Below are 72,089 nucleotides of genomic sequence, written 5' to 3'. Positions count from 1 at the left end.
TTCACCTTCCAACAAGACAATGACCCTAAGCACACAGCTAAAATAACAAAGGAGTGGCTTCAGAACAACTATGTGACCATTCTTGACTGGCCCAGCCAGAGCCCTGACCTAAACCCAATTGAGCATCTTTGGAGAGACCTGAAAATGGCTGTCCACCAACGTTTACCATTCATCCTGACGGAACTGGAGAGGATCTGCAAGGAAGAATGGCAGAGGATCCCAAAATGCAGGTGTGAAAAACTTGTTGCATCATTTCCAAGAAGACTCATGGCTGTACTAGCCCAAAAGGGTGCTTCTACTCAATACTGAGCAAAGGGTCTGAATACTTATGCCCGTGTGATATTTCAGTTTTTCTTTTTTATTAAATTTGCAAAAATGTCTACATTTCTGTTTTTTTTTCAGTCAAGATGGGGCGCAGAGTGTACTTTAATGAGAAAAAAATTAACTTTTTAGAATTTACCAAATGGCTGCAATGAAATAAAGAGTGAAAAATTTAAAGGGGTCTGAATACTTTCCGCACCCACTGTACATGCATGGAAATAAATGCAGAATTATATTTCTTAATACTGCAGTATCAGATCCTGTCTTGAATTTAACCCCTGTGGTATCCAATGTGAAAATCCACCGGGACTCCCGGTTCAGAAGTTTGCACTTATGATTCCCCCCTCGTGTGGATCTATATACCTTCTCTATCTCCATATATTTAAAGAATGAGGTGTCACCTTTATGAACTCTCGCAAAATGCCTCGATACTGCTGATGTATTTATGGCTTCCAAATGAATCGCATCAGAAAGATGTCTTCTGATACGGACTTTCAGCGCACCTGTGGTACAACCCACATAGTGGACCTTACACAAGGTGCATTCTATAAGGTATATAACCCCTGATGAATTACAATTGAGGAAATCATGAATTTTATATTCTCTATCATTACTTAAGGACATAAAACGATCTGTTTTAACCGCATGTAGACACGCTTTGCACCGATTGGCTCCACATCTGAAGAAACCTTTTGTGCTGAGCCAATTTGGTTGTACAGTATTAGTCTCACTGGTGTATAAGCTAGGAGAAAGGATGGTTCCCAGAGCGGGCGCTTTCCTGGCTACAAAGCCGATGTCATTAGAAAGTAGGTTTTTTAGCTTCTTGTTCTGATATATAATAGGGTTATACTTTTTAATTCTAGATGTAATTTTATTATACTGAGGACTATAGGTGGTAGAAAACGTTACCCTAGTATCCAATGTGTTAATGTTATTTTTCTGTTTATTTCGGAGTATATCTTTCCGATTTATATTGGAGACAATTCTACTCGCTTTTCTTAAAGACCACTCGGGATAGCACCTATTGGATAGTCTGTTACAAATTTTTTCTGATTCCTTCTGAAAAGTGATGTTATCTGAACAATTTCGTATTGTTCGTATTAGCTCACCGTAAGGGATATTTCTCTTAATATGTGGCGGATGACAACATTTAGCTGATAGAATAGAATTTGAGGCTGTAGATTTTCTGTGGGGATTCATTTTGACCAATTCTTTCTCCTTGGTAGCCTCAAGTTCGAGATCCAAAAAAGTAATTTTGGATGAATGGTAGAACTAAGTGAATTTAAGATTAAAATGATTGCAGTTGATGTACTGTACAAATTGTACCACCTCCTCCTGTGTGCCCCCCACACCAGGAGGTGGTCATCAATAAATCTACCGTACCACACAATGTGTCCACTATATGTGTTATCATTATGGTAAATGAAAAGCTCCTCCACCTACACATCACTATGTTCACTAGCGAAGGAGAAAATTTACTGCCCATGCTGACTCCTCTTTTCTGTAAAAAAAAAACTTTTATCAAAGCTAAAATAATTACGCTCTAAGAGGAACTGTACCAGCTCTACCCTCACCTACTGTATCCTCACCCATCCCTCGTGGATTGTGAGCCCTCGCGGGCAGGGTCCTCGCTCCTCCTGTACCAGTCACTGTCACATTGTGTTCAAGATTATTGTAATTGTTCTTGTATTATACCCCTTTTTCACATGTAAAGCGCCATGGAATAAATGGCGCTATAATAATAAATAATAATATTAATAATAATAATAATGACCAGAAATTCTTTTATTTCTATAGTGTACGAACTGTATGTGTCAAGGTAGTAGGCTAAACATGCTAAAGCAATATGGTGTGGAATTGAGGGGGTATAATGCCACCACATCACAGGACAATCATCCAAAGTTTTTTTGCCATTCAAATTTATCAAAAATGGTCACTATGAATTTTGAATCCCTAATGTAACTCGGAGTTTCCTGAACCAGAGGCTGTAGGTAAAAATCCATCCAGGCACTTAATTTTTCACCATGGGAACCAATCCCCACCACTATGGGTCTTAACCCCTTTACAGGCCAGGGCGTACTAATACGTACAGTACAGACCAAAAGTTTGGAAACACCTTCTCATTTAAAGATTTTTCTGTATTTTCATGACTATGAAAATTGTACATTCACACTGAAGGCATCAAAACTATGAATTAACACATGTGGAATTATATAGTTAACAAAAAAATGTGAAACAACTGAAAATATGTCTTATAATCTAGGTTCTTCAAAGTAGCCACCTTTTGCTTTGATGACTTCTTTGCACACTCTTGGCATTCTCTTGATGAGCTTCAAGAGGTAGTCACCGGAAATGGTCTTCCAACAATCTTGAAGGAGTTCCCAGAGATGCTTAGCACTTGTTGGCCCTTTTGCCTTCACTCTGAGGTCCAGCTCACCTCAAACCATCTCAATTGGGTTCAGGTCTGGTGACTGTGGAGGCCAGGTAATTTGGCGTAGCACCCCATCACTCTCCTTCTTGGTCAAATAGCCCTTACACAGCCTGGAGGTGTGTTTGGGGTCATTGTCCTGTTGAAAAATAAATGATGGTCCAACTAAATGCAAACCGGATGGAATAGCATGCCGCTGCAAGATGCTGTGGTAGCCATGCTGGTTCAGTATGCCTTCAATTTTGAATAAATCCCCAACAGTATCACCAGCAAAGCACCCCCACACCATCACACCTGCTCCTCCATGCTTCACGGTGGAAACCAGGCATGTAGAGTCCATCCGTTCACCTTTTCTGCGTCGCACAAAGACACGGTGGTTGAAACCAAAGATCTCAAATTTGGACTCATCAGATCAAAGCACAGATTTCCACTGGTCTAATGTCCATTCCTTGTGTTCTTTAGCCCAAACAAGTCTCTTCTGCTTGTTGCCTGTACTTAGCAGTGGTTTCCTAGCTGCTATTTTACCATGAAGGCCTGCTGCACAAAGTCTCCTCTTAACAGTTGTTGAAGAGATGTGTCTGCTGCTAGAACTCTGTGTGACATTGACCTGGTCTCTAATCTGAGCTGCTGTTAACATGCGATTTCTGAGGCTGGTGACATGGATAAACTTATCCTCAGAAGCAGAGGTGACTCTTGGTCTTCCTTTCCTGGGGCGGTCCTCATGTGAGCCAGTTTCTTGAAGTGCTTGATGGTTTTTGCAACTGCACTTGGGGACACTTTCAAAGTTTGCCCAATTTTTCGGACTGACTGACCTTCATTTCTTAAAGTAATGATGGCCACTCGTTTTTCTTTACTTAGCTGCTTTTTTCTTGCCATAATACAAATTCTAACAGTCTATTCAGTAGGACTATCAGCTGTGTATCCACCAGACTTCTGCACAACACAACTGATGGTCCCAACCCCATTTATAAGGCAAGAAATCCCACTTATTAAACCTGACAGGGCACACCTGTGAAGTGAAAACCATTTCCGGTGACTACCTCTTGAAGCTCATCAAGAGAATGCCAAGAGTGTGCAAAGAAGTCATCAAAGCAAAGGTGGCTACTTTGAAGAACCAAGAATATAAGACATATTTTCAGTTGTTTCACACTTTTTTGTTAAGTATATAATTCCACATGCGTTAATTGATAGTTTTGATGCCTTCAGTGTGAATGTACAATTTTCAAAGTCATGAAAATACAGAAAAATCTTTAAATGAGAAGGTGTGTCCAAACTTTTGGTCTGTACTGTATAATGCAAAATCAGATAAGAGTCAACGAAAATGAATTCTTGCAGCAGACTATAGATTATATTCTAAGCATCCTGTTTTTCCAAAGAAATGATTAGTGTCTCTACACATCTCAGAGTCAGTTGTTTCTGACCGCAAAGATAACATCTGTCTACTTTCCACTCATTCTACCACCTTTCAGTAAAACTATTGACTCGCCCCCTGGGCCGTGGGGCACTCGGATCCGGGCAATAGGGGAACGATGGGGGTAGTAGTGGCAACCCGGTTCCGTGGCTCAGGGTGGTCAAGCCAGTGGTAGTCCCTTTATAAGTTTTAAGTGATGTCCGACTACGCCACCCGTGGATTGCGGTTATTAGGAACCGCCGCTGCAAGGCAGACCACTGGGGCTGATGATGTATGCAGCTGGGATAGTGTGACTCCCCACGTGAAGAGTGCGGCCCCAGGGCAGTATAATGGAAGATGGGGGTGATGGTGTAGGGCGTCCCAGTACCGTTAGTGCTGGAGGAGCAAGGAGCACACAGACAACAGGTTGCAGTCCAGGGTCTTTACTAAAACAGATAAACTGACCCACAAACAGTCCCGGCTAGGAGGGGACCTGGATGTCTGAGAGCAATTGGGAAATTGGCCCTAGTCAGGGTGAGGGTGTAGGCCTACCGTGCTTTCTGTGCTCCTTCTGGCTATCTCCTCCTTATAGGGTAACAGCCCACGTTTCCGAGCTTTCCGTGTACTCTCGCCTGTATGGCCTGCGACGTGGGTTCCTTTCTGCTCCCAGCCTGGTACGGCTTTACTGGTCCCTTCTGTTGTGGCAGAGCCCCCAGGTTTCTTAGGCCAAGGAACATACAGTCCCCTGCGGACTGGTTATCTGCTGTGGGATGTGGAATCCTCCCAGCCTCAGACACCAAAGTCTGGTAAATTGTGTTCTTTGTCTGCCAAGACAGGCTCACTTTGCCTCTTGTCTCTGGCTTGTGGCTCTCTTTCTGCCACACTTCCTCTTAGGTGCAATACAACTTTCTGTCCCTGCTCTGCTCTGGGACAAGTCTCAGTCCTGAGACAGGTCGTCCAGTTCTCTCTAACCCTGCCCCCAGCACCAGCTTTTATAGGGGCAGCCTGCTCCCCCTACTGGCCTGAGACAGGAGGTACTGCATGCTAATGTTCCCCTGACTAGAGAACCTCCCCCTTGCTCTCAGACACAGCTTTATTACACTTGTGGCATCCAGGCCAGGGTGACACACTATATATACTGTATGTATGTATGTACAGTATATATATATATATATATATATATATATATATACACACACATATATATACACACATTATATAGTTATTGCAAAAATTATTATAACATTCCCCCCTTTTGTAAATTTTAATATCACATCTCTGTACACATCAGGGCTTTTGTTTTCTTATTACGGTTTTCACAGGACCCATCGGATTTCAGAGTCTTGGTTATTTTCGGGGAAGGTATAATGTTCAGAATCATTATCATCAGGTTCCATAGTCTCCATTCCTCGATACATAGTCTTTGTTATGGCAGAGTCAATAAGTCTTTGTGCGAGTCCTCTAATGCACAGTATAGCACAACAGCCACAAACAGGGAGTACACTGGCCACAATGGCCAGAGATATCAGCGCGGAAGTGACCTGGCCAGACCATTTCCCAAACCATCCTTCAATCCAGGAAGAAAAATTGTCAACATATCCAGAGTTCTCAGCCAGTTTATTAGATAGGGCAGTCAGTCCATCAAGGGCATTGGTGATGCTACCATCAGGAGCTGTAGGATTATTAGGGATGAAATTGCAACAAAATCCTCCAACATACTACATACATCTTCTCTTTCTGCTAAGAGGATGCCTAATGCCATTCTGTTCTGCCAAGCCATGAGGGAAGTTGGTCCTAGCTGCTCAGCTATCCCTTTAGCTGCATCTCGAGTGTAATTAACAAATCTCTGTTGGTTGTAGTATATGTAGTTTATCCAGTCTACATTTTTATTTATTGTCACCCACCATATGATGGACTCCCACCCAGCTGCTACCTGGTTCTTAGCCTTGTATTCGTTGGGCACTCCTCTGGGAACTCCAATGTCATCTATGTATACACTAAAATCTAAGGATTCTCGGGGGGTGTCACGCTTCTGTCTACTCCCACCACATACCTTTGACCATGTTCCTGTTGACAATAGGTGGAAGGGCATGACTAGCTGGATAACCGCACAATCCCTTTTAGAACCATACGGCAATCTGGCTGGTATTCTTTTGTCACCACATGACCACCATATGTCTTCTCTCAGGGTGGTCCGTTTTGACCATATGACTGAGTAGTTGGTGTTGTGGGAAACATTGATTAGTTCTCTACAAAAGTCGTCCTGGAGTTCGCCATGTCCGTTCCCAGGAAGACTGAAACAAGTATAGTTACCAGGATAAGCAATCACCTGTTGTTGGATATCTGTTTTTTTTAAGTGGGGGAAATAAAAGTGATAATGTTTTGCATTTTCTTTCCTTATCTGAGGGGACAGGAAGTTTTCCATATAGTTTAATTATGTACTGTAACCCTTCTGGGTCCTCCTGATCATGTAGGGGAAAAGGGACAGTACCTAGCTGTGGTCTGGCTGTTGCTCAAGCTACACAGTTTAGTTTGTTAAGGCTTTTTGCAGTATATCTAAGCAATTCTAACCATTCATTTTTCTCCTCATAGATTGTCTCTAGAGCTAGTTTATCTTCATAGATTAAGTTAGTGAACCCAACTGTGGGATCCATGGTCTCCATTATGCTTCTTTCTGACATACTTTCCTTGGGGTGTGTTTTGGTATTATTCTGAACTTCTTTGTAGAAATGTCCTATTGGGTCTGCTCCTGATGCATCAGATCCAATACCATATAACCTTTGGTCTCTCATCTTAGGTTTTTTTTAAGATTAATACTAATTTTGCTACAATCATCCTTTTTTGTGCAACGGGAAGTTTATTTTTTCCTAATGAGGAACCTGGATTTCAAATCTGTGTGGCCATAAATTTTATACACATAGTCTTGGTTGTCCATCCAGCAAGGGACCAACTAGTAAACATTCGGACTCCCCTGTTATTTTGGTTTATAACACAAACATATTTTTCTGACCCAGTTAGTTTGGCAGCTTGTTCTCCATCTTCACGTCCTTTATATAACAGGCAGAAGTCCATCAAAAAGGTGACCGTCTGCCCTACTTCAAAAGTGAGATTGAAATTATTAAATCCAAAGCCTCTCCAACCCTCTGGACTTTCCCACCCTGCTGGATCTATTACCTTCCAATTTCCCATAACCATGTGTAGGATTCCCAAAATAACTGTCCCTAGTACATCTTTTTTTTCTTCTACTGCCTACCCTGTCTCCGTCCACCGGGAAAAGGGAAGTGGGTGTCTTCACCGGTTTGAGATGAATTCTCCCTTTTGGAGAACCCCCCTTTGTAGCCGGGTTTATGCTTCAGGAGACTGGGTTTGTTCCCTGCCTAACTTTCCCTAGACTTCCATCAACCCTTTTAATAGTGGGACAGATGTATCCGTGATGTACGTTCAGCAATTTTGATAGCAGTGGGAGTGGTCAATAGGACTTGGTAAGGACCTTCCCACTTAGGCTGGTGCCAGTGTTTCTTCTTTATCACCTTCACAAGGACCCAGTCAGCACGTTTCACAACCTCAGGTTTCGGTAGCAGTTCTCCTGAGAAAAAATTAGGGGTAGAGACTTATTTGAGTGTTGTTATCTTAGCCAATTATTCTGCTAATGTACAGTCTGATTCCACATCTATTCTCTTGAAGGGTTTTCGCTGAGGTAACAGAAAGTAAGGTAACCAAATGTGTTGGAATAGGTGTAGGATCGGAGCAAAACCTTCAGTACAGTCAACATTGTCCCACCTGAGTGTATCATGACATGGGGTCTATTTATCCGGAAACAGAGAGACAACTTAACCCAGAGTTAGGTGATTTGGGTTCTAGTATCATCTCTATGCTGACGACACCCAATTATACACTTCTTCCCCTGACATCACCCCTACCCTAATACAAAATACCAAGGATTGTTTGTCTGCTGTGTCTAACATAATGTCCTCCCTCTATCTTAAACTGAATCTCTCCAAAACTGAACTTCTGGTGTTTTCCCCCTCTACTAACCTAACTCTACCTAACATCGAAATTACCTTGGAGGGTTCAACCATAACTCTCAAGCAGCACGCCCACAGCCTTGGGGTCATATTCGACACTAACCTCTCCTTTACTCCCTATATCCGATCACTCACTCGCTCTTGTCACCTGCATCTTAAAAACATCTCCAGAATCTGATCTTTTCTCACTTTTGAAACTGTTAAAACTCTTACTGTCGCTCTTATTCACTCTCGTCTGGACTACTGCAACTCTCTTCTGATCGGTCTCCCTCTTACCAAAATTTCCCCTCTCCAATCTGTCCTGAATGCGGCAGCCAGGGTCGTATTTCTGTCCAGCCGCTTCACTGATGCCTCCACCTTGTGCCAGTCATTACACTGGTTACCCATTCGCTACAGGGTCCACTATAAACTCATTGCTCTCACCCACAAAGCTCTCCACAGTTCTGCACCACCTTATATCAACTCTCTCATCTCAGTCTATCGTCCTACACGTGCTCTCCATTCCACAAATGACCTAAGACTAACATCCCCCATAATCCGAAACTCGCACCTTCGTCTCCAAGACTTCTCTCGTGCTGCGCCAGTTCTCTGGAATGCTCTACCCCAGACGATCCGATTGATGCCTAGCCCTGATGTCTTCAAGCGCGCCTTAAAATGTGACTCCGCAGCTCCAGGCGTCGGGCACAGCCATCACCGTCCTTGCGACCAGGGGACCGCAGAGAGTATCCGACCCATGCCCGGCATACTGGAGGGTCTAGGCCCTGCGCTCCGGTGCCTATCACACATATAGCCAACAACTATAAAAATCAATATCTATCATGAACACTGACATACAGACACTTAGCCAATATTATATAATAACTTGTGAAATGAGTCAATCAGGCATCTTAAGAGGTTTGGTATAAGATATAACATGCCAGGTGACAATAACACTCAGGTGTATTCTACTTCAACACTTACGACAGACAATGTTTTCAATAATGGACAAGAAAGCAGGTGAGACAAAACTTTGAGTAGTTAGTAAAGTCGCATGCTGTAAATACTTTATGATCTTTACCATCTCTCCTGTGCTATGGCTCAATACTGCAGCATATCTAAAGAGGTTACTGGGCAATATATATATGTTTTCTGCAGATACATATATGCCATCTTTGAAGATAGCACCTTTTATTACCCATGTAGTTTGTTCAGATTTTGGGGATGCTTGTTGCATCTCTTTGAGGATTTGTAGGTCAATAAGACTGGTCTCATGTAATGTCAGTATGTTGCGGTGGCTGCTTGTGCTGATAGGTGTTTCGGAGTGCTTTGGACATCAGGACTTTATCCTGAGTTACTACTGCATATTCTGTGGCATTTGTGCCATCTGGGTTATTTTTTGTCTGTCAGGGCATTCTCGAAGAAAATGCCCAATCTTCCTGCAATGCCAACAAGATGTTTTGTGGCCCACTCCCCTACCTCTTCCTCTACCTCTCCCCTACCTCTGTAACCCTGTTCTTCATTCAAGTCTTTCTGTGTGAGGACAATATCACACCCATCCTGTATTACTAACACCAGTCCCTTTTTATCCTTCTTTTTGTCTTTATAATATTTTTCTGCATGTCGGCCATTTTCTCTCTTTCAGGCTTCACACAACCATATATTTGCACTTGTAAGTCCAGACTTTTTTAATTTCTCACTGCACTTTCCTATTTCTTCCACCAAATTTTCACATTTCATCAAACTAAGTTTATCATCAAATCCAAACCTTTTCTACCATCTGTCACCATACTTTGCACATTCTGGGTGTATTTTATGGATATACTTCACATCGCCTTCCAGTGCTCCATTCTTTTGATAACACCATAAACATTCACATTCATGACCCTTACCTGAGACATCTCCCATGTTTAGAGTAAAACCCTTTGTAAGGATGTCTAATTTGACTATGGCCGTACATTGTTCAGGCTGATCTATATTAAGAGGACTATTATCTTTTGGATAATATAATTTTCCTTCTTCGATTTCACATATTTTCAGTTTCACACTTTTTTGTTAACTATATAATTCCACATGTGTTAATTCATAGTTTTGATGCTTTCAGTGTGAATGTACAATTTTCATAGTCATGAAAATACAGAAAAATCTTTAAATGAGAAGGTGTGTCCAAACTTTTGGTCTGTACTGTACGTATTAGTACGCCCTGGGCTGTAAAGGGGTTAAGACCCATAGTGGTGGGGATTGGTTCCCATGGTGAAAAATTAAGTGCCTGGATGGATTTTTACCTACAGCCTCTGGTTCAGGAAACTCCGAGTTACATTAGGGATTCAAAATTCATAGTGACCATTTTTGATAAATTTGAATGGCTAAAAAACTTTGGATGATTGTCCTGTGAAGTGGTGGCATTATACCCCCTCAATTCCACACCATATTGCTTTAGCATGTTTAACCTACCACCTTGACACATACAGTTCGTACACTATAGAAATAAAAGAATTTCTGGTCATAGCAGTACAGTTCCTCTTGGAGCGTAATTATTTTAGCTTTGATAAAAGTTTTTTTTTTACAGAAAAGAGGAGTCAGCATGGGCAGTAAATTTTCTCCTTCGCTAGCGAACATAGTGATGTGTAGGTGGAGGAGCTTTTCATTTACCATAATGATAACACATATAGTGGACACATTGTGTGGTACGGTAGATTTATTGATGACCTCCTCCTGGTATGGGGGGGCACACAGGAGGAGGTGGTACAATTTGTACAGTACATCAACTGCAATCATTTTAATCTTAAATTCACTTAGTTCTACCATTCATCCAAAATTACTTTTTTGGATCTCGAACTTGAGGCTACCAAGGAGAAAGAATTGGTCAAAATCAATCCCCACAGAAAATCTACAGCCTCAAATTCTATTCTATCAGCTAAATGTTGTCATCCGCCACATATTAAGAGAAATATCCCTTACGGTGAGCTAATACGAACAATACGAAATTATTCAGATAACATCACTTTTCAGAAGGAATCAGAAAAAATGTGTAACAGACTATCCAATAGGTGCTATCCCGAGTGGTCTTTAAGAAAAGCGAGTAGAATTGTCTCCAATATAAATTGGAAAGATATACTCCGAAATAAACAGAAAAATAACATTAACACATTGGATACTAGGATAACGTTTTCTACCACCTATAGTCCTCAGTATAATAAAATTACATCTAGAATTAAAAAGTATAACCCTATTATATATCAGAGCAAGAAACTAAAAATCCTACTTTCTAATGCCATCCGCTTTGTAGCCAGGAAAGCGCCCGCTCTGGGAACCATCCTTTCTCCTAGCTTATACACCAGTGAGACTAATACTGTACAACCAAATTGGCTCAGCACAAAAGGTTTCTTCAGATGTGGAGCCAATCGGTGCAAAGGGTGTCTACAGGGGTTAAAACAGATAGTTTTATGTCCTTAAGTAATGATAGAGAATATAAAATTCATGATTTCCTCAATTGTAATTCATCAGGGGTTATATACCTTATAGAATGCACCTTGTGTAAGGTCCACTATGTGGGTTGTACCACAGGTGCGCTGAAAGTCCGTATCAGAAGACATCTTTCTGATGCGATTCATTTGGAGCCATAAATACATCAGCAGTATCAAGGCATTTTGCGAGAGTTCATAAAGGTGACACCTCATTCTTTAAATATATGGAGATAGAGAAGGTATATAGATCCACACGAGGGGGGGATCATAAGTGCAAACTTCTGAACCGGGAGTCCCTGTGGATTTTCACATTGGATACCACAGGGGTTAAATTCAAGACAGGATCTGATACTGCAGTATTAAGAAATATAATTCTGCATTTATTTCCATGCATGTACACTGGGTACGGAAAGTATTCAGACCCCTTTACATTTTTCACTCTTTGTTTCATTGCAGCCATTTGGTAAATTCTAAAAAGTTAATTTTTTTCTCATTAAAGTCCACTCTGCACCCCATCTTGTCTGAAAGAAAACAGAAATGTAGAAATTTTTGCAAATTTAATAAAAAAGAAAAACTGAAATATCACACGGGCATAAGTATTCAGACCCTTTGCTCAGTATTGAGTAGAAGCACCCTTTTGGGCTAGTACAGCCATGAGTCTTCTTGGAAATGATGCAACAAGTTTTTCACACCTGCATTTTGGGATCCTCTGCCATTCTTCCTTGCAGATCCTCTCCAGTTCCGTCAGGATGAATGGTAAACGTTGGTGGACAGCCATTTTCAGGTCTCTCCAAAGATGCTCAATTGGGTTTAGGTCAGGGCTCTGGCTGGGCCAGTCAAGAATGGTCACATAGTTGTTCTGAAGCCACTCCTTTGTTATTTTAGCTGTGTGCTTAGGGTCATTGTCTTGTTGGAAGGTGAACCTTTGGCCAAGTCTGAGGTGCAGAGCACTCTGGAAGAGGTTTTCATCCAGGATATCTCTGTACTTGGCCGCATTCATGTTTCCTTCAATTGCAACCAGTCGTCCTGTCCCTGCAGCTGAAAAACACACCCATAGCATGATAATGCTGTTATGATCTGCTACAAGAACTAAGGAAAGAGAGGAAATCTGTCCATACAATAGGACTAAGCTGATTCCCTACGATGCAGCGGGCAACCTGTTCCTTGTGGACAGACCCGCCTTCGTCCACGGCTAGTCTGAACGCAGACCTGTAGATTAAAGGGAGGGGTCCCTAAAAGAACTAAGGACTGGGACAAAATTGGACACCTCCTGGCAGAAGTAGTAGCAGAAGAAGACAAACAGACAAAAGTACTTAGTGGTCCAAGGACCAAACAAACTAGAGAGATACAGTAGGTACAAAGCACCTGGCTAGATTAAGAGTCAAAGTAACACTGAAGTCCAGCAAAGCCTGAAGGGCGGAGCTGGAATAAATAGGCAGAAGGTCACGTGACCACAAAATAGAAAAAACTAACAGGAGGGTTCTAACAACTGCCACCACCATGTTTCACTGTTGGGATTGTATTAGGCAGGTAATGAGCAGTGCCTGGTTTTCTCCACACATACCACTTAGAATTATCACCAAAAAGTTCTGTCTTCGTCTCATCAGACCAGAGAATCTTATTTCTCATAGTCTGGGAGTCCTTCATGTGTTTTTGAGCAAACTCTATGCGGGCTTTCATATGAGGAGAGGCTTCCGTCTGGCCACTCTGCCATAGAGGCCCAACTGGGGGAGGGCTGCAGTGATAGTTGACTTTGTGGAACTTTCTACCATCTCCCTACTGCATCTCTGGAGCTCAGCCACAGTGATCTTGGGGTTCTTCTTTACCTCTCTCACCAAGGCTCTTCTCCCACGATTGCTCAGTTTGGCTGGATGGCCAGGTCTAGGAAGACTTCTGGTGGTCCCAAACTTCTTCCATTTAAGGATTATGGAGGCCACTGTGCTCTTATGAACCTTGAGTAATGCAGAAATTCTTTTATAACCTTGGCTAGATCTGTGCCTTGCCACAATTTGGTCTCTGAGCTCCTTGGGCAGTTCCTTTGAGCTCATGATTCTCATTTGGTCTGACATGCACTGTGAGCTGTGGGGTCTTATATAGACAGGTGTGTGCCTTTCCAAATCAAGTCCTATCAGTTTAATTAAACACATTTGGACTCAATGGAAGGAGTAGAACCATCTCAAGGAGGATCACAAGGAAATGGACAGCATGTGACTTAAATATGAGTGTTTGAGCAAAGGATCTGAATACTTATGACCATGTGATATTTCAGTTTTTCTTTTTTAATAAATTTGCAAAAAAATTCTACATTGCTGTTTTTTTCAGTCAAGATGGGGTGCAGAGTGTACTTTAATGAGAAAAAAAATGAACTTTTTAGAATTTATCAAATGGCTGCAATGAAACAAAGAGTGAAAAATTTAAAGGAGTCTGAATACTTTCCGTACTCACTGTATGTATCTATATACACTGCTCCAAAAATAAAGGGAACACTTAACCACTTCACACCAGAGCCTGTTTTTGCCTTCGTGACCGGGCCAATTTTTTCAATTCTGACCACTGTCACTTTATGAAGCAATTACTCTGGAACGCTTCAACGGATTCCCATGATTCTGAGATTGTTTTTTCGTGACATATTGTACTTCATGATAGTGGTAAAATTTCTTTGATATCACATGCGTTTATTTCTGAAAAAAATGGAAATTTGGCGAAAATTTTGAAAATTTTGCAATTTTCAAACTTTCAATTTTCATGCCCTTAAATCAGAGAGATATGTCACACAAAATAGTTAATAAATAACATTTCCCACATGTCTACTTTACATCAGCACAATTTTAGAACCAAATTTTTTTTTTGTTAGGGAGCTATAAGGGTTAAAAGTTGACCAGCGATTTCTCATTTTTCCAACAAAATTTCCAAAAACATTTTTTTAGGGACCACATCATATTTGAAGCCACTTTGAGGGGTCTTTATGACAGAAAATACCCAAAAGTGACACCGTTCTAAAAACTGCACCCCTCAAGGTGCTCAAAACCACATTCAAGAACTTTATTAACCCTTCAGTTGCTTCACAGGAATTTTTGGAATGTGGAAGAAAAAAATTAACATTTAACTTTTTTCACAAAAATGTTACTTTAGACCAAATTTTTTTTATTTTCACAGGGGTAACAGGAAAAAATGGACTCCAAAATTTTTTGTGCAATTTCTCTTGAGCACGCTGATACCCCATATGTGAGGGAAAACCACTGTTTGGGCGCACTGCAGGGTTCGGAAGGGAAGGAGCGCCATTAGACTTTTTGAATGTAAAATTTTTCTGAATAATTAGCAGACGCCATGTTGCGTTTGGAGAGCCCCTGATGTTCCTAAACAGTGGAAACCCCCCACAAGTGACACCATTTTGGAAACTAGACCCCTTAGGGAACATATCTAGATGTGTGGTGAGCACCTTGAACCCCAAGGTGCTTCACAGAAGTTTATAATATTGAGCTGTAAAAATAAAATTTTCACATTTTTCCCACAAAAACGTTTTTCATCCCTTAATTTTCCATTATCATAATGGTAATAGGATAAATTGCACCATGAAATTTGTTGTGCAATTTCTCCTGAACACGCCGATACCCCATATGTGGGGGAAAACCACTGTTTGGGCGCACGGCAGGGTTTGGAAGGGAAGGAGCGCCATTTGACTTTTTGAATGTAAAATTTGTCTGAATAATTAGCAGACGCCATGTTGCGTTTGGAGAGCCCCTGATGTTCCTAAACATTGGAAACCCCCCACAAGTGACACCATTTTGGAAACTAGACCCCTTAGGGAACTTATCTAGATGTGTGGTGAGCACCTTGAACCCCAACGTGCTTCACAGAAGTTTATAATAATCAGCTGTAAAAATAACATTTTCACATTTTTCCCGCAAAAACGTTTTTCATCCCTTAATTTTGCATTATCATAAGGGTAATAGGATAAATTGCACCATGAAATTTGTTGTGCAATTTCTCCTGAACACGCCGATACCCCATATGTGGAGGCAAACCACTGTTTGGGTGCACGGCAGGGCTCGGAAGGGAAGGAGCGCCATTTGACTTTTTGAATGTAAAATTTGTTTGAATACTTAGCGGACGCCATGTTGCATTTGGGGAGCCCCTGATGTGCCTAAACAGTGGAAACCCCCCACAAGTGACACCATTTTGGAAACTAGACACCTTAGGGAACTTATCTAGATATGTGGTGAGCACCTTGCACCCCCAGCTGCTTCACAGAAGTTTATAATATTGAGCCATAAAAATAAAATTTTCACATTTTTCCCACAAAAAATGTTCTCCTTTCCCTAATTGTGTACTATCATAAGGGTAACAGGATAAATTGCACCATGAAATTTGTTGTTCAATTTCTCCTGAACACGCCGATACCCCATATGTGGGGGAAAACCACTGCTTTGGTGTACGGCAGGGTTCGGAAGAGAAAGGAGCGCTATGTTGGCTGGGATAGGCAGCAGACACCGTGTCACATTTGAAGAGTCGCTGACATGCAGAAACAGCAGAAACCCCCACAAGTGACCCCATTTTGTAAACTACACCTCTCAAGGAATTCATCTAGGGAAGTAGTGAGTATTTTTAAATTTTTAAATTTATACCATTGGGCAGTGAAAAAAGCATAATTATATTTTTACCACAAAAAAATATTTTACCCTCAGATTTTACATTTTCACACAGGGCAATGGGTAAAAATGGTGCCGAAATGTGTCACACAATTTCTTCTAAAAGTGTCAATACCCCATATGTGGCTGTATCGTACCGCTCAGCCATATGGCGAGATCTGGGGGGGACGGAGTGCTATTTGACAATTGGAGAACAAATTATTGTAGAATAGGCATTTGGATTTGGGAGCATAAAATTTTTTGAATTTCTTTTGGGGGGCAAGGGCCATTTCGCTTTTCCAGAGCCTTTCTGCTACCAGTAACTTCGAAGTCCCTTATATTTTTAACAGATGACAGACCTGAGTGGGGACTAGCTTTTTTTGAGGACTGAGTTGAAGCTTTTATTGGGAACATTTTACGTAACATTTATCCGGCGCTCTAGGCTGAGCACTTACATCGGGGTTTCCATCTAAATTTCCAAGTGATGTAATTCAGATGAAACCCCTGCGGGATCCATTCACTGTAATGAGGCAGCAGAGTTACTCTGGACTCCGTCTGGCCTCTGTTTAGCGGTGTCCTTTTTTTCAGAAGTGCACAAAACTGTGGCCAACCGCACTTTTATGCACGCCTAAAACACATGACACCGTGGGATCACAGGCCAGACGGCATCCACAGTGGCCTATATCTGCCTCATTACAGGGAATCTTCCGTCATGGGTTCCGGCTGAATCACATATTTCAGAGATTTACATGGAAACTCTGGCGTAAGTGCTCAGCGCAGAGCGCAGGATAAATGTGTGCCGAGCCATACTGCGATCTTTGGGAGACATAATAAACAAATCAGTAGCAGGTGAAGAATTGGTTTTATTTATTTTTTTACGCCGTTCCTAGTGTGATATAACTGATTAGATTACTTTATTCTTCGGGTCGGTGCGATTACAGAGATACCAGATTTATATCGGGTTTTTATGACTGACAGCTGTCACACACTAAGAGACGCTTTTTTTTTGCAAAATCAAATTTTTGCATCGCCATATTTTGAGAGCTATAATTTTTCCATATTTCGGCCGACAGAGTCATGTGATGGCTTGTTTTTTGCGGGACGAGATGACATTTTTATTGGTACCATTTGTGGGTACGTGACATTTTTTGATCGCTTTCTATTCCGTTTTTTTGGGAGGTAAAATTAACAAAAACCAACAATTCAGGAATTGTTTTTTGAGTTTTTTTTTTATGCCGTTCTGCGTGTGGTAAAAGTGATCAGGCAGCGTTATTCTTCGGGTCAGTACGTTTACAGCGATACTACACTTACTGTATATTTTTTTATGTTTTGGCGCTTTTACACAATAAAACAATTTTATAGAAAAAATATTTTTTTTGCATTGCTTTATTCTGAGAGGTATAACTTTTTTATTTTTTGGCTGATGGAGCTGTATAGCGGCTTGATTTTTGCGGAACAAGATGACGTTTTCAGCGGTACCATTTCTATTTCCATTTTGCTTTTTAATCGCATTTTTTTCCACTTTTTGTTTGGCGATATGAGGAAAAAGCATAGTTTTTTGCTCCGTTTTTTATTTATTTTTATTACGGTGTACACATAAGGAGTTAATTAGTGTGACAGTTTTATAGCTCGGGTTGTTTCGGACGCGGCAATACCAAATATGTGTACTTTTTTTATTTTTGCATAACTATATGGATTTATCGGTTTAATATTTTATTTATTTATTTTTATTTATTTTGTATTTTTTTTTAACAGTTTCAAAACATTTTTTTTTACTTTTTTTTACATTTTTACTTAGTCCCTGTATGGGACATTAATTTTTATTTTTCTGATCCCTGATCTCATGTAATATAATAGACATATATTACATTATATGAGATCTTCACTGACTGTTTCACAGTCTCCTGTCTGGCATCAGCTACAGGCTGAAGCCAGACAGAAAGGACACCATATATGGCAGAGCTGGAGGCGGTCATGTGACCTCCAGCTGCCATAGCAACGCCAGGTCCTGAAAGCAATCAAGGGGTCGTCGGAGAGGTAAGTGGACGACCCTCTTTCCTCCTGCTGTCTCCTATATGCCGCAATCACTATAGATCGCAGCATATAGAAGACAGCAAAGGGTTAACATCACTGGGACCTGATCTAATCAGGGGGTCCTGAGCACTGCGAGACCACTCACCGTTTTTAAACGTCTGCGCTGCACAGAGCCCAGGCAGCGCGGACGTTTATCTACAGTGGGCGGTCGGGAAGCGGTTAAAGAGTTGCTTATGGTGTTCTCTGTGAGCTTCTCAGTGCTGTTTAGCCAGCCAGGTATCCGGCCTGCAGTAGATGGAATGTGGCAATGGAACGCTGCGCGTGTCACAATAGGCTCTGAGCCTTTATATACCTGCGCACGGCAGCAGCCACCTTCAGTCTGCTGCTGGACAGCCAGCAGCAGCAGGAGAGGTAAGTAATCAGCAACACTCCTGCTAAGTGTAGACAGCTGCTCGCCCCCCCCCCTTAATTGGTTCTCCTCCCTACCACCGGTGTTGAGGCGGGTGGGAACAGCAGAGGGTGAAGGTGCTGTGCTAAAATAGGTGGAGTTATGCAGATCTAAAACGTGTGGATTGCGGCAGCAGCAAGCCGAAAAGTGCAGGCATGTAAGGGATCTAGAGGTTGACAACATGTCTTCTTAACGGGAGTCCAGGAGCTCATCTCCACAAATGGACTTTTCAGGATCCTTGGGTGGCTCCGTAGTTTGAAACCAATTCTGGTTATCGCTTCTCGGCCTTTTGGCTAAGATCAAGTGTCTTGCCTGAGAGGATCCTTGTGTGTCTCCCTCTTAGCCTAGCAGCTTATGCTGCTTGCTGCTTTTGGGAGGGAGGTGAGAGGAAACGAGCTGCGATCATGGCGGTTATTCGCTTCGCGGAGCCCGGAGAAGCCCGGGTAAAATATGGAATCCGGATCGATTTTGATGCCGTGGATGAAGATAAATTCACACTGAGACATGTGGTTAATGATGTCCTTTTTGGAATACTGGAGGTGAAGAAAGAAGAAATCCTCTGCCTGCAGCAGTCAAGATGCAAATTCACCCTGGTTTTTTCTACAATGTTTTCCTGTAACAACTTCTATGCCTGTCTGAAGATGAATAAGCAGAGGGAGGAGCTGTCTGGACTCACTTTCACTATCCTATACTCTGCTGGTGAGTTGCCTCTTACTCTGTTTATGTATAATCCCCATGTGCCCCTGGAGCTGATTTACATATTCTTGAGGAAGCACTGTACAGTTATCAAACCTGCTGTGAAAGTACTGAATGAAGCAGGGCTCTGGTCAGGCAAATATAAGTTTGTGGTGAAGTTTCATGAGAGCCTGGATGAGCCTGGAGGAATTCATTACCCTCCATCAAATTTCTCCATAGGCAGGGAGAGAGGCTACCTCTTTTTTCCCAATGCACCCAGATTCTGCAGACATTGCTGGAGATACGGACATACTCAAACAGACTGTACCTCTATTGCAGAGCATGTGTGCAGGAAATGTAACCAAGTCGGCCACTCTAGCAACCAGTGCACAAATGTGATAGTCTGCAATCTCTGTGGAGAGAAAGGTCACGCTTTCAAAGACTGTAATTTGAGACCTAAAACTTATGCGGGTGTTGCACAGAGAAATGTGGATCTTCCCCAGCCGGAGTTTATACAGGATGAGCTGGATGAGATGACCAGTGAGGAGGTGGAGGAGAGGAGGAGACTTGCAGAAGATGATAAATGCAGACAGCGTGCAGAGGTTATAGCAGAGACAACTAGGTTGAGAGTCACACAAAACACTCAAGGAAGCAGCAGAGTTCATGCAGTAAATAAACATCAGACTGAAGTAACTGACTGTATGGAAGTGAGCTCCGTGCAGGAGGCAGAGGCTGATGTGCCAAATATGGCAGTTACTATGGGAGGTGAAGAAGATGTGGAATCCAGCTTATCCAAAACACCAATTATAAAGTGGGATGAGAGTCCATCAGACCCAGAGAGTGAATGTGGTCAGGGGGACCATACATCCAGAAGACAGGCGGACTCAGAAGAGGAAGAGTTATCCACGCCAAAAAAACAAAGGAGGAATCCTTCCCCTTTAAGTGTAGGAAGCATTAGCCCCATGAGAGTGTACCCTACAGCCCTTGATCCCCAAAATGAACCTTTTTTAGGGGAAGGAGCGGGCTACACCGTCTGCATATCCGGCGTACCCCCTCCAGAAGGACTAGGATGAAGAACAAATGGGCATGCTGTCGTGACCTGCCTCACCAAATTGAGAGATGGGTTCCCAAGCTGCTCAAGTGGCAATCCTGTCACTAAATGTTAGACAAATTAAATCAGTACCAAGAAGAACTATGATTTTAGATTTTCTAAAAAATTTACATGCAGATATTTATTGCTTACAGGAATGTGGGATTTCTGAATCTCTGGACGACAACGTGTGGCCGCAAGGCCAATGTGTCTGGTCGGGGTCTGTTGAAAATAAAAACAGTGGGGTTGGGATTTTATTGGGGAATAGGGGGTTGGAAATAGAATCTTACACAGTTGTGGAGGCTGGGAGGTGTTTGGTATGTGAAATAAACTGTAGAGGGTGGAGATTTAAAATACTTAATATGTATGCCCCAGTAGGAAAAGAAGAAAGGCTGGAGCTTTTTGAAAAGATGTGTTTTTTTCTTTCTGGGAAAATACCTATTGTTTGTGTTGGGGATTTTAATTGTGTGACGGAAGGAGAAAAGGTGGATGTCACTGGGAAAAAGTTAAAAAATCTAATAGAGGATTTCTCTTTTGTTGATGCTGCTGAGATAATGTTGGGAAAACCTCCTCCTGCCACATATAAAGCAGATAGGGGGGGCATTGAATCGAGGATTGATCGTATTCTTTTCTCTAATCATATTGTTTGTAAAAAGTTCCAGCAGGATGACGTTATTTTTTCGGATCATGTGTGTATGAGAGCACTTTTGGAAGATACAGTTTCCTTTGCATATGGAAGAGGTGTGTGGAAACTAAATGTGCGGTTGTTAGAGGATCACAGGATTATGAAAGATTTCAGAAGGATGTATGTGAAGTGGAAGGATCGGAAGAGGGATTTTGTGAATGTGCTGGAATGGTGGGACTGGATGAAGAAGGAAATAAGTTTTTTCTTCAAGAAATGGGGAAAGAGGAAAGGAGCCAATAACAGGAAGAAATTTAATGAGTTAAGTATGAAGTTAGAGTGGCTGAGGAAACTAAGAATGATTGGAATTGAAGTGGATGATTTGATGTGTCAGGTGAGAAATGATATTAAAAACTTTATTAATGAGAAGGGCAAAGAAATCATTTACAGGTCCAAAATTGAGCATTTGGAAAAAAATGAAAAATGTACTAGGTTCTTTTTCAAAAAAGTGTTTGGGAAGAAAGTGGATATGGATGAGGTGAAGAATGTGAATGGTGTGTATGTCAAGGGGAAGGAGGTGATGAAAGAGGTTGAATTGTTTTACAAGGAGTTGTATGGGTCAAAATGGATTGATGAGGGGATGATGAATGATGTGTTGGGAAAATTGGAAGGACATTTGAGTGAGGATGAGGGTGAGCTGCTGGATGATGAGATTGTACTAGATGAAGTGAAGATGGTGGTGATGTCTGCAAGTAAAAATAAGACTCCTGGAAAAGATGGTTTGCCTGTAGAGTTGTATATGAAAGAATGGGATACTTTGGGTAAAGACTTACTTGAGGTATGTCGGTATATTTTTCAGAATAATGTTTTGAGTGAATCTATGAGAGAAGGGGTAGTTGTTCTGATTCACAAGAAGGGTGATCGAAAGGATTTGGGAAATTGGAGGCCTATTACCCTTTTGAATGTGGATTATAAAGTTTTCAGCAAATTACTCGCAAATAGGATGCGTAATGTAATTGATCGTGTGATCGGAGAGGATCAAGTGTGTTCAATACCTGGTAGGAGTATGAATGACAACTTGATTTTGTTGAGGGATGTGATTGGTGATTGTTTGAGTCGCAAACAGAAATGTATGTTGTTTTCAGTAGATTTTGAGAAGGCTTTTGACAGAGTGTCGCATTTTTTCATGTTTAATGTTTTGGCGAGGATGGGGTTTTCTAGAAATTTTGTGAGTTGTGTGAGAAGTCTGTACTGTAATGTGTCAAGTGAGTTTCTGGTGAACGGGTGGTTGAGTGATAAGGTTTGGGTTAAGTCTGGAGTGCGGCAGGGGTGTCCCATGTCCCCTATTCTGTTTATAAGTGTGATTGAGGTTTTTTTGTGTATGGTAAGGAAAGATAAGGTCATGAGAGGTGTGCTGATTCCTGGGAGTGGAGGAAAAGATGTGAGAATTTTGGGATATATGGATGATGTGGTGATAGTGAATGAAAACATGGCTGCAATGAATAGGGCCAGATTAATGTTAAGCATGTTTTGTAGTGCCTCAGCGTTTAGAGTAAATTGGGGAAAATGCTCCTTTAAATGCTTTGGAGATAACAACATCAAGATGGATGAGGTAACGTGTGAGGAAGGGGCAATTAAGGTATTAGGGATTAAATTTAATGAAAATCTAAAGGGAAATGAAAGCTGGGATGATTGTGGGAAGAGAATGGAGCAGAAGTTGAACTTTTGGAGGATGAGGGAACTAACTTTGACAGGTAAGGTGTTAATCATCAAAGCAGTAGTATTGCCGATCCTGTTGTTTGTGGCAAATGTGTACCCCGCTGCATCTAGGAAGATCAGAAAAACAGAGAAAATAATCTTTAACTTCCTTTGGGGAAGTCGTATGGAGAAGTTGAAGAGAGAGCATGTTTATAAGATATGTGTGAATGGTGGCCTAGATTTTCCAAATGTTGAGTTCTTTTTAGGTGTGAGTTACGTGAAAATGATTGTGGTATGTTTGGGGAAGGATAATAAATGTGCTTGCATGATGAAGTATTCTGCTGGTTGGATGTTTTATGGTTTGAATTGGTTTCAGAGAGATGCCACAGTGCCGGTTGCTTTTAATTGTCCTGTATGGTATGAAATTGTAGAGAAATTCATCAGAAAGTTTGATTTGCTGTCTGTAGGTATGAATGAGTTTAGGAATAAGAAAAAAGTGATCACGAAGGTGCGAGATAGAGAGATTGTTTGTAACATTGTGGGGTTGAGAGGTGAGGATGTATCTGATATGTGGAAGAAATTAGGAACACAAGGTATGTCAAATAGACAGAAAGACATTGCATGGATGATGTTGCATGACATTTTGCCTGTGAGGGAGGTACAAAAGAGGCGTGATTTGATCAGGACAGAAGTATGTCCGAGAGATGGATGTGGTGCAAAAGAGTATATTAGACACTTGGTATGGGATTGTGATTTTGCATATGATGTGTGGAAAGGTATGGGAAGTCTATGTAATGAACTGGCAGGAGTGACGTATGTAAATTGGAAGGTTGCAATGTTCGGTATGGGTGCTTGTAGTAGGTTCAAAGACAGAGTTCTGTGGCTTTTGACAGTGTGTGTGATAGAAAGTTTATGGGATGCAAGAAACTTGTTAGTGTTTAAAAGGAAAACAATGTCGGTAAATGAGTGTTTAAAGTTGATTCTGTCAAGGATGTATGTGATCTATCTATGGGATAAAAAGTGTGGAAATATTATTGATGCAGAAGGAATATGGAAGTTCAAGAAATGGAGATTTCTTGTAAAGTACAAATAGAATAAGTAATTTTGTTGTAGTTCCTTTTTGGTTCAATTCAAAATCCTTTAAAAAATTTTATAAAAAAAAATAAAAATAAAAAATCCATGATATGATGAGAGGTTGCCTATCATACAAGCTTGCATGAGCCAATTTGATAAAGCACAGCCAATCTGACATGGGAAAAAAAAAAAAAAAAAAAAAAAAAATCTGTTCTTATCAGTTTAATATCTGATACGTCCCCTATCTGGGGACCATATATTAAATGGATTTTTACAACAGGGAGATGTAAAAAGAGCTTGCTCTGTCCACTCCACGCATTGACCTGGTATTGCAGCATTTCCAGGACCGGTGCACTCATTCTTTAATGCAGTTTCTAAAATCAGAAAGAATTGAATTCAATGCTTTTTGTTGCTTTTGCTTGTTTGTCGGATTTTTGGATGGACTTTTTGGCTTTGCTTTTCTTCTCCTCATTGGATTTTTCATGTTAAAAGTTGCAGAAGCCAGATGACAAACTCATTTTGGCTCAACTTCAGCAACTCTGCATTGCATTGCCATGTACTGTACTGCAATGCTATCTATCTAGCTCTCCCCCTTTATTTCCTTTTGGATAAACAGCCATATTAGTCAAGCATTTTGGAGCTTTCCCCTACCTAACTAACTAACTAACTAACTAACTAACTACAGGTGGTGAGATAAGCTGCACAATATAATTGTCTTTTCAGTATATTGTTGCACACACACCATCTATTTAGCAAATGCCCTTGTTATCAACTGCAGCCTTTTAAACTCACCTGAGCTAACAGGTATGTGCGCTGGTTACTCTGCTGCACTTAAAATTTATTTTTTGGCTTGCTACAATGGCTTTTCTGAAGCGTTGTCTCCCTCTGGTGGAACACTGACTTCTTTAATTTCAATATATATAGACCTATAAGAATGGTACACCCCAGAAAATACGATGAGTGCAAACAGATAGATTAAAAGGTATATATTTTATTAGAATACATTAAAAAAACACTACAAAAGTATAAGATACAGGTAAATAGGTATGAAAGTGAGAAATACATGAAAAAGACGATCACAGAAGGGCATAGGGGCTAAATAGACAGTGCAAAAGAGATCCTCTATGTAAATTAGCACAGAAAAAAATAGTGTACATCATTAAACGTGCAAGCATGCATGGGCTCATATAATGGTACCACTGTGCTACATATAACTACCAATGTCAATTAAAGCCACTAGTATATGGGTATATTTATGCGTTTATTCAAAAAATAATAAATGTAAGTGACGCTTACCCATGTCTGTCCACTGTGATCGCGCCCCGACGCGCGTTTCGCGTGGTGGGCTTCCTCGGGGGGCAGTGTGATGTGTATGTAGTCACCGTGTCTCTTTATATATCCCTCCTTGCCGCAGCCATTGGTAGCGGCGCACGCAAGCGGGGTCCCGGTATCCACACACCATTTCCGGCTATCCTGATGACGGCGCGGGTCAGGAAAGCATTTCCTGTGACGTCACTTCCCGCGTCGCATCATATGGATGCCGTAGATGGAAATGGTATTGCGGGAGCCCGCTACGCGTGCGCACATCCAATAGGCCATCTTTCTTGTGGGCAAAAGGTGAAAGGCAGGACTTATTCTTTGTTCAATCAAAAACCAGTATAATGAAATATTTAAGAATAGGGGACCGGGAGTGGAGCTTAAAAAGACAGCAAATAAGACAGTCACAGTTCATATAAGAAGAAAAGAAAACATATACATCTCATTACATGGGACAACCCTCAAATATATGTCAGCATATGTGGTCCCAAAGGGGATAGTCCCATATTTCCTCTGCATTTCCAGACATGTGACTGTATTTTTCTCTTTTTCCTCCCCTTTATAAGCGCTCCATTTCTTACACGGTCCCATAGAAATATACAAGGTTGAAATCACGTCCATCGATAGGTAGGGCATATAAATAGACATCAAATCGTATCCAACTATAAAGTATGAGAAAACAAATAAGTAAAAAATATATATAATAATAATTATTTAAAACATAACATACACTTTAAAAACAGATAGGAGAGAGAGGTGTATTGAATAACGCGGATTGATTTTTATAAAAAAGGTGAAAATGATAGCTTTTCATTAAGTCCAGATGGGGACATGGTATTCAAAGTAAAGATCCAACGACATTCTCGTTGGGCCAAGATTTTCTTTCTGTCACCACCCCTGATGCCACAAAGAACTCTATCTATTCCAATGAATTTGATTTCATCAGTGTTACACTTATGATATAACCTAAAGTGTTTCGGGATGGTTTTCAATATAGAGATATCCTCAGCTGTACTCGCAGCTTTAATATCCCTAATGTGTTCTCTCACTCGTATGCGGAACTCACGAGACGTGAGTCCCACATAATGGAGGTTACAAGTACAAGTGGCCCGGTAAATGATGTAGCTCGTGCTACAAGAAATATAGTGAGTGATCCGGTAGTCCCTACCCCCATCAGAGGATCCAAAATTAGTGGCTCTATTGATGTTTCTGCATGCCATGCAAGATCCACATGGAAAGCAACCCCATCTCTGCAGACCAGCACCAAACAGATTCGGAGGATTTGCCACATAATGGCTCCTTACAAGGATATCCTTTTGGAGAGCCATTAAGCGGGGTTACCATCGTGCCAAAAAAACATCGAGAGATTTATTATTGGCGAATAAAAGCAAAAATAATAGGAAAGACCCTCCTCTAAGATTTATCTCCACGTATAATAATCAATGGGTAAAGATGAGACAAACATTACAAAAATATTGGTCAATACTTACCTCAGAACCAACCTTGAGGAGAATTCTCTCTGATTACCAATTGCTCACTGCAAGGAAGAGTCCCAATTTGAAGGATATCCTTGTAAGGAGCCATTATGTGGCAAATCCTCCGAATCTGTTTGGTGCTGGTCTGCAGAGATGGGGTTGCTTTCCATGTGGATCTTGCATGGCATGCAGAAACATCAATAGAGCCACTAATTTTGGATCCTCTGATGGGGGTAGGGACTACCGGATCACTCACTATATTTCTTGTAGCACGAGCTACATCATTTACCGGGCCACTTGTACTTGTAACCTCCATTATGTGGGACTCACGTCTCGTGAGTTCCGCATACGAGTGAGAGAACACATTAGGGATATTAAAGCTGCGAGTACAGCTGAGGATATCTCTATATTGAAAACCATCCCGAAACACTTTAGGTTATATCATAAGTGTAACACTGATGAAATCAAATTCATTGGAATAGATAGAGTTCTTTGTGGCATCAGGGGTGGTGACAGAAAGAAAATCTTGGCCCAACGAGAATGTCGTTGGATCTTTACTTTGAATACCATGTCCCCATCTGGACTTAATGAAAAGCTATCATTTTCACCTTTCTTATAAAAATCAATCCGCGTTATTCAATACACCTCTCTCTCCTATCTGTTTTTAAAGTGTATGTTATGTTTTAAATAATTATTATTATATATATTTTTTATTTATTTGTTTTTTCATACTTTATAGTTGGATACGATTTGATGTCTATTTATATGCCCTACCTATCGATGGACGTGATTTCAACCTTGTATATTTCTATGGGACCGTGTAAGAAATGGAGCGCTTATAAAGGGGAGGAAAAAGAGAAAAATACAGTCACATGTCTGGAAATGCAGAGGAAATATGGGACTATCCCCTTTGGGACCACATATGCTGACATATATTTGAGGGTTGTCCCATGTAATGAGATGTATATGTTTTCTTTTCTTCTTATATGAACTGTGACTGTCTTATTTGCTGTCTTTTTAAGCTCCACTCCCGGTCCCCTATTCTTAAATATTTCATTATACTGGTTTTTGATTGAACAAAGAATAAGTCCTGCCTTTCACCTTTTGCCCACAAGAAAGATGGCCTATTGGATGTGCGCACGCGTAGCGGGCTCCCGCAATACCATTTCCATCTACGGCATCCATATGATGCGACGCGGGAAGTGACGTCACAGGAAATGCTTTCCTGACCCGCGCCGTCATCAGGATAGCCGGAAATGGTGTGTGGATACCGGGACCCCGCTTGCGTGCGCCGCTACCAATGGCTGCGGCAAGGAGGGATATATAAAGAGACACGGTGACTACATACACATCACACTGCCCCCCGAGGAAGCCCACCACGCGAAACGCGCGTCGGGGCGCGATCACACTGGACAGACATGGGTAAGCGTCACTTACATTTATTATTTTTTGAATAAACGCATAAATATACCCATATACTAGTGGCTTTAATTGACATTGGTAGTTATATGTAGCACAGTGGTACCATTATATGAGCCCATGCATGCTTGCACGTTTAATGATGTACACTATTTTTTTCTGTGCTAATTTACATAGAGGATCTCTTTTGCACTGTCTATTTAGCCCCTATGCCCTTCTGTGATCGTCTTTTTCATGTATTTCTCACTTTCATACCTATTTACCTGTATCTTATACTTTTGTAGTGTTTTTTTAATGTATTCTAATAAAATATATACCTTTTAAGCTATCTGTTTGCACTCATCGTATTTTCTGGGGTGTACCATTCTTCTTATAGGTCTATATATATTGTTATATGGTTAAATCACCACTGTTTCCATGAATGGGACATTATGTGAGTTTATTACCCGTTGCGTAGGTAGTATGCATATATTCTTTAATTTCAAGCCTGCAGACTATAAAAAAATAGCCCCCCCCAAAAAAAGTTTGGTTGATTGGTCTGTGGCGTTCTTTTAAAGTGTTGCTTATGGTGTTCTCTGTGAGCTTCTCAATGCTGTTTAGCCAGTCAGGTATCCGGCCTGCAGTAGATGGAATGTGGCAATGGAACACTGGCTGCGCGTGTCACAATAGGCTCTGAGCCTTTATATACCTGCGCACGGCAGCAGCCACCTTCAGTCTGCTGCTGGACAGCCAGCAGCAGCAGGAAAGGTAAGTAATCAGCAACACCCCTGCTAAGGGTAGACAGCTGCTCGTTCCCCCCCCCCCTTAATTGGTTCTCCTCCCTACCACTGGTGTTGAGGCGGGCGGGAACAGCAGAGGGTGAGGGTGCTGTGCTAAAATAGGTGGAGTTATGCAGATCTAAAACGTGTGGATTGTGGCATCAGCAAGCCGAAAAGTGCAGGCATGTAAGGGATCTAGAGGTTGACAACATGTCTTCGTAACGGGAATCCAGGCGCCCATCTGCACAAATAGACTTTTCGGAATCCGAGGGTGGCACCCTGGGCCAAAACCAATTCTGGTTATCGCGAGTCAGAGTGACTCGTTAAATGGCACCTACGTATTATTACAACATGGCGATCACGCACTGTAACCCCAGCGATCGCAGCATTTAGCGACTGAACAGAGACAGAGAAGCCCCTCTACTCTTGGATCGGACACACCACGCCATCAGCACAGGGTCCCGATCGTTGCCATAGTAAGTTACTTGAATCATGCTCAGTGCATGATCAAAGTAACTTGTGTCTGCTGCACTGACAGGTTATAATGCACAGCAGTGATCCTACACTGCTATATATTATAGCTGCGATCAGATTGCAGAAAGTGTAAGTCCCATAGTGGGACTAAGTAAAAAAGTGGAAAAAAAACAACAACAACAATAAAAGAAAACATATTTGGTATCGCCGCGTCCGGAACGACCTGACATATAAAACTGTCCCACTAGTTAACCCCTTTAGTGAACACGGTAAAAATAAAAAACTAAGCAAAAAACATTGCTTTATCATCAAACATCAAGTGGAATAAAACGTGATCAAAAAGACAAATGTAAATAAAAATGGTACCGTTGAAAACGTCATCTTGGCCTGCAAAAAACAAACTGCCATACAGCTCCATTAGGGGCTCCCCAAACACGACATGGCGTCCGCTAATTATTCAAGCAAATTTTACATTCAAAAAGTCAAATGGCGCTTTTTTCCTTCTGAGCCCTGCCGTGCGCCCAAACAGTGGTTTTCCCCCACATATGGCGTATCGCTTACTCAGGAGAAATTGCACAACAAATGGTATGGTGAAATTTCTCCTGTTAACCTTATGAAAATGCAAAATTGGTGGCTGAAAAACATTTTTGCGGGAAAAATTTGAAAATTGTATTTTTACGGCTCAATGTTATAAACTTCTGTGAAGCACCTGGGGGTTCAAGGTGCTCAGCACACATCTAGATAAGTTCCCTGAAGAGTCTATTTTCCAAAATGGTGTCACTTGTGGGGGGTTTCCACTGTTTAGGTACATCAGGGGCTCCCCAAACACAACATGGCGTCTGCTAATTATTCAAGCAAATTTTACTTTCAAAAAGTCAAATGCGCTCCTTCCATTCCAAGACCTGAAACATGAGGTCAGTGAAAAACCTTTATTTCACAAGCAATTGGTTACATGGTGGCACTGCAGAAGCGGGTGCCCACACTACATAAAATACAGTGATTGTATAAATACACAAATAGTTAATATAAAATATATATATTAATATTATGTCATGTGCACGCGCACAGACACGGGTGTGATCCTGAACCACAAAGGAGCAAGTATGTACAAGTATAATGAGGCCAAGCGTATAAAGCAATATACCTAGTGCAGCATGTCAATGATACTGGGGTAGCCTAAAAATAATAAAATATAGGTGAGCTTAACTGTATAGCATAAGATGATTGTAGATATAAAGTGGCCTCACACAGGCGGCGAGTCAACTGATGGGACCAGGGAATGAATCCCTCTGGTAAAAATTTAAATAGAGTCAATGACTAATGAGTGTAATGTAAGGTATAGAGTATTCCAAAGAGAGGGAAGGGGGATGGGAAACAATGGACACAACACCAGATCAATGGCCGACAGTGTTATATATAAGAATGGGGCTTAATGACCGGCTGTGGAGAGAAGTGCCCAGAAGATGCTGGTTAGATGTTAGAGGACGTGTTCAACATGAGGGCCAGGTCAAAACTTGTAGACAAGACAAGATAGGTAATATGCCTTATACTTCTGCTCTACGTGGTCCAGGGTACCGAGTATGCGCCACACTCTGTACCCTGGACCACTTAGGTAATATGCCTTCTATGACGTCATGTTCAGTGTTTCTGCTTTGGGTTTTGGCTTGCAAAACGCAGATTTCATTAGAATAGATTGTGGACTCCATTAGCTGAGCCCCTGAGGTGGCAGAAACACCCCCCCCCCCCCCCCCGGTGACCCCATATTGGAAACTTCACTGCCTAAGGAATTCATCTAGGGGTGTAGTAAGTATTTTGAACCCATAGGTGCCTTACAGACTTTTATAACATTTAGTCATGGAAATATGACATTTTAGTGGTAAAAATGCAATTTTTGTATTTGCTACAAATTTGTCAGGTACACAAGGGTTAATAGGTGATACTGAACCCCATAATTTATTAAATAATATCTCCTGAAAGCGGTGATGTCCTATATGTCGTCAGAAATTAGTTAGCCCACACCTCAGGGGCCACTCATTGCCATGGTGACTCGATGTCATCATGACAACATCCGGGTGACCAGAGCTAACAAGTTATTTAGGTCATGTGCAGCACTAACAGTTATAAAGCATAGCAAAGCTCCTGAATACACACACACACACTTATATATATATATATACACACACACACATACATGCAGTTGTACTCAAAAGTTTACATACCTCGGCAGAATTTTTCATGTTTTGGCCTTGTTTCAGAGAATATGAATGATAAAGTTTTTTTGTTTTCTCCCCTCATGGTTATTGGTTGGGTGAAGCCATTTATTGTCAAACTACTAAGTTTTCTCTTTTTATATCTTAATGACAACCAAAAACATTCAAATGACCCTGAGCAAAAGTTCACATACCCTGGTGATTTTGGCCTGATAACATGCACAGAATTTGACCCAAATGGGTTTGAATGGCTACTAAAGGTAACATCCTCACCTGTGACTTGTTTGCTTGCAATCAGAGTGTGTGCATAAAAGCTGAGTGAGTTTCTGGGATCCAGACAGACTCTTGCATCTTTCATCCAGCCACTGACGTTTCTGGATTGAGAATCATGGGGAAAGCAAAAGAATTGTCAATGGATCTACGGGAAATGGTAGTTGACCTGTATAACACAGGAAAGGGATACAAAAAAAAATATCCAAGGAATTGATAATGCCAGTCAGCAGCATTCAAACTATGATTAACAATTGGAAAATCAGGGGCTCTGTAAAAACCAAACCACGCTCAGACCAACAAAAATTTCGGCCACAACTGCCAGGAAAATTGTCTAGGATGCAAATAAAAACCCACAAATAACATTAGCTGAACATCAGGACTTTCTGAAAACTATTGATGTGGCAGTTTCAAGATGCACAATAAGGAGGCACTTGAAGAAAAATGGGCTGCATGGTCAAGTCGCCAGAAGAAAGCCATTACTGTGCAAATGCCACAAAGTATCTCACCTAGAATACGCCAAACATCATAGAGACAAGCCTCAAAACTTCTGGAACAAGGTAATTTGGAATGAGACCAAAATTGAACTTTTTGGCCACAATCATAAACGTTACATTTGGAAAGAGGTCAACAAGGCCTATGATAAAAAGGAACACCATTCCTACAGTAAAGCACGGAGGTGGATCGCTGATGTTTTGGGGATGTATGAGCTACAATGGCACAGGAAACTTGGTAAAAGTTGAAGGAAACATGAATGCCGCACGTTATCAGCAAATACTGGAGGCAAATTTGCCCTCATCAGCCCGGAAGCTGCGCATGGGGACCTACTTGGACGTTCCAACATAACAATGATCCAAAACACAAGCCCAAGTCGACCTGTCATTGGCTACAGCAGAACAAAGTGAAGGATCTGGAGTGGTCATCTCAGTCTCCTGACCTCAATATCATTGAGCCACTCTGGGGAGATATCAAGCGCGCAGCCCAAGAATTTACAGGAACTGGAGGCTTTTTGCCAAGAAGAATGGGCAGCTTTACCATCTGAGAAATTAAAGAACCTCATCTACAACTACCACAAAATACTTCAAGCTGTCATTGATGTTAAAAGGGGGCAATACACGCTATTAAGAACTGTGGTATGTGAACTTTTGAGCAGGGTCATTTGGATGTTTTTGGTTGTCATTAAGATTTAAAGAGAGAAAACACAGTAGTTTGACAATAAATGGCTTCATCCAACCAATAACCATGAGTGGAGAAAAAGTTTTTTGTTATCATTCATATTCTCTCAAACAAGGCCAAGAATGGAAAAATTCTGCTGGGGTATGTAAACTTTTGAGCACAACTGTAAGAGATTTCAAGAATGTGGAAGATCTAGGAACTGCAAGTTATCAGGCAGTAATGGGCAAGCTGAAAGGATATATAGGAGAGACGAATGTATGTGATCCCTATGGTATGTTGCTTTATTATTGTATGTCCAGGTTTCTTGGTTTTGTTAAAAAAAAAACTAATGAAAAAAATCTCAAATGTATTGGATTAAAAAAAAAAGACTAAGAAAAAGTCTTCTCCCCTGTGTGGGTTCTCTGGTGCCTAATCAAATCTGATTTCTGGTTAAAACATTTCCCACATTCTGAACATGAAAAAGGCTTCTCCCCTGTGTGAATTCTCTGGTGGATATTAAGATGTGATTTCTGGTTGAAACATTTTCCACATTCTGAACAGGTAAAAGGCTTCTCTTCTCCCCTGTGTGAATTCTCTGGTGCTTAATCAAATATGATTTATTGTTAAAACATTTCCCACATTCTGAACATGAAAAAGGCTTCTCCCCTGTGTGGGTTCTCTGGTGCTTAATCAAATCTGATTTCTGGTTAAAACATTTACTACATTCTGAACATGAAAAAGGCTTCTCCCCTGTGTGATTTCTCTGGTGGACATTAAGATGTGCTTTCTGGTTGAAACATTTTCCACATTCTGAACAGGTAAAAGGCTTCTCCCCTGTGTGAATTCTCTGGTGATTGACCAAAGCTGATTTCTGGTTGAAACATTTTCCACATTCCGAACAGGTAAAAGGCTTCTCCCCTGTGTGAATTCTCTGGTGCTTAACCAAAGATGATTTATCGTTAAAACATTTCCCACATTCTGAACATGAAAAAGGCTTCTCCCCTGTGTGAGTTCTCTGGTGGATATTAAGATGTGCTTTCTGGTTGAAACATTTTCCACATTTTGAACAGGAAAAAGGCTTCTCCCCTATGTGAAGTCTCTGGTGCTTGACAAAATCTGATTTCTGGTTAAAACATTTCCCAGATTTGGAACAAAAAAATCTATTGTCCGCTGTGTGTATTTTTTGATGTTTAAGAAAATACTTTTCAAGGGTAAAACTATTTCCATTTTCTGAACATGAAAATGACTTTGTTCCTTTATGAGCAGTTTGTTTTGTAATGCTTATTTTTTTATTTTGATTTTCCTTAGTAGTCGGTAATGAATCAGAGGACAGGAGCTGTTTCATAGGATCAGATGACAGATCTTTGCTGTGAAGGAATGATGGTATATCTGGAGTAATGGCATTCACTTCAATTGTATTCTGTGGGATCCCAAGATCATCAGATTTAAAAACTGAAGATGTCAGCTGTTCCTCTGATCTCCTGGTACAGTCATCTGCCAAGAATAAAACAAATTATTATATTTTGAATAAAATATCCCTGAAATTTATATTTTTGAACATTTCTACTTAAAACGTCTGTAGAAATGGCAAGTTATTGACAGAATGACAGTTCACAGTCTAATAGAAAACCTCATAGGATGAACCAGTAGAGCGTGGTGTTCAACTGTTTGTTCATTCTGTCTCCAAAATATGGAATAAGAAGCCATCAAACAATGTTATGTAGGCAAAAATGATACCAATAAAAACTTCTTCTCATCCATAAATCAATCCAGCAATATTCGCTCTCTCAAAGTCAAATCTCCCCCTCGCTTCTGAGCCTTGCAGTGTGCCCAAACCATATTCAGCATCCATGTACTTGGTATTACTATAGTGAGAAGAACCCACTTCATTTACGGTGTGTGTCTCCTGGAGCACAATCTGGACACTATGTGTTGGGTAATAAAATGGCCAATGTGCAATTTTCATTCTCCACCATTCATTGCGTGCTAATTTCCGGAAAGTGCCTGTGAAATCAAAATAATCGCTACGTCTATAGATTAATTCACTGCGGGTTATAATTTCCAAAATGGAGTCACTTTGTTATATTAAAGAAGTTGTCCAGTACTTTTTACAATTGCCCCAATTTCCCCCAATGTTTTTACCCTGTGCCCATAAGTCTTTTTGCAATTACCTTCTGCAGTCCTTCTTGCCTGTGCGCATTGCTATCGCTGGCCGCTCTCAGGCACCACGTGACCCCCGATAGCGTCACTCACAGGCTACATGGTAAATACATTGGGAGACATTGGGCAATTGTAAAAAGTACTAGAAAACTTCTTTAAGGCTTCTGTAAATAGTGTGTCCAATCTCCCCTGGGATCTGCTCCCCCGACGTCTGCTTCTGTCACCAGGCGCCGCCTTAATCATTCTGCAGGCGGCGCTGGTGATGGAGGAGACGTTGGAACCAGAAGCTCTGGGCGGCGCAGGCTGTGTCCAAACACTAAGATTAGGGTTCCTGGGACCTGTAGTACCATCCAGTCTGGCAGTATGGGTGCGTGTGCTGTCCAGCTGGAGTAATCTGCTCCCTGCTTCATCCAATCAGAAAGCACCACACCCTACTAAAGCTGGAAGCATATTGCCGGAAGCTGCCAGATACAGCCTTGTTCTCCTCTGGATCAGTCCTCTGTGCTCAGCTCCCGGCTTGTGTATTTGTTTCCTGTTGTGACCGTTTACTGACTACTCTTCTGATTTAGTATTTTCTCGGTCCTCCTGGTTATGACCCGGCTACCAGACTATTCGTCTTGGGGTTAAAGGGTGATGAGCAAGGCAATCCCTGGGATCAGGAAAATGGAGTAGATAGCACCAAGCCTGTTCGTGGTAGCCATCTTTTGAGCTGCCAGGTGACCATGAACAGTGTCCCCAATACATTGTGTCTGCAAACTATTCCAGCAAGATCTGCATTCAAATAGCTAAATGTCGCTCCTTCCCTTCTTAACCTGCCATGTGCGCAGACAGTAGTGTACAACCTTATATAGGGGATTGTTGGATTCAAGAGAAGTTGGTAAATAATTTGTAAGATCCATTTGTTTCCTATTATCCTTTGTGAAGAATTACAAAGTTATCACCACATAAAGTGACACACGTCAGATTTGAAAATGGGCCCTGATAGGAACACAAAACTGGCTGCAGGAAGGGGTTAAATCAGAGTATTTTGGGAACTAACTACTGTAGTCAAAAACTGTGAGTATAGACTATAACATCTACTGAAATTATCAAACTCAACAGTCTCCATCAGTAATAAATGAGTAACTAGTGGTGAAACCTCTCTGGGGTAATTGGAGTATGGGGCTCTTGGCAATCTAAACTATCGTAAGGGACAATATTTTCTGTCAGATGAGTGTCAAGAAGAAATATTAGACGTTCAAAGAGAACTTTTTATAATAGTGCAGGGATGAGATGTCTTAAATTTAGATCTCAGGCATTGGGAAGAGGTAATGGAGACCTTCTTTTAAAGACTACCAGGGAGTTACAGAGTCAAATAAGTGAGTCAGGCCGATCCCACCAAAATCAAACAAAGTGAACCTGTAAAAAAAGACAGAATAAAAGATATGTTACATCCCCAACAACAACGTATATATAAGGGAGAGCTCCAACACTAAACCGGAGTCACACTCATTTATGGTGGAGCATTGGAGCTACTATGAGTCCTGACCAGGAGAGTAGAGAAAGTATTAGCGCCCCCATTTCAGGAGAGATTGTGCAGTAATCGGAATTCCTTAGGATTGAAAACATAATGGAATTTATGACATGGAGTGAATCCATGAAACCAGGGCTCGAGCCAACACATCTCCTGCAGGAGTGAATAAATGTATATTACAGCCATCAGCCACGCACAGCTTAGAGATATATCATGGCACAGGTGTAATGTTTTCTGTATAGTTTATCACAATCCTGTTTGAAGTTAGTTGGTTTAAAAAGAAATTGAAAACTCAGGATAAAGGGAAACTCTGTTGTTATTGTACAGAAATTCACACTTGGTCCTCACTGCACATTTAATATTGTCGATCATAAAAGTGAAGTTTGGCCACAAAGACTGGACCTGGTCTTGTAGGGACCATATGAGCACATTCAGCAGCACAGAAGGGAGAGAAGGTAGATTCATCCAATAAGATATTAGGGATCTAGGAAGCCAACAGCATCATTACCCTTCGCTTTCTCTTACAGGTCCATCATAATTTTGATTTTCTCACTTGTCAGCACATTCTATGTACGCTGTCATTTGGCTTTACAGTTTACAGATCTGGGCAGGTAATGGTCAGCGTCTACTAATCCCAGGGGGTAGGTGGATCCTCCAGGTTGTAGGTTCTACAGAAAAGATCTTTTACAATTACACAAAGTAATGTGAACATTTTCGGATGGAGGAAAATATTGTGGTCTAGCGGTAAAATGGTGATCACACGATTGTGATACAGCTGGACTACACCAGCGATAAAGCAGCCACAGCTGGTGACTGAGAAGAATCTGTGACTTGTCAGCATTTAGTGGTCGCTACTCACCTGGGTAGTCATATGTAGGAATCTCCTCTTTACACCGCTCATCACCCCTCACATATGTCTCTGTAGTATTAATATGGGTGAGATCTTCACCCTGAAACAAATATTGTAAACATGGAAAAGTCACATCTATGATCAGCTCTAATCCTGCCATCTCCACCGTTCTCATTACACAAGTATAAAACATATAACACTGGTGGATAAAACAAGACTGAGCACAAGACCTTCACAGCCGTCTACACATCATAGGGGAGATCTCATGACACCTTCTCTCCATCTACCTGATGATCCTGAGGAACACTGGGATCTTCTTGTTTACAGTCCTGTGGAAGAAGAGGACGGGGACATCTCTCTGGTGTTGTCCTCTTACTGGATTGATCTGGAGGAAACACATACAGAGATTGAATTCATTCTTTACATACAGATAATTATAGGCCGTGTGTATTTAGTCCTGTCTATTACCTGGTGATGTGAGGGGCTGAGGAACCTCCATCATGACGTCCTTGTACAGATCTTTGTGTCCTTCTAAATACTTCCACTCCTCCATGGAGAAATAGACGGCGACATCCTGACACCTTATAGGAACCTGACACATACAATGATACAGTCAACCCCCCGATCCCTCCATAGCGTTACTGTATAATGTCCCAGCATTTCCAGCAGTGTCACCTCTCCAGTCAGCAGCTCAATCATCTTGTAGGCGAGTTCTAGGATCTTCTGGTCATTGATGTCCTCATGTATCAGGGGGTGAGGTGGAGGCCCCATGATTGGGCTCTGGGTTCTTTCCCATCCCTCAGACACAGGGTCCTGACAGCGCTCACTAGAGGTCTTCTTCACTACTGTGTAATCCTGGTTATGGAGAGACACATTAATAAATCTCCCTCCAGACATTTCCAGAGTCCTCACCTCTCCAGTTCTGTCCATCTGTTATTCCCATAGATAAGAATGATGTAATGTGACGTCATCAGAATCTCTCACCTCTCCAGTAATCCAGAAGAGGATCTCTAGGGTGAGGTGTAATATCCTCTCCACCATTTTGTCTCTGTCCATATCCATCTTTGATGGGTAATTCAGGAAAATTCTCTTATATAGAAGATCTTCACTGAGAGGATCCGATATTGTAGAGACCTGAATGAGAAGAAGATGAGCCGACATAACATCATAAAGAATTCTGTGTATCAATACAATTACTGGAGACAATAAGGGAAATATATCAGGAGATATAATGTGTAGATGTTGTATTCTCTAGTCTTTTATGGACTGGAACATAAGTTGAATTGATGACTTAGACATCTCCTCCATACTTCCAATCACTGGCTAAGTTGGCCACTGCTTCAATAAGAATCACCCAGAAACCCAAGCAGCAATGGTATTTTTATTATTTTTACAACATTCTGCTTTTGTCCCTGACGTACTAATAAAACCTATATATTTTAGGCCACAGACAACAAGCAGTTTCTTCCTCGTCTCGGCAGCTGAATACATTTCTTATAGACTCATCTTCCATAATGCTAATTCTCGTCATATACATTACACGTGACATGAGAAATAACAACTTCATGATGATGACGACATCTACATCTTCTAATGCGGCTCTAGAAACAAATTTGGCCACAGTCCGTCGCTGACCTCATCATCACCGACTGTCTATATGAATGTTTCCCGTCTTTCCCAGGTTGTGATCTTTTATCACGTTAGATCTCATTTATAAGAGCTTGTTTGTAAGAACACAGACAGGAGTTATTTGATGCTAATGTCTCCTTGTACAGTGTTTTTTTTCCTGGATATTATGTTTCTAAAAGCATTTTCCTGTAGGCTTCCATATATTACATGAAAAACACCAAAAAAAGAAAACCAAGTGTTAATACATAAAATAAAATTTGGGGATGGCGGCACTGTGGGAACATTATACTGTATGTGAGGGGGGGGTGGTATTGTGGGATCATTATATTGTATGTGGGGGGATGGCGGGACTATGACAACATTATACTGTATGTGGGAAGATTGCGGAACTGTGGGAACATTATACTGTATGTGGGAAGATGGTGGTATTGTGGGAACATTATACTGTATGTGGGTAGATGGCGGTACTGTGGGAACATTATACGGTGTGGGAAAATAGAGGTACTATGAGAGCATTATATTGAGAGGCTTAATGACGGCAGTCGCTCCTGTGACCGGGCCCAGCCACCACCAACCCCTGCTGCAGCTGGATGTGTGTTCTCGGACTGACATTCAGCTTAGTGCCACAATACACGCTGCCGACCAATCAGAGGCCAGCAGCTGACATCAGCATGTACGTCATTAGGGGGCGCATGGAAGTGACATCATGCTCTCCTGTCGCTTCCAGCTGAAGTCAGCGGCAGCTCCAGAAAAAGACACCGTGCGGTGAGGGAGAGGAGAGAAGGCGAGTATAATGTTTTTGGTTTTTTTAAATCAGCGAGTACACGGTGCCCTTGGCCATAATACTACATGTACGGACTATGGGCTGTGCATTATACTACATGTACAGACTATGGGCTGTGCATTATACTACATGTACGGACTATGGGCTGTGCATTATACTACATGTACAGAATATGGGCTGTGTATTATACTACATGTACGGACTATGGGCTGTGCATTATACTACATGTACGGACTATGGGCTGTGTATTATACTACATGTACGGACTATGGGCTGTGCATTATACTACATGTACAGAATATGGGCTGTGTATTATACTACATGTACGGACTATGGGCTGTGCATTATACTACATGTACAGAATATGGGCTGTGTATTATACTACATGTACGGACTATGGGCTGTGCATTATACTACATGTACAGACTATGGGCTGTGCATTATACTACATGTACGGACTATGGGCTGTGCATTATACTACATGTACGGACTATGGGCTGTGCATTATACTACATGTACGGACTGTGGGCTGTGCATTATACTACATGTACGGACTATGGGCTGTGCATTATACTACATGTACAGAATATGGGCTGTGTATTATACTACATGTGTGGACTATGGGCTGCACATTATACTACATGTTTGGACTATGGGCTGTGCATTATACTACATGGATGATTGTGGGCTGTGCATTATACTACATGGATGACTGTGGTCTGTGCATTATACTACATGTAAGAGTATGGGCTGTGCATTATACTACATGTAAGACTATGGGCTGTGCATTATACTACATGTACGGACTATGGGCTGTGCATTACACTACATGTACGGACTATGGGCTGTGCATTATACTACATGTACGGACTATGGGCTGTGCATTATACTACATGTACGGACTATGGGCTGTGCATTACACTACATGTACGGACTATGGGCTGTGCATTACACTACATGTACGGACTATGGGCTGTGCATTACACTACATGTACGGACTATGGGCTGTGCATTACACTACATGTACGGACTATGGGCTGTGCATTACACTACATGTACGGACTATGGGCTGTGCATTACACTACATGTACGGACTATGGGCTGTGCATTACACTACATGTACGGACTATGGGCTGTGCATTACACTACATGTACGGACTATGGGCTGTGCATTACACTACATGTACGGACTATGGGCTGTGCATTACACTACATGTACGGACTATGGGCTGTGCATTACACTACATGTACGGACTATGGGCTGTGCATTATACTACATGTACGGACTATGGGCTGTGCATTACACTACATGTACGGACTATGGGCTGTGCATTATACTACATGTACGGACTATGGGCTGTGCATTATACTACATGTACGGACTATGGGCTGTGCATTATACTATATGTATGGACTATGGGCTGTGCATTATACTACATGTATGGACTATGGGCTGTGCATTATACTACATGTATGGACTATGGGCTGTGCATTATACTACATGTACGGACTATGGGCTGTGCATTACACTACATGTACGGACTATGGGCTGTGCATTACACTACATGTATGGACTATGGGCTGTGCATTATACTACATGTATGGACTATGGGCTGTGCATTATACTACATGTACGGACTATGGGCTGTGCATTACACTACATGTATGGACTATGGGCTGTGCATTATACTATATGTATGGACTATGGGCTGTGCAATACACTACATGTACGGGCTATGGTCTGTGCATTATACTACATGAATGACTGTGGGCTGCGCATTATACTACATGGATGGACTATGGGCTGTGCAATACACTACATGTACGGGCTATGGGCTGTGCATTATACTACATGTATGGACTATGGGCTGTGCATTATACTACATGGATGACTGTGGGCTGTGCATTATACTACATGTAAGAGGATGGGCTGTGCATTATACTACATGGATGACTGTGGGCTGTGCATTATACTGTATGGATGACTGTGGGCTGTGCATTATACTACATGTATGGACTATGGGCTGTGCATTATACTACATGTATGGACTATGGGCTGTGCAATACACTACATGTACGGGCTATGGGCTGTGCATTATACTACATGTAAGAGGATGGGCTGTGCATTATACTACATGTACGGGCTATGGGCTGTGCATTATACTACATGGATGACTGTGGGCTATACATTATACTACATGTACGGGCTATGGGCTGTGCATTATACTACATGTAAGAGGATGGGCTGTGCATTATACTACATGGATGACTGTGGGCTGTGCATTATACTGTATGGATGACTGTGGGCTGTGCATTATACTACATGTATGGACTATGGGCTGTGCATTATACTACATGTACGGACTATGGGCTGTGCAATACACTACATGTACGGGCTATGGGCTGTGCATTATACTACATGTATGACTATGGGCTGTGCAATATACTACATGTAAGAGGATGGGCTGTGCAATACACTACATGTACGGGCTATGGGCTGTGCATTATACTACATGTATGGACTATGGGCTGTGCATTATACTACATGTATGGACTATGGGCTGTGCAATACACTACATGTATGGGCTATGGGCTGTGCATTATACTACATGTAAGAGGATGGGCTGTGCATTATACTACATGTACGGGCTATGGGCTGTGCATTATACTACATGTACAGACTATGGGCTGTGCATTATACTACATGTACGGGCTATGGGCTGTGCATTATACTACATGTATGACTATGGTCTGTGCATTATACTACATGTAAGAGTGTGGGCTGTGCATTATACTACATGTATGGACTATGGGCTGTGCAATACACTACATGTACGGGCTATGGGCTGTGCATTATACTACATGTAAGAGGATGGGCTGTGCATTATACTACATGTACGGGCTATGGGCTGTGCATTATACTACATGTAAGAGGATGGGCTGTGCATTATACTACATGTACGGACTATGGGCTGTGCATTATACTACATGTACGGACTATGGGCTGTGCATTATACTATATGGAGGATTATGGGGAGTGCATTATACTTCTGTTATGGGGCCCCATCACTTCTATGTTCGCCCCTGGTGAGTATAATAGTTTATTTTTTTTCTGTACACTAAAGAACAGAGGCAGAATGGGGGACATAAACCAGGTTGGGGCCAAGGGACATACATGTACCGTGGGTACGGAAAGTATTCAGACCCCTTTACATTTTTCACTCTTTGTTACATTGCAGCCATTTGGTAAATTCTAAAAAGTTTTTTTTTTTTTCTCATTAACACCTTTACAACCCAAGGTGGTTTACAGGTTAATGACCAGGCCAATTTTTACAATTCTGACCACTGTCACTTTATGAGGTAATTACTCTGGAACGCTTCAACGGATCCCCCTGATTCGGAGATTGTTTTTCGTGACATATTGTACTTCATGATTGTGGTAAAAAATTTTCGATATCACTTGCGTTTGTCAAAAAAAAATGGAAATTTGGTGAAAATTTTGAAAATTTTCAAATTTGAATTTTTATGCCCTTAAATCAGAGAGATATATCTCACAAAATAGTTAACAAATAACATTTCCCACGTCTACTTTACATCAGCACAGTTTTGGAACCCAATTTTTATTTTTTTTTTTATTAGGGAGCTATAAGGGTTAAAAGTTGACCAGCGATTTCTTATTTTTCAGCAAAATTTACAAAACCATTTTTTTAGGGACCACATCACATTTGAAGTCAATTTGAGGCGTCTTTCTGACAGAAAATATCAAAAAGTGACACCATTCTAAAAACTGCACCCCTCAATGTGCTCAAAACCACATTCAAGAAATGTATTAACCCATCAGGTGCTTCACAGGAATTTTTGGAATGTGGAAGAAAAAAATGAACATTTAACTTTTTTCACAAAAATGTTATTTTAGACCCAATTTTTTTTATTTTCGCAGGAGTAACAGCAAAAAATGGACCTCAAAATTTGTTGTTCAATTTCCCCTGAGCACACCAATACCCAATACGTGGGTAAAAAAACACTGATTGAGTGCACGGCAGGGCTCGGAAGGGAAGGAGCACCATTTGACTTTTTGAACGTAAGATTTGCTTGAATAATTAGCGGACGCCATGTTGTGTTTGGGGAGCCCCTGATGTACCTAAACAGTGAAACCCCCCACAAGTGACACCATTTTGGAAACTAGACCCCTCAGGGAACTTATCTAGCTGTGTGGTGAGCACCCTGAACCCCCAGGTGCTTCACAGAAGTTTAGAACATTGAGCCGTAAAAATAAAATTTTCACATTTTTCCCACAAAAATGTTTCACAGCCCCCAGTTTTGCATTTGCACAAGGGTAAAGGGAGAAATTGCACCATGCAAATTGTTGTGCAATCTCTCCTGAGTAAACCGATACCCCATATGTGGGGGAAAACCACTGCTTAGGCATACGGCAGGGTTCGGAAGGGAAGGAGCACCATTTGACTTTTTGAATGTAAAATTTGCTTGAATAATTAGCGGCTGTGGCCCTGATGTGCCTAAACAGTGGAAAACCCCCACAAGTGACACCATTTTTTAAACTAGACCCCTCAGGGAACTTATCTAGATGTGTGGTGAGCACCCTGAATCCCCAAGCGCTTTACAGAAGTTTATAACATGGAGCCGTGAAAATAAAAAAATCTAACTTTTTCCACAAAAATGATGTTCTAGCCCCAATTTTTTTATTTTCACAAGGGTAAGAGGGGAAAATGGACCCCAAAAACTTTTGTACAATTTCTTGTGAGTACGCCAATACCCCATATGTGGGGAAAATACAGTGTTTGGGCGCACGGCAGAGTTCAGAAGGGAAGGAGCACTGTGTGACCTTTTGAACGCAAAATTGGCTGGAATTGAGAGTGGACGTCATGTCGCGTTTCAAGAGCCCCTGATGTGCCTAAATAGTGGAAACCCCCACAAGTGACCCCATTTTGGAAACTACACCCCTCAAGGAAAAAGTGAACATTTTGAACCCAGAGGTACGACACAGAATTTGATAACATTAGGTCATCATATTGAATAAGTTGTCATTAGTCTTGAGCGCAAGTGCTCACTACTTGAGTTTGCATTGGGTACTCAGGTATGCACCATGTATCGCGCGTGCTCGAGTGACATGCTCGAGTCCCCGCCCGCATGTTTCACGGTTATTAGACACCCAAAAGAATCCATGCAGGGATCGCTCGTGCATGGCAAGCAAACCCCGCAATGTGCATATCCGAGCACCCGATGCAAACTCAAGTAGTGAACACTTGCGCTCAACACTAGTCGCCATATCGTCATCTATTTTTTTTTATGTTTGAAAAAATATCCCAACCTTACCCCCAACCCTAATACAACCCCAACCCTAACCCTAGAGTTTGTTTTTTGCGCCGTTCCTCGTGCGGTATAAGTGATTAGACGACTTTATTCTTTGGGTTGGTGCGATTGCAGCGATACTAGAATCATATCGGGTTTTTATGATTGACAGCTGTCACTCACTAAAAGACTAATTTTTTAGTAAAATCTAGCTTTTGCATCGCCATATTTTGAGAGCTATAATTTTTCCATATTTTGGCCGACAGAGTCATGTGACAGCTTGTTTTTTGCGGGATGAGTTGACGTATTTATTGGTATCATTTTCAGGCACGTGACATTGCTTTCTATTCCGATTTTTTGGGAGGCAGAATAAACAAAAAACAACAATTCAGGAAATGTTTTTTTTTTTTATAAGTTTTTTATGCCGTTCCGCGTGTGGTAAAATTGATAAGGTAGCTTTATTCTTTGGGTCAGTACGTTTACAGCGGTACCACATTTATATAGTTTTTCTATGTTTTGGCGCTTTTACACAATAAAAGCTATTTTATAGAATTTTTTTTTTGCATTGCTTTTTTATTTTTTGGCTGATTGAGCTGTATGGCGGCTTGCTTTTTTGTGGGACAAGATGACGTTTTCAGCGGTAACATTTTTATTTATATTCGTCTTTTTGATCGTGTGTTATTCCATTTTTTGTTTTTGCGGTATGATGATAAAGCATTGGTTTCTGCTTAGTTTTTTTTTTACCGTGTTCACTAAAGGGGTTAACTAGTGGGACAGTTTTATAGGTCAGGTCGTTCCGGACGCAGCGATACCAAATATGTGTACTTTTATTGTTTTGTTGTGTTTTTTTCATAATAATATTTATTGATGGGTACATTATATTTTTATTTTTGGTGGATTATTTTTTTGATTTTTTTTTTTTAAATATTTTTACAATTTTTTTTTTCATTTTTTAACAATTTTTTTTTTACTTTTAGACTTTTTCCCACAATAGGACTTTTTTCACTCTGATCACCTGTATAGCATAGGGATGGAGCACCATCCCTGTGCTATACAGGCTGTCAGTGCTGCAGATGCAGAAGATACTTTGGTCGTGCACTGCATATGACCAAAGTATCCTCCTGCTGTCTGGTGACCCGGATGTTTTTATGACATCGGGTCGTCATGGCAACATCCGGGAAGCCGCGGCAGACAGTGTTGGACGCCGGCAGGAGAGGTGAGTATGGGCGATCACCTCCCCAATCGACTTTGATCGTACATTGCATGGGTTAATGTGCCAGGCACATAGCACCGGGTGTCGGCTGTGACAATCAGCTGACACCCGGCGGCGATCACGCCCGCACAGCCTATGTGCGGGCAAAATCAACAGGGCGCACTAATACGTACCTGGCTCTGAAAGCCCAGGGTGCAGGTGCGTATTAGTACGCCCTGGGCTTTTAAGGGGTTAAAGTACACTCTGCACCCCATCTTGACTAAAAAAAAAACAGAAATGTAGAAACTTTTGCAAATTTATTAAAAAAGAAAAACTGAAATATCACATGGTCATAAGTATTCAGACCCTTTGCTCAGTATTGAGTAGAAGCCCCCTTTTGAGCTAGTACAGCCATGAGTCTTCTTGGGAATGATGCAACAAGTTTTTCACACCTGGATTTGGGGATCCTCTGCCATTCTTCCTTGCAGATCCTCTCCAGTTCCGTCAGGTTGGATGGTGAACGTTGGTGGACAGCCATTTTCAGGTCTCTCCAGAGATGCTCAATTGGGCTTAGGTCAGGGCTCTGGCTGGGCCAGTCAAGAATGGTCACAGAGTTGTTCTGAAGCCACTCATTTGTTATTTTACCTGTGTGCTTAGGGTCATTGTCTTGTTGGAAGTTGAACCTTCAGCCAAGTATGAGGTCCAAAGCACTCTGGAAGAAGTATTCATCCAGAATATGTACTTGGCCGCATTCATGTTTCCTTCAATTGCAAGCAGTCATCCTGTCCCTGCAGCTGAAAAACACCCCCATAGCATGATGCTGCCACCACCATGTTTCACAGTTGGGATTGTATTAGGCAGGTGATGAGCAGTGCCTGGTTTTCGCCACACATACCGCTTAGAACTTTTTGATGATAATTCTATCTTCGTCTCATCAGACCAAAGAATCTTATTTCTCATAGTCTGGGAGTCCTTCATGTGTTTTTGTTCAAACTCTATGCTGGCTTTCATATGTTTTGCACTGCGGAGAGGCCTCCGTCGGGCCACTCTGCCATAAAAGCCCGACTGGTGGAGGGCTGCAGTGATAGTTGACTTTGTGGAACTTTCTTCCATCTCCCTACTGCATCTCTGGAGCTCAGCCAAGTGATCTTGGGGTTCCTCTTTACCTCGCTCACCAAGGTTCTTCTCTCACGATTCCTCAGTTTGGCTGGACAGCCATGTCTAGGAAGACTTCTGGTGGTCCTAAACTTCTTCCATTTAAGGAATATGGATGCCACTGTGCTCTTGGGAACCTTGAGTACTACAGAAATTCTTTTGTAACCTTGGCCAGATCTGTGCCTTGCCACAATTCTGTCTCTGAGCTCCTTGGGTAGTTCCTTTGAGCTCATGATTCTCATCTGGTCTGACATGCACTGTGAGCTGTGAGGTCTTATATAGACAGGTGTGTGCCTTTCCAAATCAAGTCCTATCAGTTTAATTAAACACAGCTCGACTCCAATGAAGGAGTAGAACCATCTCAAGGAGGATCACAAGGAAATTGACAGCATGGGACTAAAATATGAGTGTCTGAGCAAAGGGTCTGAATACTTATGACCATGAGATATTTCAGTTTTTCTTTTTTAATAAATTTGAAAAAATTTCTACATTTGTTTTTTTTCAGTCAAGATGGGGTGCAGAGTGGACTTTAATGAGAAAAAAATGACCTTTTTAGAAGTTACCAAATGGCTGCAATGAAAAAAAGAGTGAAAAATGTAAAGGGGTCTGAATACTTTCCGTACCCACTGTATATATCAGGATGGGTGGTGGTCAAAATCAACAAGCAACAGGTCCCATCATAGTTATGCCTCTGATTATACTGTGTGGGGGGATGGCGGTACTATGGGAACATTACACTGTGTGGGGGCATCATACATCCTGCATAAGGGGCATAATGGGGGCATTACACTGTGTGGGGGCGTCATACATCCTACATAAGGGGCATAATGGGGGAATTACACTGTGTGGGAGCATCATACATCCTGCATAAGGAGCATAATGGGGCATTACACTGTGTGGGGCATCATGCATCCTGCATAAGGAGCATAATGGGGGCATTACACTGTGTGGGGGCATCATACATCCAGCATAAGGGGCATAATGGGGGCATCATACAACCTGCATAAGGGGCAGAATGGGGGCATTACACTGTGTGAGGGCATCATACATCCTGCATAAGGGGCATAATAGGAGCATTACACTGTGTCGGGGCATCATACATCCAGCATAAGGGGCATAATGGGGGCATTACACTGTGGGTGCATCATACATCCTGCATAAGGGGCATAATGGGGGCATTACACTGTGTGAGGGCATCATACATCCAGCATAAGGGGCATAATGGGGGCATCATACATCCTGCATAAGGGGCATTACACTGTGGGGGCATCATACATCCTGCATAAGGGGCATAATGGGGCATTACACTGTGTGGGGGCATCATACATCCTGCATAAGGGGCATAATGGGGGCATTACACTGTGTGAGGGCATCATACATCCTGCATAAGGGGCATAATGGGGGCATTACACTGTGTGAGGGCATCATACATCCTGCATAAGGGGCATAATGGGGGCATTACACTGTGTGAGGGCATCATACATCCTGCATAAGGGGCATAATGGGGGCATTACACTGTGGGGGCATCATACATACTGCATAAGGGGCATTACACTGTGGGGGCATCATACATCCTGCATAAGGGGCATAATGGGGCATTACACTGTGTGGGGGCATCATACTTCCTGTATAAGGGGCATAATGGGGGCATTACACTGTGTGAGGGCATCATACATACTGCATAAGGGGCATAATGGGGGCATTACATTGTGTGGGGGCATCATACATCCTGCATAAGGGGCATAATGGGGGCATTACACTGTGGGGGCATCATACATCCTGCATAAGGGGCATAATGGGGGCATTACACTGTGGGGGCATCATACATCCTGTATAAGGGGCATAATGGGGGCATTACACTGTGTGGGGGGCATCATACATCCTGCATAAGGGGCATAATGGGGGCATTACACTGTGTGGGGGCATCATACATCCTGCATAAGGGGCATAATGGGGGCATTACACTGTGGGGCATCATACATACTGTATAAGGGGCATAATGGGGGCATTACACTGTGTGGGGGCATCATACATCCTGTATAAGGGACATAATGGGGGCATTACACTGTGTGGGGCATCATACATCCTGCATAAGGGGCATAATGGGGGCATTACACTGTGGGGGGCATCATACATACTGCATAAGGGGCATAATGAGGGCATTACACTGTGGGGCATCATACATACTGCATAAGGGGTATTATGGGGGCATTACACTGTGGGGGCATCATACATACTGCATAAGGGGCATAATGGGGGCATTACACTGTGGGGGCATCATACATACTTCATAAGGGGCATAATGGGGGCATTACACTGTGGGGGCATCATACATCCTGTATAAGGGGCATAATGGGGGCATTACACTGTGTGGGGGGCATCATACATCCTGCATAAGGGGCATAATGGGGGCATTACACTGTGTGGGGGCATCATACATCCTGCATAAGGGGCATAATGGGGGCATTACACTGTGGGGGCATCATACATCCTGCATAAGGGGCATTACACTGTGTGGGGGCATCATACATCCTGCATAAGGGGCATAATGGGGGCATTACACTGTGTGAGGGCATCATACATCCTGCATAAGGGGCATAATGGGGGCATTACACTGTGTGAGGGCATCATACATCCTGCATAAGGGGCATAATGGGGGCATTACACTGTGGGGGCATCATACATACTGCATAAGGGGCATAATGGGGGCATTACACTGTGGGGGCATCATACATCCTGCATAAGGGGCATAATGGGGCATTACACTGTGCGGGGGCATCATACTTCCTGCATAAGGGGCATAATGGGGGCATTACACTGTGCGAGGGCATCATACATCCTGCATAAGGGGCATAATGGGGGCATTACACTGTGGGGGCATCATACATCCTGCATAAGGGGCATAATGGGGGCATTACACTGTGTAGGGGCATCATACATCCTGCATAAGGGGCATAATGGTGGCATTACACTGTGGGGCATCATACATACTGTATAAGGGGCATAATGGGGGCATTACACTGTGTGGGAGGCATCATACATACTGTATAAGGGACATAATGGGGGCATTACACTGTGTGGGGGGCATCATACATACTGTATAAGGGGCATAATGGGGGCATTACACTGTGGGGGCATCATACATCCTGTATAAGGGGCATAATGGGGGCATTACACTGTGTGGGGGGCATCATACATCCTGCATAAGGGGCATAATGGGGGCATTACACTGTGCGGGGGCATCATACATCCTGCATAAGGGGCATAATGGTGGCATTACACTGTGGGGCATCATACATACTGTATAAGGGGCATAATGGGGGCATTACACTGTGTGGGAGGCATCATACATACTGTATAAGGGACATAATGGGGGCATTACACTGTGTGGGGGGCATCATACATACTGTATAAGGGGCATAATGGGGCCATTACACTGTGGGGGGCATCATACATACTGTATAAGGGACATAATGGGGGCATTACACTGTGTGGGGCATCATACATCCTGCATAAGGGGCATAATGGGGGCATTACACTGTGGGGGGCATCATACATACTGTATAAGGGGTATAATGGGGGCATTACACTGTGGGGGCATGATACATACTGCATAAGGGGCATAATGGGGGCATTACACTGTGGGGGCATCAAACATCCTTCATAAGGGGCATAATGGGGGCATTACACTGTGGGGGCATCAAACATCCTTCATAAGGGGCATAATGGGGGCATCATACATCCTGTATAAGGGGCATAATGGGGGCATTACACTGTGTGGGGGGCATCATACATCCTGCATAAGGGGCATAATGGGGGCATTACACTGTGTGGGGGCATCATACATCCTGCATAAGGGGCATAATGGGGGCTTTACACTGTGGGGCATCATACATACTGTATAAGGGGCATAATGGGGGCATTACACTGTGTGGGGGGCATCATACATCCTGTATAAGGGACATAATGGGGGCATTACACTGTGTGGGGCATCATACATTCTGCATAAGGGGCATAATGAGGGCATCATACATACTGCATGAGGGGTATAATGGGGCATTACACTGTGGGGGCATCATACATACTGCATAAGGGGCATAATGGGGGCATTACACTGTGGGGGCATCATACATCCTGTATAAGGGGCATAATGGGGGCATTACACTGTGTGGGGGCATCATACATCCTGCATAAGGGGCATAATGGGGGCATCATACATCCTGCATAAGGGGCATTACACTGTGTGGGGGCATCATACATCCTGCATAAGGGGCATAATGGGGCCATTACACTGTGGGGCATCATACATACTGTATAAGGGGCATAATGGGGGCATTACACTGTGTGGGGGGCATCATACATCGTGCATAAGGGACATAATGGGGGCATTACACTGTGTGGGGGCATCATACATCCTGCATAAGGGGCATAATGGGGGCATTACACTGTGGGGGGCATCATACATCCTGCATAAGGGGCATAATGAGGGCATTACACTGTGGGGGCATCATACATACTGCATAAGGGGCATAATGGGGGCATTACACTGTGTGGGGGCATTATACATCCTGCATAAGGGGCATAATGGGGGCATTACACTGTGGGGCAGTAAAGGGGTCCTGTACCATGAGAACAATACGTTTCCCCCCTTCCTGTCTCCATAGTTGGGTCGTATGTATCTATTACAGGAAACAGAACAAAAACCTTATGATTCTTATAAAGGGGCAACACAAGACCCCAAAAGAGTCTCCGTGCTGAAGGGGTTAATGCCCCCTGCGCCCAGTAATGGGGTCTCCACATACCTCCACCTGCAGAGCCGCCTCCACAAATATGGCTGCTCTATGCGCACAGGAGCTGTGATGAGGTCACAGGAGGGGAGGAGTCAGGGGTCACATGATCAGGGGCCTCAGTGGATGCAGGACTCTGCTGTGCTGGTTGTCATGGTGCTGGATGAGCTGAAGTTTATGTGTGGGGTCAGGAGGGGTTTACAGTGTGGATGTAGCAGAGCCGCGTGTGTACGAGGCGTACGGAGCAGAGCCGTGTGTGTACGAGGTGTACGGAGCGGAGCCGCGCGTGTACGAGGTGTACGGAGCAGAGCCGCGTGTGTACGAGGTGTAAGGAGCAGAGCCGTGTGTGTACGAGGTGTACGGAGCGGAGCCGCGCGTGTACGAGGTGTAAGGAGCAGAGCCGTGTGTGTACGAGGTGTGCGGAGCCGTGTGTGTACGAGGTGTACGGAGCAGAGCCGCGTGTGTACGAGGTGTACGGAGCGGAGCCGCGCGTGCGTGTACGAGGTGTACGGAGCAGAGCCGCGTGTGTACGAGGTGTACGGAGCGGAGCCGCGTGTGTACGAGGTGTACGGAGCGGAGCCGCGTGTGTACGAGGTGTACGGAGCGGAGCCGCGTGTGTACGAGGTGTACGGAGCGGAGCCGTGTGTGTACGAGGTGTACGGAGCAGAGCCGCGTGTGTACGAGGTGTACGGAGCAGAGCGGTGTGTGTACGGAGCAGAGCCGCGTGTGTACGAGGTGTACGGAGCGGAGCCGCGTGTGTACGAGGTGTACGGAGCGGAGCCGCGTGTGTACGAGGTGTACGGAGCAGAGCCGCGCGTGTACGAGGTGTACGGAGCGGAGCCGCGTGTGTACGAGGTGTACGGAGCGGAGCCGCGTGTGTACGAGGTGTACGGAGCAGAGCGGTGTGTGTACGGAGCAGTGCCGCGTGTGTACGAGGTGTACGGAGCAGAGCGGTGTGTGTACGGAGCAGAGCCGCGCGTGTACGAGGTGTACGGAGCAGAGCGGTGTGTGTACGGAGCAGAGCCGCGTGTGTACGAGGTGTACGGAGCAGAGCCGCGTGTGTACGAGGTGTACGGAGCAGAGCCGCGTGTGTACGAGGTGTACGGAGCAGAGCGGTGTGTGTACGGAGCAGAGCCGCGCGTGTACGAGGTGTACGGAGCAGAGCGGTGTGTGTACGGAGCAGAGCCGCGCGTGTACGAGGTGTACGGAGCAGAGCCGCGCGTGTACGAGGTGTATGGAGCGGAGCCGCGCGTGTACGAGGTGTACGGAGCGGAGCCGCGCGTGTACGAGGTGTACGGAGCAGAGCCGCGCGTGTACGAGGTGTACGGAGCAGAGCCGCGCGTGTACGAGGTGTACGGAGCAGAGCCGCGTCTGTACGAGGTGTACGGAGCCGAGCCGCGTGTGTAAGAGGTGTACGGAGCAGAGCCGCGTGTGTAAGAGGTGTACGGAGCAGAGCCGCGTGTGTACGAGGTGTACGGAGCAGAGCCGTGTGTGTACGAGGCGTACGGAGCAGAGCCGTGTGTGTACGAGGAGTACGGAGCAGAGCCGCGTGTGTACGAGGTGTACGGAGCGGAGCCGCGTGTGTACGAGGTGTACGGAGCGGAGCCGCGTGTACGAGGTGTACGGAGCAGAGCCGCGTGTGTACGAGGAGTACGGAGCAGAGCCGCGTGTGTACGAGGAGTACGGAGCAGAGCCGCGTGTGTACGAGGAGTACGGAGCAGAGCCGCGTGTGTACGAGGTGTACGGAGCGGAGCCGCGTGTGTATGAGGTGTACGGAGCCGCGTGTGCGAGGTGTACGGAGCGGAGCCGGGCGTGTACGAGGCGTGTGGAGCGGATGCTGCCCCTCTCCAGGAGCGATCACAGCAGCACGGCATGAGACGTTCTTGTACTACACGGACTGTCCTGACAGAACACGGCTCATCAGGACACAGCCCCGACCTCCAGCGACAGCCGGACAGTCCCATTGGATCGGGGACGGTTGGGAGGTTTCTGTATATAAGTTGTGTGTGATAATTGTAGAATTATTAATGTCTTAGCATAAAAGGATGTACCTGAGTGTTTGTGCTGGGGTCCACATGCATGGAGGGGGTTGAGGCGGTGCTGGCCGTATTATGCAGACGGCATCTGCCTGTAACAGTAGTAACCAGAAACTACTAGAAACTCTGCACCAAAATGAAGCAAATCCTTATTCTGGGACCTTCGCCTTGTACGTAACACCCCCGGATCCGGTACAAGCCAGGCAGATGGTCTCATTCATGTCATTTTCTGCTTAAGGTTCTGCGGTTTTCTGGCCAACTATAAAAAAGAAAAAGCGTAAAACAATATTTGTTTCTGCTGCATTGACATAAGTACAATCTTTCATTACATATAAATCTATTACACGTCGGGTCAATGCTGTAAAGGACAGTAAAGTGCCATGGTTGTGGTTTTTGGGTCTCTCTACTTCCCTCCCAAAAATGCAAGCAGAAACTTGTATCTACTGATCTCTCCACAAGAAGAAGCCGACAACTCCATCAATGGGATCATTTTATAAAATTAGGTCTTCGCAAGATGAAAATGGTCTCACAAACCACATTTTTTTTAAATGTTCATAAAAAAAAAACAAACAAAAATAATAACCTTACTTTGATTTTTTCCCCATTTTTCAATACTTTATGTGGTAAATTGAATGTTGTCATTCCAAACAACAACTAGTCCCACAAAACACAAGCCCTCCGTCTATGTGAATGAAAAAACAAAGTTATATTTTTGGGGAAAAAGGGGAGGAAAAAAACAAAAAATTGGTCTTGTCAGAATAATGTAATTGCTATATATATTTTTTTTAAATTGATAATTTTACCCCAAAATTGTGATCTGTTATAATATTATCATTCTTCCTGCGAGATTAATCATTAGTCTGTAAATAAATCCAAACATCTGGAAGATGTAGAACAATATATCTCTGATTCTCTTCTGCCAGGATAAGCGCCTCCTTTCTGTCCTTTCTGTGATGGAGAAAACGCTTGAAAGATTCACTTATAGTGGAACTAAACTTACAATTTGTTTTCAGAATTGTGAAAATTATGGCACTTTGCAAAGCACTTCATTAGTTTCTTTGGCGTCATATCCATAAAATGATGATATTAAAGTGGCCTCCAGACCCTGCTTTTCCCCAGTGCAGGAGCGTTGCTGGGGTCCTAAGAGATCAGGGACCCCAGCCCCAAAGTACATGTTTCCCCATATAACCTCCCTGCCACTTAAAAGAGGATTTATACATATATAATTACAGTACACCACTGTTACTAATCTAAAATACACTATACAAAGACCAATATTCCCAAAATTACTACTATACAAGGCCAAAATGATCCTGCTACACAATGTCCTCTACCATCACCACCACACAGTGAGTCCATATATGAAAGAAAACCCCGCAGGGTAAAAGACCATCAAAGGAGTCCAGGGAGTATAAAATCTATCATATCTATTCAGCAATAGAAGAATAGGATGATGGGGGAAGGGACACAACACATATGTGATTGTTAGACATGTAAGCGAAAAAAAGCCAGGCACGCAAGGAAGGGGCCATTCCAGGTATAATGGCTGTCTATAGTATCATCATGGGTGTACTAAAATATCCCAAAATAGACACCGCATATATTCCACTGGGGGCAACAGTCATATGCAGGTGCATCTCACTAAATTAGAATATCATCAAAAAGTTAATTTATTTCAGTTCTTCAATACAAAAAGTGAAACTCCTATATTATATAGAGTCATTACAGACAGAGAGATCTATTTCACGTGTTTATTTCTGTTAATGTTGACGATTATGGCTTACAGCCAATGAAAACACTAAAGTCATTATCTCAGTAAATTAGAATAATTAACAAAAAACACCTGCAACTGCTTCCTAAGTGTTTAAAAATGTCCCATAGTCTGTTTCAGTAGGCTCCACAATCATGGGGAAGACTGCTGATTTGACAAATGCCAAGAAGGCAGTCATTGACACCATCCACAAGGTCCCAGAGTTACAATTTTCCTTTGGAAATCAAGGTCCCAGAGTCTGGAGGAAGAGTGAAGAGGCCACAATCCAAGCTCTGCAGGTCTAGTGTGAAGTTTCCACAATCAGTGATGGTTTGGGGGGCCATGTCATCTGCTGGTGTAGGTCCACTGTGTTTTATCAACACCAAAGTCAGCGCAGCCGTCTACCAGGACATTTTACAGCACTTCATGCTTCCCTCTGCCGACAAGCTTTTTGGAGATGGAAATTTCATTCTCCAGCAGGACTTGTCACCTGTCCACACTGCCAAAAGTACCAATACCTGGTTTAAAAACAACAGTATCACTCTGCTTAATTGGTCAGCAAACTCACATGACCTTAACCCCATAGAGAATCTATTATAGAGAATCTATGGGGTATTGTCAAGAGGAAGGTAAGAGACACCAGACCCAACAAAGCAGACGAGCTGAAGGCTGCTATCAAAGCCACCTGGGCTTCCATAACCCCTCAGCAGTGCCACAGGCTGATCGCCTCCATGCCACACCGCATTGATGCAGTAATTGATGCAAAAGGAGCCCTGACCAAGTATTGAGTGCATTTACTGAACATACATTTCAGTAGGACAACATTTCGGATTTTAAAAACATTTTTCAAGCTGATGTTATAAAGTATTTTAATTTACTGAGATAATGACTTTTGTGATTTCATTGACTATAAGCCATAATCAGTGGCGTACCACCAATGGTGGCAGGCCACACCACTGCTATGGGGCCCGTGAGCCACGGGGGAGCGAGGAGGATAGGTGAGTATTGGGGGGGGTGGGAGGTTGCGACGGCAGAGGAGCGGGCACACGCAGTAGCGGCTGCTGTAGCTACCACGTGTGCCCGCTGCTAAAGGGAAATGTTCTCTTTTCTCCACTTCCATGGGCGTGGAGAAGAGGGAATATTCATTCTCTTTAGTAGCGGGCACAGAGGAGCGCTGAGCCGTGGCTCCTGCTTACAGTGCCCGCTACTAAAGAGAATGCATATTCACGCTTGTCAACGCTCATAGTCCCGGCATGGAGAGGAGTGAATATGTCGGCAGCAGCAGCAGCTCACCTCGACAACTGAGAGCTCACGCTGCTCAGATACCAACATGAGCTGCTGGCAGACAGAACACAGCAGCTCTGGAGCAGAGGTGAGGAAGGAAGGGGAGTATAAGTGTTTATTTTTTGTGTGTGCAGTGATGGGGCCACACATACCAGGATTGGGTGAGGAGGCCATACATACCAGGATTGGGGGGTGAGGAGGCCACACATACGAGGATTGGGGGATGAGGAGGCCACACATACCAGGATTGGGGGATGAGGGGGCCATGCATACCAGGATTGGGGGTTGAGGGGGCCACACATACCAGGATTGGGGAATTAGAAGGCCACACATACCAGGATTGGGGGATGAGGAGGCCACAGATACCAGGATTGGGGGATGAGGAGGCCACACAAACCAGGATTGGGGGATGAGGGGTGCCATGCATACCAGGATTGGGGATAAGGGGGGCCATATATACCAGGAATGGGGGATGAAGAGGCCATGCATACCAGGATTGGGGGATGAAGAGGCCATACATACCAGGATTGCAGGATGAGGAGACCATTCATATTAGGATTGGGGGATGAGGAGACCATGCATACCAGGATTTGGGGATGAGGGGGGCCATGCATGCCAGGATTGGGGGATGAGGGGTGCTATGCATACCAGGATTGGTGGATGAGGGGTAGCCATGCATACCAGGATTGGGGGATGAGTGGGGGGCCATTCATACCAGGATTGGGGGATGAGGGGTGCCATATGTACCAGGATTGGGGGATGAGGGGTGCCATAGATACCAGGATTGGTGATAAGGGAGCCATACATACCAGGATGGTGAAATTTTCCAGTAGCTGCTGCATTTCCCACCCTAGGCTTATACTCAACTCAATACGTTTTCCCAGTTTTTTTGTGGTAAAATTAGGGGCCTCGGCTTATACTCGGGTCGTCTCATTTAAAACATACGTTATTTTAAAATCAGTGAGTACGTGGTGCCCATAATACTGCAGGACTGTGTTTTGCATTATACTATATGGGGGCTGCATTTTACCCTTTGGGGTGTGAAATATACTGTATGGAGGACTATGGGGAGTGTATTATATTCTATTGAGGACCATGGGAAGTTCATTATACTATATGGAGGATTATGGGGGGTTCATTATACTATATGGAGGATTATGGGGGGTGCATTATACTATATGGAGGATTTTGGAGGCTGCATTATACTATATGGAGGATTGTGGTTGGCATATTATACTATATGGAAGTCTATGTGGGGCCATTATGATATTTTGAGGGCTATATGGGGGGCCGTTATACTGTGTGAAAGCAATTATATGGTATGAAGGTTTGTGTGGGGTCCATCATACTGTTTGGAGGGCTGTGTGGGGCCATTATACTGTTTGGAGGGCTAGTGTGGGCCATTATACTGTATGTAGGCCCATTATACTGTATGGAGGGCTGTGTGGGAGTCACAGTTGGGGGAATCATACTGTGTTAGGGTCACCATACTTTGCCTTGGGAGTTGAAGTGGGGTACAATAAGGTCATTATACTGTTCATGTAGAGGCTAATGTGGAGGAATGCACCATGGGGGTATCATACTGTGTTTGGGGGGCACTTTTATTGGCATCATACTTCATGGGGGCAATGAAAGAGGGATCTAGGACTTCAGTAGGAGGAAAATTAGAAAAACGAAGTAAAGGCTGGAAAGTTGTGAGATCGGCTCTTCTGTGACACAGACAAATATTCATTTATTTTTTTGGTGGGGGGGTCCAATTAGAACTTCTGCTATGGGGTCTCATGATTTCTATGTGCGCCCCTGGCCATAATCATCAACATTAACAGAAATAAACACGTGAAATAGATCACTTTGATTGTAATGACTTTATAGAATATATGAGTTTCATTTTCAGCATTGAAGAACTAAAATAAATAAACTTTTTGATGATATTCTAATTCAGTGAGATGCACCTGTATATATAAGGGGTGTGGGTGCCATCATACTATAAGGGGCTATGGGAGTCATCATGCTATATATGAGGGGCAGTGGGGCCATCATATTATATAAAATGGGGAGTGGGTGCCAGAATACAGTTTATAAGGGTCTGTGGGGCCATCATACAGTATAAAGGGAGCTGTAGGGGCCATAATATAGTGTACAAGTGGGTGTGGGGGCCATCATACAATATATATTGGGCTGCGGGGGCCATCATACAGTACTGTATATATGGGGCTGTGAGGGCCATTATACAGGATATAGGGAGTTGTAGGGACCATCATGCCAGTTATAAGGAGTTGTAGAGACCATCATACAGTGCATAAGGAGCTGTGGAGACCATCATACAGTGCATAGGGAGCTGTGGGGACCATCAGACAATGCATAGGGAGCTGTGGAGACCATCATACAGTGCATAGGGAGCTGTGGGGAACATTATGCAGTGCATAGGGAGCTGTGGGGACCATCATACAGTGCATAGGGAGCTGTGGGGACCATCATGCAGAGCATAGGGAGCTGTGGGGACCATCATGCAGAGCATAGGGAGCTGTGGGGACCATCATACAGTGTCTAGGGAGCTGTGGGGACCATCATACAGTGTGTAGGGAACTATGGGGACCATCATACAGTGTATGGGGAAGTATGAGGACCATCATACAGTATCTAAGGAGCTGTGGGGACCATCATACAGTGCATATTGAGCTGTGGGGACCATCATAGAGAGCGTAGATAGCTGTGGGGACCATCATACAGTGCATAGGGAGCTGTGGGTTCCATCATGCAGAGCGTAGATAGCTGTGGGGACCATCATACAGTGCATAGGGAGCTGTGGGTTCCATTATACAGGGCATAGGGAGGTGTGGGGACCATCATACAGAGCATAGAGAGCTGTGGGGACCATTATGCAATGCATATGGAGCTGTGGCATCATATAGTGCATGGGGGAGCTGTGGGGATCATCATACAGTGTCTAGGGAGCTGTGGGGACCCTCATACAGTATCTAAGGAGCTGTGGGGACAATCATACAGTGTGTAGGGAGCTGTGGGGACCATCATACAGTGTCTAGGGAGCTGTGGGGACCATCGTACAGTATCTAAGGAGCTGTGGGGACCATCATGCAGTGTGTAGGGAGCTGTGGGGACCATCATACAGTGTATAGGGAGCTGTGGGGACCATCATACAGAGCATAGGGAGCTGTGGGGACCATGATACCAGTGCATATGGAGCTGTGGGTACCATCATACAGTGCATAGGGAGCTGTGGGGACCATCATACAGAGCATAGAGAGCTGTAGGAACCATTATGCAATGCATATGGAGCTATGGGGACCATCATACAGTGCATGGGGGAGCTGTGGGGATCATCATACAGTGTCTAGGGAGCTGTGGGGACCCTCATACAGTATCTAAGGAGCTGTGGGGACAATCATACAGTGTGTAGGAAGCTGTGGGGACCATCATACAGTGTCTAGGGTGTTGTGGGTACCATCGTACAGTATCTAAGGAGCTGTGGGGACCATCATACAGTGTGTAGGGAGATGTGGGGACCATCATACAGTGTATAGGGAGCTGTGGTGACCATCATACAGAGCGTAGGGAGCTGTGGGGACCATGATACCAGTGCATATGGAGCTGTGGGTAACATCATACAGTGCATAGGGAGCTGTGGGGACCATCATACAGTGTATAGGGAGCTGTGGGGACCATCATACAGAGCATAGGGAGCTGTGGGGACCATGATACCAGTGCATATGGAACTGTGGGCAACATCATACAGTGCATAGGGAGCTGTGGGGACCATCATACAGTGCATAGGGAGCTGTGGGGACCATCATACATGGCATAGGGAGCTATGGGGACCATTATGCAGTGCATACGGAGCTGTGGAGACCATCATACAGGGTATAGGGAGCTATGAGGATCATCCCACCAAGGACAACATCTGCAAGGAGTTTGTATGTTCTCCCCGTGTTTGCGTGGGTTTCCTCCGGGTTGTCCGGTTTCCTCCCACACTCTAAAGACATACTGAAAGGGTATCTAGATTGTGAGCCCAGATGGGGACAGCGACGATAATGTATGTAAAGCGCTGCGGAATATGTTAGCGCTATATAAAAATAAAGATTATTATTATTATATTATTATCATACAGTGCGTAGGGAGCTGTGGGGATCATCATACAGTGCATAGGGAGCTGTGGGGACCATCATACAGTGTCTAGGGAGCTGTGGGGACCATCATGCAGTGTATAGGGAGCTGTGGGGACCATCATGCAGTGTATAGGGAGCTGTGGGGACCATCATGCAGTGTATAGGGAGCTGTGGGGACCATCATACAGAGCATAGGGAGCTGTGGGGACCATGATACCAGTGCATATGGAGCTGTGGGTACCATCATACAGTTCATAGGCAGCTGTGGGGACCATCATACGGTGCATAGGTAGTTGTGGGGACCGTCATACAGAGCGTAGGGAGCTGTGGGGACCATGATACAGTTCATATGGAACTGTGGGTACCATCATACAGGGCATAGGGAGCTGTGGGGACCATCATACAGGGTATAGGGAGCTACGGGGATCATCATTCAGTGCGTAGGGAGCTGTGGAGATCATCATAAAGTGCGTAGGGAGCTGTGGGGACCATCATACAGTGTATAGGGAGCTGTGGGGACCATCATGCAGTGTATAGGGATCTCTCGGGACCATCTTACAGTGCATAGGGAGCTGTGGGGACCATCATACAGTGCATAGGGAGCTGTGGGGACCATCATACAGTACGTAGGGAGCTGTGGGGACCATCATGTAGTGTATAGGGATCTGTGGGGACCATCATACAGTGCATAGGGAGCTGTGGGGACCATCATACAGTGTGTAGTGAGCTGTGGGACTATCATACAATATACAGGGTGCTATGGGAGCACTCAGGACATTATTTCTTTTAATTGGGTGCATCATCAGAAATTTCTTCTTTCACCACCCCGAAATCATCGTCCATAGGCTTGAAGAAGAACTTTGTAGTTGGGTGTAGTTTGATTGTGGCTTTAAGGGGGCATTATTACTTAAAGGGGATACTCAACGGTATTTGTTGCTTGGAGGGAACACTTCAGATATTGAAACTTTCATAAGAGCATATCTGACATTATTACTTGCTAGGTAGCACAGTGGGGTCTTTATTACTTTCTATGGGGCGCTATTATTTTTATAGGTCCCCTCTATCTGGCACACAGTCTTTGTAGCATTAATTGGTGGAGGGTAATCATAGTAATGACATAATTTTTGAAGTATTGAGGTTCCTATTCCACGTCGGAGGAGCAGGCAGCATGGGGAGGTTGTGCAGGGTGGGAATAGATGGGGACGGTGCTGGAAATGTGAGAAGTCAGATGGTCTTTGTACAGGGTGTTTTTTATGTAGAGGCAATGGTCATATCATAATACTATGTACTCACTGTGTAGTGTTGATGGTAGAGGGCATTGTGTAGCGGGATTATTATTGCCTTGTATAGAAGTAATTTTGGGAATATTGGTCTTTCAGTTGTGTATTTTAGGTTAGCAACAATGGTGTACTGTAATTATATATGTATAGGTCCTCTTTTAAGTGGCGGGGAGGTTGTATGGGGAAACTCCTACTTTGGGGCTTTGGCCCCTGATCTTTTAGGACCCTAGCAATGTCCCGGCATACAAGGGATATCGGGGGGGCACAAAGTGTTCTGGCCGTGTCCTTTACAGTATGAAGCATTTTCCACACAGTATCCTTCCTCTGTAATATACTCCAGGACTGGTGAGGCGCACTGTCGCTCCCTATTTCGCCATAACTCGACCTCGGCACTGCAGTGCTGATCAGCAGGTCTGCTTACTTGTTCTTCGGTTTCGCGCACTATGTCTTCCACTACTGGCGCCCTTGAACCCTTGCACTCGTGACTCCCACTAGTACATCATATTCAGTGCTGCTTTGGGGTCCGTAACTCGGCGTCCAATCCAAGGACCCTTCTCTGTAAGGCCACTCTGTCTCATCGGTCCAAAAAAGTTGGGCGCACTTCATGGCCGCCTCATATAGAATGAATGGAGCAGCATTTTAGCATGCGGACCACCGTTCCAATCTAAAGGGGATGAAGGTTCCTGTAGATTGGAGCTTGTTTTCCTTGGACAACCCCTTTAATTTTTCACACACTGTTTCTGCATTTAAGTCTATTTTTTGGTAAATATTCGATGACCTGGTGTCATTTGTGATGTGTTGTTGTTCACCTGAGGTTGTATTGACCTCATTTTATAACTTCTAAGGACCAGACTTTTTTTTAATATATCCTGAATAGAACACAATAGAATTGTATGGAAAACATTATTGTGTTCTTCACAATTCAAGGCGACGTGTCCTTATGAGATCTTTTTCTTGAAGGTATATGGCCCTCAGGTTCTTTATCACCATGCAATCTGAAGAGCCAACTTAGACTAAGAGTGGCCACCACTGGGCATACACCATGGTGCAGCAAGGGCTAGCAATCTGTCCCTCCAATTGTGTGGGTACTTATTGCTTAGGGAATGTCAGTCCAATTCTTCTTTTTAAGAGGGTTCACTGTCTGTGCATCTCTGTGCCCGAAGAATATTAACCTGGTGTTACTGTATTACTGCTGTTCCAAGTGGCAAGCACATGGTTCTCTTAGAGACAGGACCCTTGTTTAAACTCAAGTAGACTTGAATTGGAAAGGCCACTGGTCTGGACCAGGACTCTGGTTGTGTCCGGTGATGGCGGCATGCACGGTTTCTATGTACGTGTCTGTGTGTAGTCAGAAGAGAATTTCAGTGGTGGCCTAATAACTGCAAGGAGCGACGGAGGTGTTGGACAAAGGTAAACGAGTGGCTGCAGAACGGTTGGTAAATGTGGCCACTTCATGGGAATATTGGCCACTGATGACTGAGGCCTCCCTCCTGGTTTGGTCCTGGAGCCCCCCGGCCACTTGTTGATCATCTTTCCTGTTTTTTACTGTTACACAAGCCCCTGTGTCTCCTGTATTCTGCAGCTGCGTCCCGTTCTTCAGTCTTCTTTCTGTAGCATGGTGTGTACGACGTCCTGGATACAATGTTACTGCTCCATCACAGACTGAACCCCAGAACAATTGTCATGGAATTTGGTACCAGAGTTCTCTCTGTGTATGGAGCCCCCATATTTTGTGATTACTCTTATCATTCTCACTGTGTAAGGTGAAATCCAGGAAAAAAAACACACAAAACAATATATATATAGAATTATTTTTTTTATTGAAATAGCAATAAGCAACATTGTAATGAAAATATTACTGGTCCTTTTAGAAATTAAACTATGGTCACAGTCACTCTCAGATTGGCCCCGGTGGAGACCACAAAACGAGCTGCGGTCATTGGGGACCACCTGAGAGTCATTGGGACCCAAAGATCCAGAAGAAGGCAAAGAAACCCCCCCAAAAGAATTCTGATTCAAGGGGGAAAAAAATTCCTTCCTGACCCCATTTCTGGCGATCGGATATTTTCCTGGATCTCGTGTATCCTGCTGCATATTGCTGTATATAACATAGGCTTACGTCATGTGAACAGTGGCCAAATAGCTGTTAGCTGAGAACTCGTCCTGTATGATAAAATCTGCGATGGAGGTTCCTAATACGGCTTCCAACGAAGATGTGACATCATCCAAATGTGTATAAGAACTAGCGAGTGATAAAGGAGACAATGGCTGGTAGGTAATAAGTCATTACCTGTCTGCCAATATCTTCTTCTGGAAGACTTCAAGATATCATGTATTACATATTACATATTATTCTGAAAGAGCACCATGTAATACCACATGTGTCCTGAAGAGGCCGCTACGTCCAGCAAAACACAGCTGATTGCTGAGGGTGTTCACTGCCAGACCCCCGACTATCAACTGATCGCCTGCAAGTCCTCATTTGGGGACAGGAGTTGTTCACACTTGGCATATTTTGTGATTCATGAGGGGAGGACAGTAGCCGGATATAGACTTTTTCTATAAAGTCAGATTAAAGGGGTTTTCAGGAATGTTTTTATGTAATATATAGGAGGTTCCCAGTGGTAGAGAAACACACAGAGCTTTACTTTCTCCTGCTGCTCCAGCTCTGGATCTTCAGCGCTTCCTGTGCTCTATTGTGACAGGCTGCAGGGGTGATGGCTCAACTTCAGCACACATCATTGCTGCAGCCAATCACTGAGCTTAGAAGCTCTGTCAGCATGGCTCACTGAGCCAAGTGATTAGCTGCAGAGCTGCAGTCATGATGTCACCCTTGAAGCCAGTGACTAAAGATCAGCGGCAGCGGTGAAGTGCTGGAGCTGGAGCAGGAGGTAGTAAAGCTTCATCTCTTCTACTTAAGTGACGATTTATAGGATTTATATTTAAGTGCTGAAAAAAAATTCAGAAATTTGTAAAAAAAAATAATAAAAATAATTTGCTTGTGTCGCCACTTTCCGGGATCTGAAAGCCGCGGCGTTTTCATGTTTCGGGAATGGGGCTGCGTGAGGGCTCGTTTTTTGCACCACAAACTGATGGTTATATTGATATCATTTTGGGGTATATACAATGTTTTGATTGCCTGTTATTATATATTTTTTTCTTGTTGCAACGGCTGAAAATCTGTAATTCTGGCATTTTATGTAATGTTCTAGTTACGCCGTTTACTAAATGGATTAATTTATTTTAGATTTTGATGGATCTGACTTTTACAAACGCAGCGATACCAAATATGTGTATTTTTTAAATGTTTTATATTTCTTAATTTTTATTGGGGGGAAAACTGGGATGATTTGAACTTTTATACTTTTTTCATTTTTTGTTACTTTTCGCTGTATTTGTTCGTCTCTTTAGGGGGCTTGAACCTGCAATCATCTGATTGCTTGTGCTATATACAGCATTGCTATATATAGCAGAAATCACGGTCTCCTATGAACACTAGCACCAGGCTGGCTGTCACAGGAATCCAGTGATGACAGACACAGGGATCTTCAGTGATCAAGTCACGGGTGCGCCAATGAAGAGATGGAATGGTGCACCCCCTGCTGGCGCACATTAAATGCCGCTGTCACACACTGATAGCAAGATTTAATAGGCTAACTGTCGTGGGCAGAGCTCCGCTCAACCTGCGACTGTTAGAGGCATATGATTGCTGAATAACACAGCCATCATCTGCCGAGAAAGATGCAGACTTGGCGTGTGAGCCTGCAAGAAATGCGGGGAGCAGAATTATGACGGATATAGTCCTTCATAAGTTAAGATGCATTTCTTAGTTAAAGAGTGACCGTCATTAACTGTATTTTCTAGACTATATGACGCACTTTTTAACAACAAAAAATCTTGCTCAGTATTGTGTGCGTCCTATAGACCAGAAGCAGCGTCCTATCAAGTATGCTTATCATGTGTCTGGCACCTGCCGGAGAAGATTTCAGCTGATCGTGGGGGTGCCAGGTGTCAGACCCTCCGATCTCATACTGACGAGCGATCTTACAGATAGGTCATCAATTCTTAAGTCCCAAATAACCCTTTAAGGGGACTGGGAATGAAATCACCACCAAGGCACCAACAGAATAATAAATATGTCCTTGTATAAACTGTTGGTTCATTATAAGCTCATTGTCTACACAATGCAGAAATGAATGATTTATACAGTGGCATCTTTATAAACTCATTACACAGTGGTATTTCACAATGGTGGTGGTTTAGGGGCCTGAAATGAAGTGATGGGTTACCTTTAATACATACATGAACATTCACACACATACACACTCACCTCAACACACACATACTTACACACACAGACACAAATACACACTCACCTCTATACACATACAATAAACACACGTGCACACACCCCTTTAGTGCTGCAGTGCTCGGTAGACAAACACACAGACCAGGGACACACAAACCATCACACAGCCACCCCGTTATTGATGGGGTCACAGACACACATCCCTTTGGTGCTGAGGTCACACAAACAGACACAGACACACACCTTCAGTGCTGGGGCCACACACACAGCCCTTCAGCGCTGCATTTCATGAGACATGTACACTTGTGCCAAACACACGTACACACACCCCTTCAGTGCTGCAGTGTTGAGGACACAAACACCCACCCCATTAGTGCAGGGACACACAAACCATCACACAACCACCCCTTTATTGATGGGGCCATAGAGACACACCCCTTCATTGCTGGGGTCACAGACACACATCCCTTTGGTGCTGAGGTCACACAAACAGACACACACCTTCAGTGCTGGGGCCACACACACACCCCTTCAGTGCTGCATTTCAGGGGACATGTACACATGTGCCAAACACACGTGCATACACCCCTTCAGTGCTGCAGTGTTGAGGATACAAACACACACCCCATTAGTGCAGGGACACGCAAACCATCACACATCCACCCCTTTATTGATGGGGTCACATAGACACCCCTTCATTTCTGGGGTCACAGACACACATCCCTTTGGTGCTGAGGTCACACAAACAGACACAGACACACGCCTTCAGTGCTGGAGCCACACACACAGCCCTTCAGTGCTGCATTTCAGGGGACATGTACATGTGTGCCAAACACACGTGCACACACCCCTTCAGTGTTGCAGTGATGAGGAAACAAGCACACACCCCATTAGTGCAGGGACACGCAGACCATCAGACAGCCTCCCCGTTATTGATGGGGCCATAGAGACACACATCTTTATTGCTGGGGTCACAGACACACATCCCTTTGGTGCTGAGGTCACACAAACAGACACAAACACACACCTTCAGTGCTGGGGCCTCACACACAGCCCTTCAGCGCTGCATTTCATGAGACATGTACACTTCTGCCAAACACACGTGCACACACCCCTTCAGTGCTGCAGTGTTGAGGACACAAACACCCACCCCATTAGTGCAGGGACACACAAACCATCACACAACCACCCCTTTTATTGATGGGGCCATAGAGACACACCCCTTCATTGCTGGGGTCACAGACACACATCCCTTTGGTGCTGAGGTCACACAAACAGACACAGACACACACCTTCAGTGCTGGGGCCACACACACAGCCCTTCAGTGCTGCATTTCAGGGGACATGTACACGTGTGCCAAACACACGTTCACACACCCCTTCTGTGCTGCAGTGTTGAGGAAACAAGCACACACCCCATTAGTGCAGGGACACGCAAACCATCACACATCCACCCCTTTATTGATGGGGTCACAGAGACACCCCTTCATTTCTGGGATCACAGACACACATCCCTTTGGTGCTGAGGTCACACAAACAGACACAGAAATACACTTTCAGTGCTGGGGCCACACACACAGCCCTTCAGTGTTGCATTTCTGGAGACATGTACATGTGTGCCAAACACACGTGCACACACCCCTTCAGTGCTGCAGTGTTGAGGACACAAACACACACCCCATTAGTGCAGGGACACACAAACCATCACACAGCCACCCCTTTATTGATGGGGCCATAGAGACACAGCCCTTCATTGCTGGGGTCACAGACACACATCCCTTTGGTGCTGAGGTCACACAAACAGACACAGACACACACCTTCAGTGCTGGGGCCACACACATAGTCCTTCAGTGCTGCATTTCAGGGGACATGTACATGTGTGCCAAACACACGTGCACACACCCCTTCAGTGCTGCAGTGTTGAGGACACAAACACACACCCCATTAGTGCAGGGACACACAAACCATCACACAACCACCCCTTTATTGATGGGGCCTTAGAGACACAGCCCTTCATTGCTGGGGTCACAGACACATCCCTTTGGTGCTGAGGTCGCACAAACAGACACAGACACTCACCTTCAGTGCTGGAGCCACACACACAGCCCTTCAGTGCTGCATTTCAGGGGACATATACACGTGTGCCAAACACGAGAGCACAAACCCCTTCAGTGCTGCAGTGTTGAGAACACAAACACTCACCCCATTAGTGCAGGGACACACAAACCATCACACATCCACCCCTTTATTGATGTGGTCACAGAGACACCCTTTCATTTCTGGGGTCACAGACACACATCCCTTTGGTGCTGAGGTCACAAAGACACAGACACACACTTTCAGTGCTGGGGCCACACACACAGCCCTTCAGTGCTGCATTTCTGGAGACATGTACATGTGTGCCAAACACACGTGCACACACCCCTTCAGTGCTGCAGTGTTGAGGACACATACACACACCCCATTAGTGCAGGGACACACAAACCATCACACAGCCACCCCTTTATTGATGGGGCCATAGAGACACAGCCCTTCATTGCTGGGGTCACAGACACACCTCCCTTTGGTGCTGAGGTCACACAAACAGACACAGACACACACCTTCAGTGCTGAGGCCACACACACAGCCCTTCAGTGCTGCATTTCAGGGGAAATGTACACGTGTAGATACCAGCAGGTGTAGTTCTATAGAAACTTAAAACTTAACGTTTAATACCATTAGATAAAATATATGCCAAATGCAAGGACCTAAAAACACACAGTTTGACTGCCTGTGGTATATAATAACCAAGAGAACTTCCATATATTGTTACTTCCAGAGATATAGATATATGTCATATAAGCATATTGCATCTCTAACACAAACCAAGGAAGGAATGGCAAATAGGAAAAAAGATAATGAAGCCCACAGTACACTATATCAACTTATTGTACCCCAATATGTGGGAACATGAAGGCATTCACCCTGAGATATGGGAACATGAAAACACTCGCCCCATCAATGGTGACCATTTAACTCTGCTATATAGAAATGGAACATCCTCACCAATTTTGATGACTGTCCATGCTCTCAGATCTCAGAGGGGGCTCCATATGATGGTGGTGAACCGAAATTCATAAGGTCACCAACCAAATACCGCTCCCCAGATGCCGCTCCCGACGCGTTTCTTAGCCTTAGCTATTCATCAGGGGAAAGAAAAAAGAGGACATGCGGTATGCACGCTGCCCAAAGTCGCGCAGCTCATTCACCAGACAGCGCTACTTCATGCTCTATTAGATCCTCTTTTGAATCCTAATCGCGCTCTGTTCATAATCGTGTCACTTCCGGTTCCGGTCACCTGACATCCGGTATGTGGAACGCAGATGCCGGCCGTGACACGCAGACGTCACTTCCGGTATGCGCGTCATAGACAAGGAAAAATCGCACATAACGGAGCGATAGCTAGGGGACACGCAGGATCACCAGCCGGCATCCTGCTTTGGATGTCACCATAAAAGGAGTCTCATCCATGAATATCCCAAGCCATGGAAAGTGTCCAGAACATATAATAACTGGCACTTTGTCACGGGTGTGTTGCCACGAAGATCGTCACGAGTACACAGCCTGACTTCTCGCAGCTGACTTGTTGGTGCTTTGTGTTTCTCGGCAGTGAGGGAGTTAATTCTCTCTCTCTCTCTGGGCTAGATGAGGTCCAGCCTCGCCCAGCTGCAATCAATACTTCTGTAGTGAGACTCCTTCATATACCTGCTGGTCTGTTTGGGAGGTGTCGGTGAAAGCATTTCATTCAGACTGACAGAGCGGATCGTGGTGTTTGGAGTTGCTGAGATAAGTGTATTTGGAAGTGTTTTTTCCCTTTCCTCGCTTTATCATTTATCTCCTTTCCCGTTGGTTTTCACTCTGTTGTAGTTGAGAAGTTGTTTGTATGCAAGGTGGTTTTGGTTTTTCCCTTGTACTGTCTCATTCGTCTAAATACTGTGTTTGGGCATATTATTTCTTGTTCCCTTTGGTTGTGATCGGGGTCCTTCTCAGGACTAGATTACTGAGGTGCAGGGATCTTCAGGAGGTAGGGGTTACGCTGGCGGCCTGGACCTCTGTACCTTTAACAGTACCTCCAGGTTGAGGGATTAGTCAGGGCCCCTGCTTAGGGTCAGCTTAGGCCCCCTACCTCCAGTATACAGAGACAGCGTGACATTTTCACCGACCCACTTAGTTTTTCTCCAGCTACTATGGATCCAGTAGCCGGTCTAGCTCGGCAATTGCAGAGTTTGTCCATGGAGCTGGCGGACGTTAGGTCCAAGGTTTGGCATCCTCAGGAGCAAGCCGGACCAGAACCTAAAGTAGCTCTCCCTGATAGGTTCACTGGGGGGCGGGACAAGTTTTTTGTTTTCCGGGAGGCATGTAAATTGTACTTTCGGCTGCGGCCTCGGTCATCGGGGAGTGAAGAACAAAGGGTGGGAATTGTCATCTCGCTCCTACAAGGGGACCCACAATCTTGGGCGTTCTCTCTTCCCCCGGGTTCCCCGGCTCTCCAGTCAGTGGATAGGTTTTTCGCTGCCCTGGGACTCGTATATGATGACCCAGATCGGATCTCCCTTGCTGAGTCTAAGTTACGTAGGATCCAGCAGGGAGATCGTCCGGCGGAGGAATTCTGTTCGGAGTTCCGTAGGTGGGCCACGGACACCCAGTGGAATGACCCGGCTCTTAGGAGCCAGTTTTGTCATGGTTTATCCGACAAATTACAGGATGTGTTGGCACAGTATGACTCTCCCGTGTCTCTGGAAGCCGCTATGGCCCTCGCTATTCGCGTGGACAGACGGCTTCGGGAGAGGTGCGGGATAACTCTACCCCCTGTGATGACTCCACCTCCTACAAGGTCCCCTCATATGGTGGTTCCCCTGGTCAGTCCAGAGGAGCCTATGCAATTAGGAGGGACATCATTTCGGGGGAGGGGACTGGTGGTGCGCCATAAG

The 72,089-nt window shown here is 43.8% G+C and overlaps 1 protein-coding gene and 1 non-coding gene across 2 annotated transcripts; one reads left to right on the top strand and one right to left on the bottom strand.

The window, feature by feature from the left end:
* The first annotated feature begins 24,045 nt into the window (after positions 1-24,045).
* Positions 24,046-24,236, top strand: LOC141192403 (U2 spliceosomal RNA). Its single transcript, XR_012265876.1, has one exon. It is a non-coding gene; the product is annotated as a U2 spliceosomal RNA (small nuclear RNA).
* Positions 24,237-33,030: 8,794 nt separating this feature from the next.
* On the bottom strand, positions 33,031-52,435 carry LOC141192356 (uncharacterized). Its single transcript, XM_073661874.1, has 7 exons — positions 52,350-52,435; positions 38,462-38,611; positions 38,153-38,332; positions 37,946-38,069; positions 37,765-37,862; positions 37,487-37,577; positions 33,031-34,448 (listed from the first exon to the last, which is right to left on the bottom strand). Exons 2-7 carry the CDS (start codon positions 38,537-38,539, stop codon positions 33,388-33,390), a joined length of 1,632 nt encoding a protein of 543 aa, XP_073517975.1. The 5' UTR covers positions 38,540-38,611; positions 52,350-52,435; the 3' UTR covers positions 33,031-33,387.
* Between the last annotated feature and the right edge of the window lie 19,654 nt (positions 52,436-72,089).

Source organism: Phyllobates terribilis, unplaced genomic scaffold (genome assembly GCF_046119375.1).
Source record: "Phyllobates terribilis strain yellow unplaced genomic scaffold, ASM4611937v1 Scaffold_60__1_contigs__length_8166268, whole genome shotgun sequence".
Classification (NCBI taxonomy): domain Eukaryota; kingdom Metazoa; phylum Chordata; class Amphibia; order Anura; family Dendrobatidae; genus Phyllobates; species Phyllobates terribilis.
The sequence above is the reverse complement of the archived record's forward strand: the minus strand, read 5'-3'. Positions and strand labels throughout refer to the sequence as shown.

Coding starts and splice junctions, on each gene's coding strand:
- LOC141192356 (XM_073661874.1), bottom strand. CDS start 38,539: ATGGATATGGACAGAGACAAAATGGTGGAGAGGATATTACACCTCACC. Junction 38,333..38,461: donor TCTTCTGGATTACTGGAGAG/GTGAGAGATTCT, acceptor CTCCATAACCAG/GATTACACAGTAGTGAAGAA. Junction 37,578..37,764: donor GTGTTCCTCAGGATCATCAG/GTAGATGGAGAG, acceptor TATTTGTTTCAG/GGTGAAGATCTCACCCATAT.